Here is a 68,436-nt window from a genome sequence, read left to right as displayed (position 1 = left end):
CCCGGCTGGTATATTACGACAGTGACACATATTATTATATTTTATGGTAAATATAATATTTGTGTCAGGGAATATTATTTAAATAATTTTGGACATTTTCAAATCCAGTGCACCCTACAATCGGTCAATTGGGCTTTTGTATAGTATATGGTGCATATATAGCATATCGTTGCTTATTTTTAATATTTAAAATTTATTGGATTTAAATACATTTTATTGTGCATATAGTTGCATATTATTTATTTGTTTGATTTTTATTATTTCTTGTGATTTTTAAAAGTGCCCTACAATCGGTCGTTTGTACTTTTATATTGTGTAGGGTGTGCATTTGGCATATAGTTGCCTATTGATTTATTTTTTTTTAATTTTAATAATTTATTCGCATTTTATTGCCATTTTTATTGTAAAAACGCTACAATCGGTAGCTTTGTTTGTTTTATTGTCTGCTACAATTGGTAGTTTGTTTTCGTTTGCTGAATTTTATTGAAAGTAATATAAATATAATCTGATTCGCAGACTATTCTTAATATATTCAATTTTGTGACAATTTCGTTTCCTTTTGAATAATTTCTAAATTATTATTTGACTACTTCAAGTTTTTTTTCTTTTTCGTGGAAAGTTAATTTTGATTTCAATTTTTTGTGTTCTACTCTTCACTGATTTGTCTTGAACTTATAATTGTTTCATATTTTTGGTTAAATTTATAAAATGGCTTTCACTTCCTTGAATTTATTCATTCGTGCTTCCAACTTTATGGTGAGATTCTCTGCACACTTCGGTGCATTGAAGGAAGACGAATTAGATATTTATGATCTTGAAGTTAGGAGTGAAGAAATCAAAAAATTGTGGAAATCGGTTGAGGAAAATTTTAATTATTGTCTCTCCCACATAGAAGATCCCGAAGATCTTGATATGCTATATAGTAAATATGAGGTTTCGTTTAAAGAATATATGCGTTGTTCTTCGGTTATAAAAAGAATGTTATCTAAGTTAAGGAGTTTGAATAAATTGCCTCTTAACTCTTCTCATAGGAGTTCGGTAGAATCGTTAACGGAAAATCCCGACAAAATTTCTTCGGAAAACCTTTCGGTAGATGCCACCGTTAAAAACGTGAGCTCTTCGTCCCACACTTCTTGTGATGTGGGAACACAGGCATCTAGCTCCACAATATTGAATATTGAGAAAACTAGAATAGGCCAAAGCTTTGTCGTAGATCCTCCAAAAACAGATAACCTTTATAATCTTCCGATTCCTCCCTGCAGTATCGAAATTTTCAGTGGAAATATTTTTGATTGGCCCACTTTCAGAGATTTGTTTAGTGCGGTATATATTAATAACTCCCGATTGACAGACATTGAGCGTCTATGTCATCTGGTGAGTAAAACTAGTGGTGAGGCTCGAGAAATCGTCTCGAAATTTCCTTTGACTCATCGGAGTTTTGAACCTGCGTGGAATGCATTGAATTCCACTTATGATAATCCACGTCTTATTGTTCATAGCCATTTGAAAATGTTGTTTGGCCTTCCTGTGCTGGATCAGGAAAGTAGTTCTGGACTAAAGTCGATTCAACGCGGAATTAATAGTTGTCTTTCCGCAATGGCAATCTATGAAATACCTACGGATAATTGGGATCCGATCGTGGTATTTATTTGTTTGCAAAAATTACCCAAATTGACACACGCTTTATGGGAGCAAAGTGTAAAATCCAAATCGTCTCTTTCATCTTGGAAAGAGTTAGATGCATTCTTGACAGAGAGAATTCGTACTCTTCTGTGTTTGCATGAAATGAGAAATGTTAACACTGTGTCAAAATCGAATAATAAAATCAATTCCGTTTCGTCTAAATATGCATCATCTACACATCGTTCGTCCTCTGGTTCTTGTTGCGTTCTTTGTTCAGAGCAACATACACTACATTATTGCTATCGGTTTTTAAATTGTACACCTGCCGATAGATTTAAATTGGTCAAAAAGCATCGTCTGTGTGTTAATTGTCTTCGTAGGGGACACGAAGTCAAAAATTGTAATAGTCGTTGTTGTCGAAAGTGCAATCAGAGACATCACACTCTATTGCACAGATATAGCTCTATTGTGAGCGCTCCGAGTCAGATGGTGACTCCCACACATTCTAATTTATCGTCTTCGGCACCAGCTTTTCGATCACGCAATTTAAATCTTAATAATAATCGTTCGCCTTGTTCCACTGTGATTAATCCACCCGCATCGGTCGGCACTGCTATCCGACAGACCTTTCACACCACGCAGAACAAAGCAGTTCTATTGGGGACAGCCATGGTCAATATTGTTAAACATGGTGCTTGTTATCCTGCTCGAGCGCTAATAGATCCGGCTTCTGAGTCGTCTTTAATTTCCGAACGACTTCAGAAGAAATTGAACCTACCGGTCAAATCCACAATTTCGACAATTCGCGGAGTAAATTGTACTGTCGCTACTACATGTCGAAAAATGTGCTCGTTGAAACTTGGCAGTCGTTCTAATAGGTCACACAGTTTGGAAACGTCAGCACTGGTTGTAGATTCCATATCGGGAAATCTTCCAACATCTTCGGTTACTTCGGACCTTAAATCGGATTTGTCAAATATAGTTTTGGCAGATCCTGACTTCCTCGAATCTCGTCCAGTAGATATTTTGATAGGAGCAGACTTGTATCCACAAATCGTAAAAAGTCAAAATTTTCGACTTTCATCTGGTTCGCTGCTCGCTCAAAATACAAAATTCGGCTGGATAATTACTGGTCCTATAAAATAATTGTTTCGTAAATCGTACGAAATCGTTGTAAGGCGGCCCTCAACAAACATAACACAATTTGGCTCACATATCGCGGGGTCCCTTATGGCTCTTTCGTTTCGCGGGGTCCTTCATGGCTCTATCGTTTCGCGGGGTCCCTAATGGCCCTTTCGTACCACAGGTCCTTTTTGGCCTCACACAACCGCGGGGTCCCTAATGGCCCTTTCGTACAATAGATCCTTCATGATCTATGTAATCGCGGGGTCCCTAATGGCCCTTTCGTTAGCAAGTAAGATTGTTATTTGAAAAAATTAAAAAAAAGAATGATGAAAAATTTATTGAAAAAATGTAAAAGGTTTTGCTTACCATGCACTGTGCCGTTATTTATAATTTACTGTATTTGTTAAAACATATGGATGTTTCAAGGGAGGCGGCAAATGTTTAAGCAAGAATCGCTGTTTAAAATAGTTAAATAGTTAGCCTTTAATTTAAAAGGCCGTAGCCGTTGAAATCTGTCTACTCCCTTTTATTACACCCTTGTAATAGTATGAGGCTGACAGATTTCAACGGACTTTTGTTTACATTTTGAGTTTGCGCCACCTTTAGGCATCTATATGTCAACAAGCATTGTTATTAGTACTTGTTTAACTCTCGTTGTTAACTGACTGGCTACACATATCGTTGTGAACACCTTGGCTTAAATTGTAAGCTACGCACATATAGTTGTGCTAGTAAGGTAATATCGTTACCAACCAATAAATATCGGCATTGGTCGAACCTTTTACTAATAAAACTATCGTGTTTTATTTATTTTTATTTACATATCTTTATTTTTGCTCACGAGTACGCATTGGGCGTACTGACTCTATTGGGAGACTTTCGATTGCACTATACCTGCCAACCACCCAAGTCCCTATAGTGCGGACTTAACAGACGGCTAAAGGGCTTCTCAAACTTTAAACGCGTTTTTCTCCTTTGCGAATGGCGGGCACGATAACTCAAAAACTAATAATCCAATCGGTTCCAAATTTGGACACGTTTCTCTGGGAGTGTATAGCTCTCGTATGAACTAGGATAAAGCCAATCGGTGAATATCATCCTTATTTTTTAACTTGGTTTTTGATAAAAAATATTTTTTCAAAGTTCCGCCATTTTGTTAATTGTTGTGCGAAGTCAATAATCCTAGTTCATACGAAAGCCAGACATGCACTCTTTATAACACCGTTGGAATTTTCGGATTCCGATGTTCCAGTGTGCCCGCCAGGACTTTTCTTTGATAACAAAAAACAACAACAAAATTTTTTTGTAAATTATTTCTCTTCGTTTTTAAATCTTCAAATATATATGTGCCAAGTTACAAACCTTAACAAGCATTGGTATTCTTTTACCAGCCCATTTAGAATCTTAAAAACAAAAAAATCGAGAATGGGGGGGTTCCCTTAAAAAAGATTTCCAGGCGTGTCGAACTTGTGCGCAGCTTTTCCTATTTGAACCAGTAAGGAAAATATTAAATTTGAACGGGCCGACTATATGATACCCGTATGGGACGTATGGGTCTTTAGTGCATAATTTACGTAATTTATGTATATTTGAACCGAAACTTGATATACGTCATTGCAGACCTAATTCAATACGCTGTGCGAATTTTCGTTCAAATCGAAAGATATATAGGGAAATATGTGTGGGAGCTATAACTAAATCTGAACCGATTTTCACAAAACTTAACACACATCATTCCAGACCTAATTCAATGCGCTGTGTGAAATTTCGTACAAATAGGAAGATATATAAGGACTTTGGTGCACCATTGGACGAAAATATATATGGGAGCTATTTCTTTAATTTCAATAGGGTTCTCTAATTTCAATAGGGTTCTCTAATTTCAATAGGGTTCGTCCTTGGGCCAAATAAATGAGCTGTGCAAAATTTCATTCAAATCGAATGATAAATGCGACCTGTACTTTAACATGAACAGACGTGATTCTATGCACATTCTCAAAAGGAGCCATGTGTCTATCTCGTTTCCTTTCCTGTTACAAACATATGCATAAAGACATAATACCCTGTACCACAGTGTGGTGAAGGGTATAAAAACTATGCTCCGAGATGTTGTCTTCCACTTGATCTTTCCATCGAATTCGTGGCCTTCCCTTCTGCGTGAGCCATCACTGGCTCGCTTTTATATGCCTTTTGAGCTGAGGCATCCTCATCCACACAACATGACCTAGCCAACGTAGTCGCCGCAGTTCGATACGTCTGACTATGTCGATGTCCGAGAATAGATGGTACAACTCAAGGTTCATTCGATCGCAGATCGGCCCATAGATCTTTCGGAGAATTTTTCTCTCAGTACTCATGATTCTGATCCTTATAACAGCACGGGTAGTATCGTCGTCTTGTAGAGTGTGAGTTTGGCCTGGCGAGAGGTGGCCCGGTTTCTGAATTGCTTACTTAGATTATAGTAGCATCTCTAAAATGAATTTAAAAACTGATGTCATTAGTTTTATTTATGGCGGTACCAAGTTCCGCAGTTGATCCGTCTTGCGCGTTGATACCATCAGCTTGGCCTTCCCGGTATTTACTGCCAGACCCACTTTGGCCGACTCCTTCGCAATTTGTTTAAAGGAGTTCGATGTCCTCGGCGTAGGCAAGTAAAATTGATGTTTGGTGTACAGAGTGTCATTTCTGTTCACCTTTACCTCTTGTATGGCCTTTTCCAGCAGGATGTTGCGTAGGTTACACGACAAACTGTCACCTTATCTGAATCCTCGTTCGGTATTCGGCAGAGTGAAAATCTGGTCAATGGTGGATTTGCCAGGTCTGAAGCCGCATTGGTATGGTCCAAAAAATGTTATTGATAGCACTTTATATGCGATGGGAAGGAGACTAATTCCCCTATAATTGGCACATATTGTCTTGTCTAATTTTTTTGTTCACGGGACACAGGATGCTGAGGTTCCAATCGTTGGGCATGCATTCCTCTAGCCAAATTGTACTAATCAGCTGGTTGGTGCATGCTTCTGACCAGCATCTAACCACCGATCTTAAATAGTTCGTCTGGAAATCCATTGGCACCTGCTGCTTTATTGTTCTTCAACCGATTAATTTTAACCACTAACTCGTTCAATATTTGTTTTGTTTAAATATTATTTTTTATTGAAGTCATCTATACAAATGTATTTTTTGTATAATTCAAATATCTTTATGCTACATAATTAATCATTAAGTGTAGAAATATTTGTATTTTTTTATATTATAAAAAATCTATAACTATAAATTCTAAAAAATTTAAAATATGAACTATTTGTTGTGTATATAAAATATATGTAAGAGTTTATCTAAAAATACGCATTCTTCAAATTTGTTCTAAGTCTTGCAAGTTCGTGCTTCTAAATCGGCCAAACGTTGGGCCTCCAAGAATTGTAACTCCTTACGTATGGCTTCCAATTGCTGCGAGATATTATCACTATCACCAACACCGCCGCCACCACCACCCGTTTTATTATCGGATTGTGATGATGCAATACTGCTATTTAAAACTTTCGGTGTCGACAGAACTTGCGGTGTGGAACGTGTTATTTTCGTTTTTATAACAAATGTAGGTGATTTTGAGGTTAATTTCTTCGTTGCAGATGATGGTGGTTTACTGCTTGTATGCGGATAATTACTCTCTGAATCTGTGGAAATTTCAACAACTTGACAATCAGCGATGGCATCATTTTTCGCCGTGGTTTCTGAATTGTTGGCATTCCGGAGATTTGCGGTTTTATCCTTTTCCGGTGTTCGATTTGTTAAACTTAAATTTTTCGTTTTTCTTGGTGTTCGTATTTCTTTGCCACCACCATCATCATCACTATCCGTATCGCATATATCCAATGATTGTATAGATTTTTTCAAATTTCTACCATAATCCAATTTTAAACTTTCCACAATTGTCGGCTGTTTACTTAAATGGGTTCTCTTCTTTTTACGCGGGGTAATATCGATAATATCCGAATCATCAGAATCTGTTTCACGATTTGATTTTGCGGATTTTTTATTATTTAAATTATCTTCTTTTTGCAAGGCATTATTGCTTGATGATTTATTTTCATCGTTATTCTGCTTCTTGTTTGTGTTTGTGTGCCCATCATTTGCTGATTCGTCATCTTCAGATTGTCTGGTTAATTGCAACGATTGTTTGCTTCGTGATGCAGTCTCCATAATCGAAATTTCACTTTCTGTTTCACTGCGTTCACTGTCTTTTGAGTTTTTGTTTTCGTTGAAATTTAAGCAACGAGACGAACGACGTTTGTCTATGGATCGGGAATTTATTTTTGTATTTTCACCACATTGTTCTCTCCTAGGTGTCAATTTTTCTGGTACGTCTGTTGTGCTCTTTCGTCTTCTGAAATAAAAAAATAGTAATAAAAATTTGTTATTTAATTTGGTGAGAAAAAAAATTAGATTAAATTTTGTTTTCCATCATCCAAGAACCCGATTCTAAGCCTTCTTGGGTGAAGGTTGTGGACCTTCTGAAGAGCGGATGCGGTTTACAGATTTGCTCTGTGGGGCGGCATTTGTTCTTCCAGGAGACGGTGGTTCCTTGTCGGACTTTCCCTTCTTCCTATTTCGAACACTGGTTGATCCACCCAAAGCTTTAGCTTCACCTTTGTCGCTTGGCGTAGAATCGGGCTTTGAGACAGAGCCCTCCACACGTTGATAACCCTAATGGGTGATATTTTGTTTCGGGATCTTCTCTGTAGCCTTTTGATTAGGGAAGGAGGAAGTCGGCTTAGCACCTTTGTCCGAGACAGTTGTCTTCGCCGATTCCACCACTTTTATGCGCCACTGTCCGCTGTCCGTTGCTGGGGTCTCGAACATCGCCTCCGTCGCATATTGCCTCTGAAGTTTATTGTCAGCAAGTGCCGACACAGGACCTGTTGTAGTCAGACTTGAAGTCGGTCGGTCAACAGAGTCTGTGTTTCCTTCGTTAATGCTCCAACAATCCCCCTGTGTAGACTTGGCTTGGATCACCGTGGTGTCCAGCTCATCATCAGTTAGGGTGAGATTCAGTAGCAGTTCCTATCAAAGCGTATCCCCACATTGCTCTTCCGGTATCAGTCTGTCTTACTGGTTCAATATTTCCTTACTTTGCTCCTATAGACTATCGCGGATAGCGTTTAGATCGTCCCCTCCTAAAACTACAGTCCTGTCAGCCGGAGACTGATTTTCATCATTCTTGACCTGCTCGTTTGTCAAAAGAATATCCGGTTCGTCAACGTTCGGATTTGAAATTGATGCACTTGTAAAAGGTACAGCTGCAGGTGCCAAGGCATATACACCTAGAACAGCCGGATCACAATCGCTTGATCTGGATGACACGTGGCTTGTGACCTCACCAACGATTGCCGCCGGTACTGTGTTCTTCACTCCCTGCACCGTAACTTTATTCTTTTAGATTTGTCTACCCATCGTAGTTAATTAATTTAAGGGCACCACCCCGATCCATTTTGGCTCACGGGGGATCCGAAGATCGTACGAAGTGCAGAGAAAAGTTGACTCTGCACATCATGGAGACCCGCTTCCCATCTGGATAACGACTTATGGCGTAGGCAGTGACACCAAACAAGAGATCCATAGCAAATGATGGACCTAACCACGGTGTTATACATCCAGTGTATAGTCGATGGTTTTAGACACCAAATTTTCTCAATGGAATTCTTGCATGCATAGAGTGCCATCTGTCCTCTCTTCGCCTGTTCCTCAGCATTCATGTTCCATCGTAATTGAAAGTCCAGGAATGTGCCAAGGTTTATCTAAAATAATTTAATTATATCTTGTTATTTTTTTATTTTTACCTTTTTCTGGGACTCTCAGTATCTTTCTCCTGCAGCTTCTTTTCAGAATGTCGTGTTGAAATTTTCTCGTCATTTTCACGAGCTCTTATTGTTGGGCTATTAACGGGATTTTCGGCAATCACCAAGTCAGTTACAAGATTTTTCAGTTCTCTACGTTATTTAGAAATAGGAAAAGCATATAAATAAAAAAATATATATACAGAAAGATATAGAATAGCAAATACCTTGAAACTCTGGTCTTTACCTCCACCACATCTGAATTTTTGGTCGCTGTGGTTTTCAATTCTTTACTGCTAAAAAAACAGATACAAGTGATTATTTATATTTTTGTGATATTAAAAAAATATATGTATATTACTTTTGATCTTGACTGACAGCTGAAGATTTGTCAGATGTTTTAGTTTTATGATGACCATGGGTGTCTGATCTGGATGCTGAAGATTTGTCAGATGCTTTATTTTTATCATGTCCATCAGCTCTTTTTACTGGGGTAATAGCGGGATTTTCGGCATTAACTAAATCTGATACAAGATTTTTAAGTTCTCTATAAAAGTAGAAAAGGTATATAAGCAAAAAAAAAATAAGATACAAAAACAAATTTCAATTACCTTGAAACTTTGGTCTTTACTTCCACCACCGATGGACTTTTTAATTCTTTACTTCTAAAAAAAACAGATACAAATGATTATTTCTTCTTTATGTAATAATATGAAAAAAAAAAAAATAAATTACTTTTGATCTTGACTGATTGCTGCAGATTTGTCAGATGCTTTAATTTTATCACGACTATCATTGTCTGATCTGGATGTTAAAGGTATGTCTAGGTTTTCAGCTATTACTAAATCGCTTACAAGATTTTTTAATTCTCTAGGTCTAAAATAAATAAAACAGAATAATTTAAAGTGATATACTTTTAAAGTTCGCATATATATTTACATGTGAATTGGACTGGCTGTTGATGTTGTTCGATTATCAGAAATAGTGGTTGTCGATTTTTTATCTTCCTTTTGACGGTCATCACTTTTTCGCTCATTTTCTTGCACATCATCCTCAGTCGTTTGACTTTCACTTTGACTATTTTCATATTCGAAAACTGGTCTGCGTGGCTTCATCAACTTTTCCATCATTTGTTTTTTTAACATGGTTTTCCTGCAAAAAAATTATTTAAATATAAAACTACTTTTATATGTAAGTTTGAAAACAATTTACCTCTGTCCTGGACTGGTAGGTGGAATTTTATTAACCGTGGTTGTTTCAGTTTTCTCTTGCTTTTTCACCTCACCGATCTTGGGGGAAGTTTTTTCTGTGTTATGCTTTGACAACAACTGTCCCAATACACTAAAGTCATTTAAAAGTTGATTGGAACTTTCATATTTCCGATGAAATTCTTCGAAGGCGAAAAGTTTTGTTTCCAAGGTTTCTGTAATGAAAAAAAATATGTTGTCATTAAAAAAAAGTAAATAAGTAATCATTTCTGATTAAGAATATATTTAATGGGGTCTCCAGCGAATATTTCAAGGTATTACAGAATATAATAATTAAATAACTTGTTCTGAAAATAGATTTTGCTTCAAGAAATTTTATCTAAATATAACATAATAACAGTTTCTGTTTATGTTGATAACATTAATGTTATGTTTATGTGTGTGTGAGCCTTCGTTTTGATATGCACACAAAATAAACAATCTGTGTGTATGCCAGTGTGTGGTAAAAAATACGTTACAGCTTAGATATCTAGTATCTACACATTACAACTGATCTCCAATATGTTTTGTACAGTAGTATCAAACTATAGAATAGATAATGATACTGAATTTTTATTCAGAATCAATCATATAAAGAAGATATACATTTTGTTCACCTACTTCGTCCTAATATTGCACCATTTTTACGATATTGTGAAATTTCAGCATCTTTTTTCTTAATAGTATCAGTCAACGTATCCATTTGTTCCTTGCAGGCAATCAATGTTTTCAACATGGGCATAACAAATAAATCTTGAAACTGAAAAAGGAGAAAAAGAAGAAAAAAGAGATTAAAATCCATTTTCACCATTCATCAATGACGACTACCTCTTGCCATGTGTGTCTCACTAAATTCCATTCACACCGAAAAGGACAGTTCATAACGCGATATTTTACTTTTAATGTTAGCTTGTGTTCCCCTTGTTTCACCACTGGGCCTTCCAATGAGGCATCATCTAAATCTCCATCTCCACCCCACAATGTTTTGCGTATATTTTCTTCGTTAAAATCATAGCGACGATTTAATAGCTAAAGAAAATTTCGGAAAACAAGACAATAATAAAATTTACCCATATCCTTCTCTTTTTCTTTTACTGATATAAACAACAACAAATTGTTTACCTTTACTCGGCGCTTCAATTCCTCCAATGCAACGTTCTCACTCCATGTTCTGTTCTGATCGTATAAAATGAGAGTTACTTCATTTGTTTCACTGATATCACATTTCATAAAATATAATGTGTCTTGTATTTTGATTTCTTTCCACATTATTTAATTAAAATTATTAAAAAATATATAGCTTGAAATTATTTTCTACTGCCGTTTCGCTGTGGCTGTAGTACAACGAACAGCTGATTGGAAAAAGTGTTGCCAATTGGCATCACTCTGTGTGTGAAAACAACGCTTGCCTGGAATTATATACCGAAGCTGGTGTATGTGAAAATCAGCATTACAGAATGTTTACACAAAACATGACAAATAAAACCCCATTTGAAATAAAAAAATGAATGTTATAAAAAATAAAAGAACTTACGCTATCGGCTTTGTTGGGCACCAGGACACCGTTACATCATGGGCAATGAACGAGCGGACCAATTAGCTAGACGAGGATCACAATCTACAGATCTAGCAATTGATGGCTCAATCAAACCATCCATATGCAAACTTTATCAGAACTTTGAACTTTGCTGCGGAATGACGGTATAGAGTGTATACCACCTAGCCATGATGTGTTCAGAATAACAATTAATCGGCTGAAGAACAATAAAACAGCAGGAGCCGAACTCAGCCTCATGTGTGCCGTGCACAAAAAGGAGACAATACGATATGTGCCAACTATAGAGGAATCAGTCTTCTTCACATCGCATATAAAGTGCTATCCAGTGTACTGTGTGAACGACTGAAACCAATGGTCAATGACATTATTGAGCTACACCAGTGCGGCCTAGACCTAGCAAGTCCACCATTAACCAGATTTTCACTCTCGGATGAACACAATGGACCATTTGTCTCCGGGTGGAGTGACAGTTAAAGTCGGAAACGATTTCTCGGAGCCCTTCAATACCGAACGAGGATTAAGATAAGTGTGATCTTTTTAAGATCCTGCTAGAAAAGGTCATACAAGACGCAAAGTTGAACAGAAATGGCACTCTGTACAACCAGCAACACGTGCTACTCGCCTATTTCGATGACATCGATATAATGGTTCGGACATTGCGAGCGATAACAGCCACCTTTGAACAAATTGATAAAGAGTCTGCCAATGTGGGTCTGGCAGTAAATGGCAAGAAGACCAAGCTGATGTTATCAATGCCCAAGACGTCCAGTAGACTCGGACCAACTGTGGAACTTGAGAATTACAGCTTCGAGGTAGTTAAATATTGTGTATACCTTGGTACCGCCAAAAACAACACTAATGACATCAGTTTTGAAATTCGGAGAAGGATACTGATGGTCAACAGATGCTACTATGGCCGTTTAGAAACAAGGCCACCTCCTGCCACACCAAACTCACACTTTACAAGACGCTGATACTACCCGTGCTGTAATATGGATCTGAAGCATGGATACTTACGCAAGCAGATGAGACAGGTCTTGGGGAGTTTGAAAGAAAAATTCTCCGAAATGAACCACGAGCTTTACAATCTACACGCAAACATCGACATAGTCAGGGAAATTCGTATATTTTTGGTGATTAATAAACTCAGGCACTCTTAAAATGGTCCTAAGGCCCCAGTGGAAAATAACAGAAAATGTCTGTATAGCTCACACTGCCGGTTTTTCGATCTTCAAGTATAATAATCATGGAACAATAATAATTTGAGTTGAATAAATGAAGCAACTCTGTAGGTATTGACTTTTACTATCAAATATAAAATAAATATACGCAACAGATTGTTGTGTTTATTTAGGTTTAAAAGTAGGTAATACCATAAAATATCTGTTACATCCTTACGAATGCTGTAGAAATGGGCTTCTTTTCAAATAAATTTTAATTTATTGGACATAGTGTTCATTGTGTACACACACATGACCACTTTAAGAAAAATTGTAATCAATTGGTAGATACACCTTTGTTATAATTACACCTTAGATATGTACACACATTTTTGCGGACATGTCCGTTTTTATCTCTGCATTTGGTCCAATACGAATTTCCTTTCATTTATTCACATTCTGAGGTATCTACAACTGTTACAATTTAATGAAATACTTGGTATTCATTCTAATCACTAATAACACAACACTATAGTTGGCAACGCCATTCAATGTTTTATAAATAGTTGACAGTTGTGGCAATACCATCAATCGTTGTCAGGTTCTTTGAATCGTAGCCAGCCAGCGAGAACCATCGTTTCGAACCGCGTGCGTATTTATTCTAATATATTTATTTAATAATTATATGTATAAAACTGATAAATTATATGAAAGAATAAATTGCAATTCAACTTTTGACATTCTCTTGCAGGGCATTTATTTTGTACTTCACTCCTGTTTCCCCCATAAACCGCAAAAATTAACAAAAAACGCAAAATGTCGAAGCCAGCCTATAAAGTTGGTAAGTAAACGTGTTTGTGTGTGTAATTTGAAATTGTAATTATTTTTTTGTGAAATAAATCTTATCTTTTACATATAGTATATTAAGTTTATGTGTGATGCTGTCTGTCTGCGAACACGTTTTTTTGCCATTACCAGTACTAATCATTGTTTTGTTTTCTTTTTTTCTTCCTCCCGATTACCGTCATTTTGTTGCTGACCAACCTCATTCATTTTTGCCGTCTCTCTGCCGCCGCCGTTGTTGCTATTGCTGCACACATTCCTTTTTTTGGTGGATAATCAACAGCTGATATAAAGTTAGCCGAATGGGGCCGCAAGGCTATCATTATTGCTGAAAATGAAATGCCCGGTTTGATGGCTTGCCGCAAGAAGTACGGTCCTTCGAAAATTTTGAAAGGTGCCCGTATTGCCGGCTGTTTGCATATGACGGTTCAGACTGCTGTACTTATTGAAACTTTGGTTGAATTGGGCGCTGAGGTAAGTTAATGTTCGAATGAAAAAAAAAACAATTTTTAATGTAACTGTTAGTGAAAGAAATAGTATTATGTCAGGTTAGAGAATAATTGTGAAATTAAACAATGAGATAGATCGAATCTACGATTGCTGTAATTAGAGATTTAAATGCATTCAATTTAATGTCGAAACGATTATTTAAAAACTTATTTTTAATGACAGGATTTATCTTTCAACGCCATGGAAATGGAATTTCTAGACTTATTCCAAATTGGATTTTTATGGATAAAAGTAAATAGGGGCTTAAGTCTAGTTTAGGGCCCCCTCACGGATCGTTTTGAAATTTTTACCACATGTAGTCCTTGGAGCCCTGATTACAGCAGTATACTTTTTTTCTTGCGGAAATCGGTATTTCCGGAGATATGGGCCTCAAAAGTTCCGTTGGGACCCTTGTATTTTCTCATACATATTTAAAATTCACTAAGGCAATATGGGTATCATTTCGAAGCATTTGATTTGATTACAACAATTTTATATTCATATCAAATATGTCCATACTTTCTGTGATCTGGGTCTCAAAAATTCCGCGCGATCCTTCTGAATCCATCGTCAGAGTCCTTTAGGACTCCATCGTTTTGAAACTTTTACCACATGTGGTCCTTGGGGCCCTGATTATAGTGGTATCCCTTTTTACTTGCGGAAATCGATATTTTCAGATATATCCTCCAAAGCCTCCAAAGTTCCGTTGGGACCCTTGTATTTTCTCACGGCTTTTAAAATTTGCTAAGGCAATATGGGTATCAATTTAAATTAAAAAACACAATTCAAATTTACATGTAAAAACGCGACCATTCGCATTGCCCCATAAAATGTTTAATGGTGTCAAATCGCAAGATCTTGGACGAGAAATTATGCGGTCAGGAACTCCCTTGCAATAAAGCCATGTCATGTGGCATCGTCTTGTTGAAACCACACATTCTCCAATTCGTATTCCTCAATAGCAGGCCACAAAAATGGCGGTTGTCATATGACCATTCCATTCCATCGTTCCATTGTCTGAGGTCCAATCACACCTTCGGACCAAAGATCGCTCATACACATTGCCTTTTTCAGTCACTCGGTAAATAGAAATTTTTTTAGAGGTCCCCTGCATACATAAGATTTTCATGAGACTGCTCGCATTTATAGATACACCGATTCTAGTCTAAGAAACTGATTTATGTTTTTAATTCTAATTTGGAAAACAATATTTTCAAAACACATGATTTCGAAATCTCTATGATAATCCTATCATTTTTGTTTTGTATTTTTTTTTTTTTTTGTCAAATCAGAGTTTCCAAATCCGATTTAATCTTTTGTTAACCATTTTACAACCATCTATGTTTATACAAAAATTTTTCTGCGTTATATTTTTGACAAGGAAATGCTATTGTTTTTATTGCTCTGGCCAAATTGTTACATATTTAAATTTACTTTCTAAGCATCAGGCAGGGGTCATCTCCAAACGACCTCAAATTTGGTTATCACAAATCTTTATTTTTTTATTTTTAAATTAAAATGAATTTCACCATATGAAAAGAAAACAAAAAAGAGATAAAGCTTAGATGTATTACGCACATGAAAGCCAGTATTTTAGGCCCCTCCTCTTTTTTTCCAACAAATTGAAATCTGAAAACTATTATCACAAATAACTGTGATTAGTAATGAGTGAATGCTGTTTGCTGGTGACAACAATCGGGGTCATCAGGCGCTTGATCTTTTATTGGATTATCTCTAAGAAACATGTGTGTTTCTCTTTATGTTTTTTTATTCAATTATCGCCTTATATTTTTGTACAATCAAGGTCGCCATTAAAAACTATAATAATATTAATCAATTTCTTTAAATTATTTCCTCCTCGTTTTTTATCAATAGGTTCAATGGTCCAGCTGTAACATTTTCAGTACACAAGATCATGCTGCTGCTGCTATTGCCGCCACCGGTGTACCCGTCTATGCCTGGAAGGGTGAAACCGAAGAAGAATACCAATGGTGCATTGAACAAACTTTGGTCTTCCCCGATGGTCAACCCTTGAACATGATCTTGGATGATGGTGGTGATTTGACCAATTTGGTCCATGAAAAATACCCTCAATACTTGAAGGGCATCAAGGGTTTGTCCGAGGAGACCACCACCGGTGTTCACAATTTGTACAAAATGTTCAAGGAGGGACGTTTGGGTGTACCAGCCATCAATGTCAATGACTCGGTTACCAAGAGCAAATTCGATAACTTGTATGGCTGCCGTGAATCTCTTATCGATGGTATCAAGCGTGCCACAGATGTCATGATCGCTGGCAAGGTTTGTGTTGTTGCCGGTTACGGTGATGTAGGCAAGGGTTGTGCCCAAGCCTTGAAGGGTTTCGGTGGCCGTGTTCTCATCACCGAAATTGATCCCATCAATGCCTTGCAAGCTGCCATGGAAGGCTATGAAGTCACCACCATGGAGGAGGCCAGCAAAGAAGCTACCATCTTCGTCACCACCACTGGCTGCATCGACATCATCACCGGTGAACACTTTTTGAACATGAACGATGATGCCATTGTCTGCAACATTGGCCATTTCGATTGTGAAATCGATGTCGCCTGGTTGAATACCAATGCCGTCGAAAAGGTGAATGTTAAACCTCAAGTTGATCGTTACACCCTGCCCAATGGCCGTCACATTATTGTCTTGGCTGAAGGTCGTTTGGTCAATCTGGGTTGTGCCCATGGTCATCCCAGTTTCGTCATGTCCAACTCCTTCACAAATCAAGTTTTGGCTCAAATCGAATTGTGGACCAAATCGGAACAGTACGCTGTCGGTGTTCATGTCTTGCCCAAGCATTTGGATGAAGAAGTTGCCAGTTTGCACTTGGAGAAATTGGGTGTTAAATTGACCAAATTGTCAGAGAAACAAGCTAAATATTTGGGTATTCCCATCAATGGTCCCTTCAAGCCTGATCATTATAGATATTAGAATTATCGGATTTTGTTTCATTTTATTTTCTAATTTTACGTTATGATTTTTACAATAATTTGAAATATAATGTCATCTCCTTCTCCCTCCCTCTTCAAAAAAGAGAAATTATGTTTTGAAATGAAATATTTCGCAACTTTTTCTATTCGATTTTAAGTAATAAAACAAATAAAATTATGATGCTGTTGACAAAGAATTTGTAAACTAATGATAATGGAAATGTATTTTTTTTATTAAGCCTCTGTGCACCACAGGGCATGTGTGAACATTTCATGCAGTATGAAAATCAGAACAGTTCTGATTTTGAAAATGTACCCCTTTCAATCCGATGAATTACGTTATGTTTTTTTCAACGACTATCAGAAGGCGTAGATTTTCGAAGAATATTTTTTCAACGACTATCAGAAGGCGTGGATTTTCGAAGAATATTTTTTCAACGACTATCAGAAGGCGTGCATTTCGAAGAATTTTTGTTCAAGGACTATTAGAAGGCTTGGATTTTTGAAGAATTTTTTTCAACGGTGCTTTTTTGTTTTACTCTGTCATAACTTGTGTGTGCAAATAGAAATTTGCATGCACATGCCAAATATTTTCAATCAGTTTTTGTTCTAATTTTATTAAAAAAATCTATTTGCACAGATGGATGCATTTATAAATGCTATAATTTTTGTTCAAATATAAATCGTCATTGATAGAATAAGTTTTAGATAATATATATAGTAAATATTAAGTAGAAAAAAGCTTTGGGACTTCTGCGGATGAAATATTTTTCTGTAGGTAGTGATGATGTCAAATCGTATGATCCTGATATCGCGATAACGAGAAACAACACGGCCAGTAGCCATGGGCAATGGCAATAAAGCCATTTTGGCTCGAGGTGTATGTGGCACATGACACGTCTTGTTGAAACCACATATTCTCCAAATCATATTCTTCAATAACAGCAAGGAACATCGATTATCTCATAACCAAAACACTTCGAATTGTTTCATCGTCATTTTTGAAAACAAATCGTCGGACAAAACACTGTTTTTTCCTAATGTAACGATCTCTCTTTAATTGTGGAGGATTCTCAGGCTATTTATATGCCCTCAGCCTTATGAATAATGAGGGTATAGACACTGTGCCCATCGATATATTGGTCCACCCCTTCTGGTACCTCCATACAATGGGCCAAAATTAATTCAATAACAATGATGTGGAATGTCAGATATTATGCCAAATAGTAAATTTAAGAACTAAATTCAAAACGGCTGAAGCTAGAAGCTTGGAATTTTTTGTTGTTGTTCTTGTAGCAGCCCTAATGGATTTACACAATGGGCTGAGGTGACAGACGTTGGCCGAGTAAGACTCGGGTCGTTTTGGATCGTAGACCCCTCTGTGTGGAATTTTTAGTGTGGATTGTTGTTGATGTTTAGGCGAGTGATAAGGCTGTGGTTTTTAGAAATTCGAACTAGAAGGGTACGAAAAGTACTAAATGTGGTACCAATTGTATTAAGCAAACGTGAAGAGCTAGACCTCTGAAATTGGGAATGCAGGTCACTGATGAAAAGTTTTTAAGATGTACAAAAGGATTTTTGGAACTTCGACCTGTAAGTGTACGAAACGTACTAAACTTTACTAAATTTGGTTCTAATTGTGTATATATTTAACATGTATAGCTAAAATCTTGAAATTTTATATGTAATACACGTTGGGAATGGAACTTAATTTGGTACTAATTGCATTTAGGTGAGAGTATAGAGATGGAATCCTGAAAATAGGAATTAAGATTATTATTAGAGTACAGGATTGTGGTAGCTTAAAAAATCGTACCTATGTGTACGAAAAATACTAAATGGTACTAAATTTCGTACTAGTTACATGTAGGTGAACAGGCGTCTTAAAATTGGAAATTAAAATGACTGTTGGAGTGTGGGATTGAGGTAGTTTAGGAAATTCGTACTTATGGTTGTGAAAAGTACTAAATTTAGTACGATTTGAATTTTGGGCGAACGGATAGACCTGAAAACCTGATATTTGGAATTAAGATCACTGTTGAGGATTGAGCTATAATGACAGCTTTTAAAATTAGTATTTATGTGTACGATGAGTACTAAACGGCACAAGATTTGGTACAATTTGAAATTAGGTGAACGCAGAGATCTGGAATCCTAAAATTTGGAATAAAGGTTGCTGTTGGAGAGTCGAATTGGTATATGTAAGTATAATAGTTACTAAAAGGTACAATATTTGGTACAACTTGATTATATGTGTGCCAAGTTTGAAGACGCATTGGTCCAATAATGTCATTGACCATTGGCTTCAGTCGTTCACACAGTGCGCTGGATAGAACTTTATATGTAATTGGAAGGAGCAAGTGGATAAGTTGAGCGGAGTAGGCCTGTTGTGTGTGCAACTTTCCGACATCGAATTTCCGTGTTACATTAAATCGCACCTTTGCTGCTACATTAAGACGGGTTGGAACCTTGACTGCTACAATGTCCGAATCGATATTCGCTCCTCGTATCGATGCAACGTCTAAAACACTGGATGAATGCCTTCCGTCTGTTAAAACTTAATCAATTTGATTTGTTTGATCTGGAGAAATCCAAGTGGCCTTGTCTATATCGAGATGCTTGAATCTGGTGCTGCTAACTACCATGTTTTTTGCTGCCGCGAAGTCAATCAACCTCATGGCGTTGACTGATGTTTCTTCATGGCGGCTGAATTTTCCGACGGTGGGGCCAATGATATTTTCCCTTCCGATTTTTGCATTAAAATCTCCCAGCAGAATTTTAATGTCAAGGTAGTGGTCATATGCTGTTTCTAGGCGCTCGTAAAATATGTCTTTGGTCTGTAGATACCAAGCCGTTGCTTGGTATCTATCATCCCTTACGCCACCCAATCCGGAATTATGGTATAACAAATATGCAACAATTTCCATATAAAATATTATTAATTTTGTATTCCCTTCCGCATACGAAGTAGCGAGTCGACTTTGAATCATGGATTTGTTTGGCAGATATTCATGAATTTTTTTTAAATAATATTATCTAGGATCTGTACGTACAAATAATGGTGGATTCTTTAAAAATCGTGTAATGTACATTTGAATTGAATGGGATTCTACGCCTATCCGAACTAGACAACGAATCCGTTACGACTTTACTAACTACCTTTAAATATTTCTCATTTCAAAAGCAACAACCATTCTCTTCGTGCTCAGCGAAATTTACTTCGATCTAGTTTGTTTTGGTTTTCAATGTAAATAAGCTGCGATCGGCGGAAGTACGGCTACAGAAAACACTTCTAAAAGTGGGATATTTATTTACACCTATTTTCAACAAGTGAATTTTATTGTTTTACAATTTATTTTAAAAAATTAAATCCAAATAATTGTTTGCTAACAAAAATGACAATGTTTTACTTTCCCAAAATAATGGTGGCTATGTGTCTCTTTACAAGTTTAATCTCTTGGTCATGTCCAATTGAAGCTACAAAAACAACAACAACAAGACGAAAACATCGAACACTTAGAGAACTTCAAAGAGAAGAGACGTTGCCACAATGGCATGTTGTGTTTAAGCCAGCTAACATAACAGCCCACATGAATAGTGTTATTAACATTGAAGCGGAACTGAGGGGTATGTTCGGATATGAAATTTAAAAAAAATGAATAAATGTAATGTTCTTTCTTATTTTATTGCAGTAGATGTTGATTTTCAAAATTTAAATGACATAACATTTGAATTTTATGCGGAAGACGAACACTTGGCCAAGGTCAAAAACGAAGTTGTGGGCTCTCAAATTGATGAAACAATTCGGAAATGGAGTGGTTTCATAACAGTTGATGTTAAATTATTAGGTTTTACAAAAATCTATGTTCGAATGATAGATGACAAAAATAATCATGTGGAAATTAGCAAAGAATTTTTGCCATTGATAATCATAAGGAAACCACGATTGATTGATCACATTTTTACTGGGTCAGTGGCATTATTGGTCTCATTACTCTATGTGAATTTTGGAGCTGCAATGGATTTGAAGGTCCTTAGGAAATTAATTATAAAACCTGTGGTGTGTATAAAATCTAAAATAATATTGGATTTATAAATAATTTATCTAAAATTTGTTACTTTTCAGGGTCCCCTTATTGGGTTTATAACCCAATTCATCTTAATGCCTGTGTTAAGTTATGTTCTTGCTGTTGTTGTATTTCCCCATAGCATAGAAATGCAATTGGGTTTATTTTTTACGGGAATTTCACCCAGTGGTGGGGCCTCCAATATGTGGACTGTTATTTTGGGCGGAAATATGAATTTGTCCCTGCTAATGACAAGTCTAAGCAATGTGGCGGCGTTCGGTATGATACCATTATGGATATTTACATTGGGTCAAGTAATATTCAGACGTGGTAATATGATAATACCATACTCAAAAATTGCCACATTTGCTGTGGCCCTGGTAATACCCCTAGCCATTGGTGTTGGTATACAAAAATATTCTCCTAAATATAGCAAAATATTGGTGCGTTTTTTGGAACCTATTTCAAAGTGTTTAATACTATTCATCATTATATTTGCAACAGTGACAAATCTATATTTATTTGAATTATTTTCATGGAGGGTAAGTATCCTAATCCTGTAAAAATTTTAATAAAAAATAATTTGATTTTATTTTTAGATCATTTTGGCTGGCTCCTTACTTCCATGGCTGGGTTACGGTTTGGCGTGGTATTTAGCTCGTAATCTAAATCAAAGTGCCGCTGATGCCCTTACCATTGCCATTGAGACGGGTATACAAAATACTGGCATTGCAATATTTCTTCTTCGTAGTCTACCACAACCTCAGGCCGATTTAACAACAGTTATACCAGTTTCTGTGGCAATAATGACACCTTTCCCATTATTGGCTATATATCTTTATAGGAAATACTGGGGTCAAAAAAACAATATCAAATATTGTAGTTTGAATGAAAATGATGATCATCGACACATACGAAGTTTATAAATAAATAAGGAAAAGAATACATCAGTAGGTTCGCCTTTATATGCCTTTTGTGGTGGGGCATCCTCATCCATTCTCATAACATGACCTAGACAGTAGCTCGATACGTCTTACAATGCTGATGCCCGAGAATAGCTGGTACAACTCATGGTTCATTCGACGGCGATATTCACCGTCGACGTAGATCGATCCATAGATCTTTCGGAGAATTATTCTCTCAAACACTTCATCTGCTTGCGCAAGTACCCATGCTTTTCTAAACTGCTTACTTAGACCATAGTAGCATCTGTTGGCCAACACTATCCTTCTCCGAATTTCAAAACCTATGCGACATTAACTGCTGACCTTGTGCCAGTTAAAGTCGTATTAGTTTTGCAGGAATGCCGAACGCAGACATAGCTTTCATCACTTCTCAACGAGTAAGGGCTGTCGAATGCGGCAGAGTGAAAATCTGGTCAATGGTGGATTTACCAGGTCTTCAGCCGTTTACACTGCACGCTGGATAGTACTTTATATGTGATGGGAAGGAGACTTGGGACGCAGGATGCTGAGGTTCCAATCATTGGGCATGCATTCCTGTAGCCAAATTGTACTGATCATCTTATCTCCTTTCTCCCACAATAATTCTCCCACGCATTAATTTTTGCTACTGTCTGTAGGGTTGCCCTATACGCTGCGTTTTTCACATCAGTAGCAATAGGACACTCTTGATCGTACCATGTTGCTTTTGCTGCAGTTTGTAGGGAGTGAGCAATTCTTTGCCATTGTGCTACTATACTATTATCGGGACAAGAAGTCCTTTCGTCAAGCAGGTGGATAAGTTGAGCGGAGTATGCTTCTGCTATCTGTTGTGTTTGCAGCTTTTCGACTTCGAGTTTCCGTGTTACATTAAACCGCACCTTCGCTGCTACATTAAGTAGGGTGCGAACCTTGGATACCACCAGGTAATGGTCCGAATCAATATTCGCTCCTCGTATCGATCGAACGTCTAAAACACTGGACGAATGCCGTCCGTCTATAACAATATGGTCAATTTGATTTCTCGTTGCTTGATCAGGAGAAATCTCTATGCTGCTAACTATCAAAATTTCTTTCAATAGGATTCTTATTGAGTATAAAATCTCTCTAATAAAAATTATTACTATTGGCCGGGGTAGCCCCCATATAATGATTACATCTATTATTAGATACATATTTTGGGGGGTTGGAAATTTTATTCAAACAAATTTAATTTTTCAAATTCTTCTTATTCTTAATTTTCAGCAATTTTTTTAACAAAAACGATATTGTTGTAGATGTACCAGAACTAGGATGCCAGGTTTTGTGATCACTATACCGGCTGATATCTCTTCCCAGTGTATGCTAATGGATAGGATGCCCTATAGGTGTCACTGCTTCTCCAGTGGAAGTGGTGTGCATTGTCATCACATCCAATTATTATGTCACCAGTGCTGCCACTGCCTCCAGTAGATAGCGTACATCAGATCCGGTTGGGGCAGGAGCATCATAGGGGAGATAGACGCAGAGACTATATGGGTTTCGAGTTACCCCTATCTAGTCCTAATGTCGTCACAACACCATTGCTGAAATTTAACAGAAGCATTAAATTTGGCGCTTTTAGCGCTTGCTGCTATCTGTTTCATGTTTTATTGGCGGGAGACGGAATTGAAGTTTCCCCATCCCATAAAGCAATTCACCCTTGTTCCTCCTTAAGTAATGTTCTCCAGCAGAATCGGTAGCGAACTTTGCCACAAAACCGCAGTTTCTTTCAAATGAAGTGAGGATTATCCACTTCCTCATCTGAAGTCCGTCGTTGTGCTTTTCCACTAACCGCCGTGTATTCTCCAGTCACCTAAATAATGGTGGGATCCACACTGAGGTAACAATCCCGCTCGGTATTTCATGGACCGCTGCCAGTTTACTATCTTCCCAAAAAGGGTCGTAGATGTTGTCTTCTTACAAATTTACAACCTTGACCCCTTTGTACAAGTTGATCTGGCCAAACCGTAGGTTCCGTCGATCAACTTCGTCCGTCTTAGAAAGAGGTCTTTCAGATAACTGACGACAAGCAACAATTTATCGTCAGCGATAATCCCATCGGGGTCAGCTCGATCCATGATTGGCGCCGATGTTTTGGCTTTATTTTGTTTTATAAAAATTCTTAAAAAGAATTGTTTTTTTTAAGCATTGCAAAAATGTCTTGTATGTTTTGCAGTTAAGCTATTTTGTCAATCAACCATTTGAATTCTTAAAATTGTGAATGTCTTGTCGAGAGTCTAATGTGAGTGTAAAGAGTAATAAGTTTATTTTCTCAAATTCGTTGTGTTTTGTTAACTTTCTCCGTTGGCTGGCATCAACGCACGTTACTCAGCTCCCCCAAAACAAATGGAATCAACTAACGACAGTCTAATCTCGATTGTAAAAATGTTCGGTTGTGTTTTTGTATATATTTTATTTAATTAAAGTTAATTTTTTTTAATTGTACATCCACATTTAATATTCTGTAAATTTACAAAAAAAAAAAAAAAACTGTAGATAATAAATTATGAATGATGAAAATTGTGAAATTATCACGCAAATAAATAAAAAATAACGATTCCAAAAAGTACATAACCCCATTTGATTGCGAATGCACCAAGAAAAACTATTTTTTTGAGAGCAAAAAAAAAAATCAATTAAAAAACTAAACACAATGCACTGCCGCACTGATGCATTTTACATAGTGTTGTTGGTTAGCTTAATAGCCCACTTGCCGGTCAATGGGGCAACGGGAAAAGTGAGAGACGTAGAAGTAGGTGAAACGAATCTAAATGCAGTAACTTGGCAAAGCGCCGCTGCAGATCCACAATGGCATGTTCATTTCAAACCAAGCAATATGACGGCACATATGGATACCAATGTTGAAATTCAGGTTGAAATAACAAGTAAGCTTAGAATTCAATACTCGCGTAAAGCTAAATAATAAAAAAACAACAACAAATGTACATACGCGATTGTGTACGTCAATATGATGTTGCATGATTAAAACTTTATCTGTCGGAACTTAGGAAGTTTTAAAAAATAAATAGTATGTCTATTTTAAATAATATAAACCATGTTCTTTTATTACATTTGAGAGATAATATTTTGAGCTATATACAGATATGAATACATATATGTAAACAAACTAAGTTTCAAGAGGCCTTCGCATATGATCAGCGACGGGAGGTTTTTACCGACGAAAAAATTGGAAAAACATATACTTACGGATTGATTATCAAGGTCCAGAACCGCCTTGTAGTGACCCATGAAAAATATTCTTTAAAAAATCCACGCCTTATAGTGGCTCTTGAAAAAATCCACGCCTTATAGTGGCTCTTGAAAAAATATTCGTTAAAAAATCTACGCCTTGTAGTGATCCATGAAAAAATATTCGTTAAAAAATCTACGCCTTGTAGTGATCCATGAAAAAATATTCTTTAAAAAAATCCACGCCTTATAGTGGCTCTTGAAAAAATATTCTTTAAAAAATCTACGCCTTGTAGTGACCCTTAAACAAATATTCTTTAAAAATCCACGACTCTTGAAAATTTTTTTTTTAAACCAGTAAGGAAAGTAGTAAAGTCGGACTGGGCCGACTATATGATACCCTTCACCACTTTGGGTATATTGTACATATGTATCCTTACAATTGCATGTCAGTGTTCACTCGAAGGAACATACTCATGCCTTGATACACGCTATTCGATACGTCGCACTTTTAAAAATATAATCACAATCAGACACCCGTTCGAAATACATATGAAAGCTAGCTACATATGCACCAGTTTCAACAAAACGCAATAATGCCATTCAAGTCTCAATCGAAATCTGAACCGATTTTCCCGAAACGTACCACACTGCATTCTAGACTCAATTCAGTACACTATGCCAAATTTCATGCAAATCACAGGATATATAGGGACTTTGCCGCATCATATACATAAAATTAAAGGAAAGTATATATGGGACCGGTCCTGACTCTACTCAGAACGCTAAGCGAAATTTCGTACAAATCGAAAGTTATATAGGGGCTTTGGTGCACAATTTAAATAAAATAGGACGAAAATATATATGCGAGCTATATATAAATCTGAACCGATTTTCACGAAACATAGCACACATCATTCTAGGCTTAATTCAGTACGTTTTGCCAAATTTCGTGCAAATCGAAAGATATTAAGGGACTTTGGTGCACCATTTACCTTAAATCGGACGAATAAATATATGGGAGCTATATCTAAATCTTAACCGATTTTTCCTAATTTCAATAGGGCTCGTCCTTCGGCCAAATAAATGAGCTGTGCCAAGTTTCATCCAATTCGAATCATAAATGCGACCTGTACTTTGTTTGCAATATAACATGGACAGACCGACAGACGGACGGTTGGACGGACGGACATGCATAAATCGACTTAAAAAGTCATTCTATGCGCATTCTTAAAAGGAACCATGTGTCTATCTCGTTTCCTTTTGCCTGTTACAAACATATGCACAAAAACATAATACCCTGTACCACAGTGTGGTGAAGGGTATAAAAATCCACGCCTTGTAGTGACCCTTGAAAAAATATTCTTTAAAAAATCCACGCCTTTTAGTGGTGACCCTTGAAAAAATATTCTTTAAAAAATCCACGTGGATGTATTATGAAACATTTTTATTACTTTTTGAAATTGAAATTTAACTTGAAATTATTTTTTTATTTTCAGATATAAATGCGGCAAATTTAAATGACATTATGTTTCGATTTCACAGCGAAAACAGTGATTTGGCACAAGTTAATGACATTGTACGGGGATTACAATTTGATCCTATCACCCAGAAATGGCAAGGAAATATAACAATACAGGTTATATTTTTGGGATTTACACGAATACATGTACACATGATCAATGAACGGGAGAATATTACCGAAATTAGTAAGGAATCATTTCCATTGATAATAATACGTAAACAACGTGTCATAGATCACGTATTTACGGGATCAGTTGCATTGTTGGTATCACTTTTGTACATTAATTTTGGTGCTGCCCTGGATGTGACGGTCTTAAAGGGATTAATTGTAAAACCTGTGGTAAGTGCAAACAAATCGATATTATTAATTTTTATTAAATTACCATTGTATTCATTTTCAGGGTCCCTCAATTGGTTTTTTCTCCCAGTTTGTGCTAATGCCGCTGATTAGTTATGCTGTTGGCTATTTCGTTTTTTCGGAAAGTGTTGAAATGCAGCTGGGCCTATTCTTCACCGGTGTTTCACCCAGTGGTGGTGCTTCGAACATTTGGTCTGTAATCTTAGGTGGCAATATTAATTTATCCGTTCTAATGACGACCGTTAGTAATATTGCCGCCTTTGGTATGATGCCTTTGTGGATTTTTACACTGGGCCATTTGATATTTGAACGTGGCAATATGGCTATACCATATAAAAATATAGCAACATTTGCTATAGCCTTAATTGTACCACTGGCCATTGGTTTGGCCATACAAAAATGTTCACAGCGTTTGACACGGATTTTAGTGCGCTTTCTTAAACCGATATCAACGTGCCTGATATTGTTTATAATCATATTTGCAATTGTAACGAATTTATATATGTTTAAATTGTTTTCATGGAAGGTGAGTTTGTGTTGCATACAATGTTTTCAAAGTCTTTTAGAATTATCTGTGTCAGAAGCCAAAGTGCTGCGGGTCATTTATACCCTTCCCCATACTGTGGTACAGGGTATTATGTCTTTGTGCATATGTTTGTAACAGGCAAAAGGAAACGAGATAGACACATGGTTCCTTTTGAGAATATGCATAGAATCACTTTCTAAGTCGATTTATGCATGTCCGTCCGTTAAACATGTTAAATTGTCAACAAACTACAGGTCGCAGTTATTATTCGAATTGGATGAAATTTAGCACAGCTCATTCAAGGAAATTGGGAAAAATCGGTTCAGATTTAAATATAGCTCCCATATATATTTTCTTCGAATTTGGGGTAAATAGTACACCAAAGTCGCTATATATCATTCGATTTGCATGAAATTTCGCACAGCGTACTGAATTGAGTCTAGAATGATGTGTGCTAAGTTTCGTGAAAATCGGTTTAGATTTAGATATAGCTCCGCAGGGACGTACGCAGGTGGGCGGCCCGGCCCCCCCCCCCCTTACGGGAGCTACGTTGCTGTAGCTCCCGTATATATTTTCGTCCGATTTAATGTTCCTAAATATCATTCGATTTGCACGAAATTTGGCACAGCGCAATGAATTAGGTCTAGAATGATGTGTGTTAAGTTTCCTGAAAATCCGATTAGATTTAGATATAGCTCCCATATATATTTTCGTCCGATTTAATGTAAATGGTGCATCAAAGTCCTTAAATATTTTTTGATTTTCACGAAAGTTGGCACAACGTTCTGAATTGAGTCTAAAATGATGTGTGCTAAGTTTCGTGAAAATCGGTTCAGATTTAGATGTAGCTCCCGTATATATTTTCGTCCGATTTAATGTAAATGGTACACCGAAGTCCCTATATATGTTTCGATTTGCACGAAATTTGGCACAGCATACTGAATTGAGTCTAGAATGATGTGTGCTAAGTTTCATAAAAATCGGTTCAGATTTAGATATAGCTCCCGTATATATTTTCGTCCGATTTAATGTAAATTGTGCACCAAAGACCCTATATATCTGTCCATTTGCACGAAATTTGTCATAGCGTACTGAATTAACTGTAGAATGATGTATGCTAAGTTTCGTGATAATCGGTTCAGATTTAAATATAGGTCCCATAGTACGCAGATGACTCTAAATCTAAATATGGGTATGTTCCTTCGAGGGAACATTGACTTACAATTGTAAGGATACATATGTAGAATATACCCATAGTGGTGAAGGGTATCGTATAGTCGACCCAGTCCGACTTAACTATTTTCCTTACTGGTTTATTATGGATTTTTGAAAAATATTCGTTCGACGCGAGGTTTTATTGAAGTATTTCTTTCAGAGTATATTTTATTAAACATATACTTAAAGGTCTCTTAAGAAACCGAAAATATTGATTTTATCAAAATTAATGAAGTGGTTTGTAACGTTCATAAATAAAAAATACTATAATTTCACTTTATTATTTACAGATAATTTTAGCCGGTTTATTATTGCCCTGGTTGGGTTACATGTTTGCCTGGATCTTGGCCAAGATATTGAGACAAAATCCGGCTGATGCTCTAACCATTGCCATTGAAACTGGTATACAAAATACGGGCATTTCTATATTTCTGTTACGAAGTCTGCCACAACCACAAGCCGATCTAACAACAGTTATACCCGTGGCAGTGGCAATAATGACACCATTTCCCTTGATGGCATTATATTTGTATAACAAATGTACGGGCAACAATATCAAGGATGGTAACTATTTAACATCGGAAAACATTTCAGAATATAGGCATCAACAACAGCATGAACAACTACAACAACCGCATCAACAATGATGGTATTAGTTAAAAAATGTGAAAAAAAATCTTCCATTGGCTTGTCAAAAAAAAATTTAATTTAAAAAAAAATTGTATATAATACCAAAAAATTATATTTAAATCCATACATCATACCTTCATTAGGTTCCTTTTTTAATGGATTTTAATTTGAAATGTTTTCTCTTAAATATTTAGAATCGTATATAATACCAAAAAATTATATTTAAATCCATACATCATACCTTCATTAGGTTCCTTTTTTAATGGATTTTAATTTAATTTTAATGTTTTCTCTTAAATATTTAGAATCTCTTAAAATATTTGAGTGTTCCATTAGGTCTTCCAAAAACAAAATTTTATATAATACCAAAAAAACCAAATTGTATATCTAAATTCATACATACCTTTATTTTGTTATACATGTATTTCTTGTTTTTAAATAAATAATATATTTTAATTGAATTTCTTGGGGTGATTTTTTTCTTCTTAAATTATAGATTCAATTGTTGGCCCTCAATCCTTAGGCACTTGTTGCTTGTAAAATTTTCAACAAACATTGTATGGTGTTGCCTTCTAAATTAAGTTTTCTCAATTCCTTGATATAACCAACATAATTTGAGGGTCTTTGTACTAGACTATTTAATAGATTTGGTGTCAGTTGATAGTAGATGACAACTGATACCAATTTTGCCAAATCCTGTTGCGATAGATTGGCCACAATGTGAGATTCAAAATCTCTGGCTGTAATGAATTGCCTTAAAGGCGCTGCCAATTTATGACGACACGTTTCAATGAATGTTTGAAATTGTTCAATAAACGATGATATCAATTCCTTGGGGAACAGTATGTGCGGATGTGAATACTGTTCCAAATAAGAATTTAATAATTTCAACTGCCAAATGTTATAGAAAGTCGGATCCCTGGTGTTGAGTTTTAAAACATGCTAAAAGAATAAAAAATCCGACTTTAATATTTTTGCATATCTTAAATTTCACTTCTACTTACATTATAAATTGCCAAATAAATGGGTAAAACATGCATTTTATCTTTTACCACGGCATTATAGAATAGCATGGTCAGATGTTGTTTCAGTGCCAATTCATCGTTTGTCGAGTCGGGTTCATCTAAATGCAAAAAACGATCTGTAAATCCAATGACATACGGCTCATTGGAGAAACGTTCCAATGTTTTTGGATCAATTTCCCAGCAAATGTATTGTTCCGTGGTCAATGTCTGAGAGAATAAACTTTTCAAACGATCTGGATCTTCCAAGTGTGACAAACACCCGGAACGTTTTTTAATTTCAATACAGGCAGAATTTTCCAAAGCTTTTCTGAAAGAAGACACAAAAGAACACAACATGGAGATAAAATGCATAATTGTACAAGTTTATTTATGCATCTGCCTCCTCTGTTTCCAAATTCAGAAAGGTCGGAACCTAAAAGTCCATAAGAATTGAAAGACAAATAGTTTAATAATAGTTTAAAGTATCGTGTGTTTCTAGTCAACATACACGATTCGTATTAGTTATCCTGCCATCAATTCGTGTCCAGTAGACATTTTTGATCCATCCTGATCCCACACATGATTTAATTTTTAATTTAATGGCCAATTTATATCCTCTGTTACTATGAGTGAAAATCTCTCGATATGTGTTGAGAGGCCAAAAGAAAACGAGTGGTTGGTTTGACGGTTGCTTAAGAACTATGCTCAATTTTATCCGCATCATAAAGGCCAACTAAGTCACCACCTGACTTAGTGTAGACTAGACATTTTTTAGCGTGCCCTTTAAAAAACGCATTCAATAACAACAAACTCGATCAGAGCCATCTTCATATCCTTCGGGTTGAAACATGTAAATTTCCTCCTTAAGCTCGCCATGGAGATATGCAGTCACTGCATCTAGTTGGTGAATATGTATGTCGTGTTTTACAAGTCTTCCAGATCGACGTATTTCGGCATATTTATTTATTTATTTATTCATTCAGTAATAAGGAAGCCTTCACGGCCAATATTATATTACATATTCATACTTAGCTGGTAGTTCTTGCTCAGCATCTTGAAATTGCATGTTGCCATCAGAAAATCGTCGAACTCAACCTTTAGACTATTGATGGAAACATCGGCAATCTCGACTACTTCTTCTACTTGGTTGTGTTGAACATCTTCGACAAAGATCTTACCCTCGTTGCCATTGATGACTTCTACCACAGAATTTACCAACACATTCGTGGCATCTGTATCAGAGTTGCATATCTGTTCTTCTGAATACGACATCACGGGTGGTTATATTTTTTTCGTCATCGAGTTGAACAAACGATATGCTTTACTTTCTTGGCTATACCCCTCGAATATGCATTCTGTTGACTTGGCCTGAAGTTTTGATCTCTGCGACTTTGGAATATGCTCGTATGCCTTATAGCCAAATATTCTTAGGTGTTCCAATTCCTGTTTTCTGCCTGTCCACATCTCTTCAGGACATCGTACCACTTTTGGGCATGGAATGCTGTTTAAAATGTATGCTGCAGTAACCGCAGCTTCAGGCCAAATTTTGGAATCAAGTCCCAAATCTAACAGCATACAGCGTACTCGATCCATAATCGTGCGGTTAAGTCTTTCCGCCACCCCATTCTGCCCCATTTGGTCTGGAGGGATACAGGAATAAATCTGCTCCAATCCAAAACCCCGTCTTGTCTCGTCCAATGCCATTAGAAATGTTAAAACCAAACAGAAGGAGTCCTAGGTTATTAGTGGACTTAATAAGGAAGTCGACAGACTCCTTATTCCCTCTTTCCTTGATCCCGTTATAGAGGATGATGGTCTTGAGGTCTTTGGCTTGGAAGAAACTTAAGGCGATGCGTATGAGTAATAAGTAACTATATACAAAGTTTTTTCTGACAGGTCTGAATACTTCTCCATTGCGTAGCACTATTATTCGCAGGCCACACCGGCACCTCATAGCTGGTCACACTCCAACCTATCGCTTTGTAAGATGATTTAGGTTAGGGATGACAAATGTAACATCCATCCATTGTAAACTGTGATAGTACCTCCTCTGCGAGAGATTTTTACGACATAGTACTCTTCGCTTCGCCATGTCGCTCTCGAGGATTGTTCGAAAAACTGTCAGTTAAAATAACTTACCATTTCTTCGGATCAGCCACCGTTTCGCCGTTAAATGTGACTGAGGTCCTATCATCATTCTTACCAGGATTCGACTAGCAGGTATAATTCTAGAGGCTGCTGATGCAATGCTGTTCCGGAATTTCCTTTCTGCTACACTACATCAGAAAGAAAGGAATGTTCTCTGAAGTCTGGTTGGTAAACTCTTTGAATACTTGTCAGTTTAGCGGCTGCCAGTTGACTTAATTTATCAGACCCGGTGTCATAATGCTTATGTCTGTCGAACTGTGACACTATCCCCTTATTCCCATTTACCTCATCCTCATTTGCCGTACAGAACGTGAAGCTATCAATTTGCTCTGCCAGTAACGTTCCTTTTGGTCATTAAATGGGACGGAATGCCACAACTCATGGTGAGCATTGAAATCCCCCTTAGTACGCGACGTTTATTGTCTCAGCTAGACTTTAGCTAAAGCGAAATAGGTCTATATTGAACAGAGTGGTGCGAAAGGAATGGAAATTGTGTTGTATGTGTGATCACGAGGAAACCTACTTCCTTTTGCTGTAGTCTATCTACATTTTAATAAATAATTTTTACTTACACCAACTGATCCCAATTTCGATTCTTTTCAAAAGATACAGGCCAATAATTGGGATCATCCACAACAACTTTCTGCAATGAATTCAATTCGGGAAGCATACAGGGAGCCATAGGTAAACGGCGCATCTCCTTAGCACCCACTTCTAATACCGATATATTACATAAACACAATTTTTGAGTATCAATATCTCGAGGCAAAAATAGACGTGGTTCCACGGCCAAAACATACAAATGTCGGAAGGCTTGTAAATGGTATCTGGAAAAAGAAAAGAGAAAAACAAAAAATGTAATCAAAACAAAATTATAAAAAATTACAAAATCCCCTCACCTATTATCATTACTGTGCGTGGGAAATTTCGGAAACAATGCACAGACCAATGCAGCCACCGCCTCCGGTGTTTTCGATATGGTAAAACGTCCAGCACCCAAAAACAAAAAACCCAATGACATGTGAATGGCCATATGAGAGCCATATGTGACATGTGGATGTGCCGAACCAATACGAGATCTTAAATACCGTATAATACGCAGAATTTCCAAATCACCTGAGCCGGCAAAAACCAATGATATAGCCAATAGTATAACCATTAGACTATTTTCAATTGTTGTGCGACCAGCAAATTCACCGACATATTTTCCCGGAAAACCCAAAAATAATTTTATAGCACGTCTCAGAGTTTTAAAGGCCACGGGATTTTCAGTGCCAGCATATTTTAGACCAATGCAAAAGGCAGCACCGGCAATTATGTTGCAGTAGGCTTGACTGAAATGAAACAATAATACATTTTTATTCTGAGTATCAATTGAACCATTATTTAATAAACTTACGTTATAGCTTCATGATCGATATCCTCATTATCATTAACCTGAGAACCCTTCTCAACATCAAAACGTAAATTGACGGGGAATTGATTGTGTAACCACTCCTCATCGGGTTGAATTTCTGACCACATTATCAAACCATGAGCAATTGTACGTAGCAGCAATAAATCTGGCCTAACCAAATCCAACAAATATCGTGTATTTGGTGGATTCATCCATTCTGCCACAGCTTTATTATCCGTATTATAGAACATTAAACCCAATGCCAGTGTAGCTCCCGGAGCTGTTACATCAATATTTACTTGATCACCTTCACGCACTTGAAATGAGGGCAGTTTATATTTTTCCTTTTGCGAACCGGTTAGATTTCTTTTATTACCACCCACCATATAATAATGTAACGTATCGGGTAATTGAAGATCTCGTAGGCCAGCTGGAGATTCTCCTTGTCCGAGGGTGACTAAACCTAAAGCCAGACCAGCTGTTAAGGCATAAGATTCTCGTTCGACGCTATTTTCCATTTCAGGGCCGGGTGGACGGCCGACTTCTTGTAGAAGAACTTCGGCAATGTGGCGTTTTGCGGTACCTTGATAAAGCAGGCCAATACCCATCAGGGAAGCCACTTGTATATTTTGTGGTATATCCAATTCCAAAGCTGTGGCGGGCAATAAGGCTTCTATGTGAACACTTAATAGTTTTGTTGTTGTATTATTCATTGTACCACGATGTGTGGCCGATATACCCAACAGCAAGCCGACACTGGTCATTTCATCACATTTCACCAAATATTCATAGATACTCATAAACGATAGGGTTTTGAGGTGGCCATTTAAACCCAAAGCCATAAGGAATCCAGCATGTTCTGTGGATATATCCGCCTGACCTTTGGGCTTGTTATAAACAATCCATGTTGAGTCCACATCTCGGGCATTGGGTGATATTTTTAATCCCGCTGCCACACCATTATGAAATGTGGGCCACAGACTCATATTGGCTGGGAATTCAATTTGTTGCATTTCGACAGTGGCTCCCTTGATCGGTTCCTTACCCGTCAAGCACAACTTGGGTATGGGCATTGATTCGGTGGGTGTGGGTATAGAAGTTCTTAGTGTGAACATACCACGACCCATGGGCAGCGTCATTGTTCTTGTACACAAGGTAAATAATTGCTTTTCCTGTTCTTCGATAAATTCATGATCTGATGTACCCGGTGATTGTGTTATATCAATTATTACCGGTTCAGAAGACGACAAAAGGCGTCGTACCTCCGCAACCCGCATATCATCAGGAAAACGTAAACTAAGCAATTTTGTATCAATATTATCCATACCATCATCTAGGGCGGCATCCATTTGTGATATACCATTTTTAGATGGTGGACATCGTGCTGACAGGGAATCTTCTGTATCGATATTGACTTTTTGCAAATAACCCGAATTGGGTGTTTGAAAATTTTGATTTTGTAATTTAGCATGTGCAACTAAATCGGAACGTAAAATCAACTCATATGTTGTGGGAGAACAACCAATTGGTGGTTCGAGACGTGAATATTCTAAGCATTCTGCAATACAGAGGTGTATGGCTACCGGCAAACGTTCGATATCTTTTCGGGTTATTTCTGAAATTTAAAAATGAAATATAAAAGTATTTTTATTTGCTAATGCTATTTTTATTTGCTAATGCTGTTCTTCAAAAACGAAGTATGTTTCAGTGAAATTCAGTTAGAATGGAGTTGGAGTGAGTTTTATAATCATTCCAAAACGGTTTCGAATTGTAGAAAAATAGACTTGTGATACTTACCCATATTGATCAACATCTGTATAACCTGTTCGGATCGCGAAACATTAACAGATATAAAACGTTTTGGCCTCTTCGCAAAATATGATTGTACGGATTCAGCAAAGTCCAATGGTTTTATCCATTTCTTGATTTTTCCATGACCATGCATAATTAATGAGATGACCTAAAATAAATTAAATAACAATTACAACATGAAGGCGGGATCAAAAATATTTTGCCAAAAATAAATCAAAGCGTGGACCCGTAATATTGAAGCCATGAACCGATACAAACAACAATTTCATCAAAGATTGTTATCAACCACATCGATTGCCGGGAGATAATAAAAAAAATTGTTCGCTTTCAACGCTCATTATGAGAAATGTTTTTCTTAACTATTCCAAACGATTCACACGGTATTCTTATTGCGAACGAAAAATGTTTGGAGAAATCTCACCTGTCTCCGATCAAAATATTACTTACCTGTAAAACATTACGACTCAAATCATTAATACCATCCACATAATTAAATGGTATATTCTCCTTATCCTTCAAAATATATTCAATTTGTTGGAAAACATTTGGAGCTGGTACTGTCAACAGTTCTTTGTGTAACATTTGTGAACCATGTTGTTCGGTTAATATACAAGCCTTCGAAGCACTGCGGACAAGGCATGGGAAATCCAATGAATAATGAAATGTATACGACTGCAATTGCATATCAAAGGCCAACTGGTGGAGAAACTATAATGAAAAAATAGAAACCTTAGATGGCTGCTTTAAAAATTTTAGGAAATCCTACCTTGGCCAATGGCCTCAAATGCTGATGCATAGAATCATCCAATTTAAAATCTTCGTAGAGTAAATGAAAACTATAGAATATAGCTGGTATTGTATTAAATAAAATAGCAGTGGTATCTATGCTATTGCATGTTTGTTGTCTTTCCCCACCACCACCATTGCCATTTGCACTGGTATCAATGCCATCCAATATATTCAACATAAATTGCCAATCTTCATCGGTACCCGAGTGGATTTCATCATTTTTCTTACGTTTCTTGGGTTCCTCGGCATTGAAGGAAGTCGCCGTACCACTACTAACATCATGCATTGTTTCCGAATAACCCATTAAATCCAATAGAACATTACGAAATATATCCCATTCTTGTTCGATACAATAATCTCGAGATCCGGGTGGATTACGTGAACCATACCATTTTGTAATCATTTGTATAAATTGTTCACGTTTTAAAACTTGACGCAGTGCTGCAATACAACGGCTAACAAGTTTTGTTTCATTTATCAGGGGTAAGGTAATGCGTAACATTTTCCCTGAACTGTAGGTGAGCGTCAGGCGATTACCAGCTGGATCACGAAGACTCAAACATATATTATTGGATCTGAAAGAAAATTATTTTTTATTTTTTAAATGTATTTAAATTTGAGTACCAACCTGCTCAAAAACTGTGGCTGCAAAGGATGCACAGGCGACAGCAAATGTAGCTCTTCTTCAAATGTCGAATCACTTGGTTTTTGGGCAGATGGTAATAAACTGCTGCGCCTTGGGAATGAGGTATTTGGTGATTTATTTTGCATACATGGTGTTATATTATGTACACTTGTGGGCATTTTAGAAGCCGGTGTATTACCCGATATTGTATTTGGTATATGAACTTTGGATACCAATACAGTGCCGGTATAAAGTATTAGCGTACCCGAAGGATCCAAAACAGCTATCATATTCATGCGCTAAATAAAAAAATGGGTAACAATAAATTACGTAATACTATTTTAAGAAAAATTACCTCCAGAGAAACAGCATCCTTGGCCACAATAGAAGTACACATTGTGGCAATGTTTAAATTTTCGCTATCATAATTATTCAGTCTGACCATTTGTAATTTACACGAACGTGGTAGCAGATAACAGAGATAAGTTTGTCCCACCAAATCTGTGTGTATAAAAGCCTTTGATGATATTTCACAGAAGTCTCGAGAGCTATGGAAAATGCAAAATTTGTTTAATTTTAACTTATTTATGTCGAATATTAATCCGTAAAAAATTAAGTAGGGATGTTAATTTGAATTCGGAAGGATTTTTGAGATTTGATGACAAACAATTTTCATAACAAGGATGTGGATATTTGACAAATGTTACTTGCAATTTTGTAATAAAAATAGACTTACTTTCCATAGGTATTTTCAGTCCAAATATGTTCCAAACATAATTCCGGTACTATGGGTTTGGATGGTTGACTTTGACCACATTTGCGTATATCCTGTACGGATATAGAATGTTGGCCAATGGTGGATTGTAAATTACTTAAGGGTGAGGCTGGACTGGAACGGCTAGAAAAAAAATTGAATTATTAAATAAATTAATAATCAATAAATGAATTATGAAATAAATTAAATTAAAACTCAATCAGTAATGCTGAAGAACAACTTACTTCAAATTACCAAAAGCTCCACTAATTGAATGGGCACTATTCAAAAATTTACTAATATGTGTTGTATAATTCGAGGTACCCAAACTAGTGCGACCCAAATGGGCTGTGCTGTTTTTAGGAGTAACTAAAATAAAAAAAAATACAAAAAATGATTTACAAATTTTTCAATTCCAATACCACTTACCTCCACTAAATTTCATACTACTCTGGGAGAAACTGCACTGATTAACAGTTCCACCCAAATTGGGCTTGTGCACACTGAACTGATTAACACTGCTACTTAAAACTGTTTCATTTTGTGCTCCAATATATTGTACCTCCTCGGCACTGGCTTTACGCAGGCGTGATATAAAATGCTTACCAATTTTAGTATCACACAATAGCAACAAATCGGATTTTTCATCGGAGAATATGATCTTATAATCTGATTCGATAAGATATGAAATAACATTTGTCGAAGATTTATTGAGTACTGGACATATTTCATCCAATGGATGACTTAAAGAAAATAGTCGCGGCATTGAAATCGAATGATTTTGTATTATCGTATTCGAAGCGACCTTTTCCAACAGGATACCAAAACGTGTTGGCCACACGTGTGAGACGGGAAATTCCAGATTTGAGAGGAAATCTTCACCATTGCTACAATAGACACGCAAAGAATTTTGATCTAATTGAAAAGAGAAAAATTATTTAAAATTATATAATTTAAAAAAAACATATATTAAATATTTACCTATCAAACAAATTGAGGTGATTTTTTGTCCAGATTCCTCTTCGGCCAATTGTTCCTTGGGTGAACTGATGAAGGACTTGTGACAAAAGAAGGCAAATTTAATGGGTGTTTCACAAGTGAAACAGAGTCTTGGTAAATTACAGCGTTCATCGGATATGCCTGAAAAAATAGAAATAAATGAAAGGGAATGTCGAAACATGGCCCTATAGTGACAGTTATCAGCGAATATGCTCTTAACAGCACCAGGGTATAGTAGGAATGCATGCGCAGAATTTCAAAGCTCCAACTTAAATACTATGAGCTCTATTCCGACGTACTCTATACTTTCATGAGGTTGAAAAAATAATTTAGGATATATGGATACAGCTCGTAAATTCAATGTTCAGATTTTTTTTAAATCCTTTATCACCTTAAAATTTAAATTTAATTTTTTCACTTACCCCTTGTCCACACAGCAGTATGTTTCCGAACATACAATTCCTCTTCAGAGTTAACCAAATAATCGCACATATATTCCGGTGGGCCAGTGGGTGGCGGTTTTGTTTCACTGCTCTTATTCAAATTGGCGTCCAAACTATGTCCTTTATTATTCTGTTGTTGTTTCTTATTAGCATTTTTATTGTTGTTGCTTTGATTAAAATCTTCATAAATTTCACGGACACACCAAAATTCGTTGTGTTCCTCCTTGGCCGATATATTGACATTTTGTAAACGCAATAATAACAAATTCTCTGAGGGCAAATGTGGATGTTGTTTTATTTCTGTTGGTCCAGGATGTTCATCGACCGCCTGCCGACCTCGTGGAATATATTCCAGAGATTCTGATACGGCGATCATCACTTCACCAGTTTCATCCAGATTTGCAGAAATTTTTCAATAGATTGGTAATTGAACATTCAATTCGGAATGAGAGAGGAAAATGTGCCAGTTATCCAGTGGTAGGAGGATATTTCAGGAAGAGAATGCTGTTTTCTGTAAGGATCCTTCTGCAATAACAAAATTTACCGGCATTAAGGATTTTTTTGCAATTTCTTCTTCTTCTTTTACTTAAATGTTAGGTACTGTGAAATGATAGCTTTGTTGCAAACAAAGTAGTGTTGCCAACTAAAATATTTAATAGATTTGTTTTGTCTGTTCGAAGAAGTTCTACAAGAAAATAGTGAAGAATTTATCTGAATTTGTTTTCGTTTCGATTTTTTATCAGAATTTTTTTTAAAGGCAATATAAAAGGCTACGCAATCCATTTTTTTACAAGTAGAATGTAAAAATAATATTAAGGTGTGTTTAAGTAGCTGGCCTTGGGACGGGGCTTAAGACGTTCTCCTCGATTTTTTATCAGAAATTTTGTAATATAAAAGGCTACGCAATCCAATTTTTTAAGTACCTGGGCTAGGGATGGGGCTTAAGACGTTCCCCTATGGATAGGCGGATACACGGCTGCGCAATTCAAATTCTTTTTTTAACTACAATTTTGGAATAATATTACGCAGTTTTTAGGTTGCCGATCGTTGGCCGGGGCTTTAAACTGTTTTCTATGAAAGGCAATAAACCGATGCATTTTTTCCAATGCACTCCACTTTCAATAATACCTGTCATAAATGAAGAATTGCACTTCTAGCTTCAAAGTATTGTCTAAAATGAGCTCACACGCTATACTGCCGTACTGCTACTGCCGATGAACCTCTGTGTACGTGTGTGCTTGAAGAGTGTGTAGACAACTCTTCAATCATTCATTTCATTTTCAAACTCTCACACATACATTCTCAAACTGTCATAAAATCACTAATACTACTGCAAATGTTGTCATGCATGCCCAATGGTGTGTGGGGACCTTAAGCATTAAAACTATACCCATATTGCCTTGGATTTGAAAATTAAAACGGATGGCTTAGGTTTCCATTTATTTATTTAATAAAATTCTTATAAACATTTGATGTAAATAACACTGTTCACCAATCATGCCATTTGATCATCCCTCCTAAACCGCGATGCCAACTACTTACCCAGTTTGCATTGAAATACTAACGATGGCAACTCTTGACAATCAAAATTTATAAATTTTGCAGAAGTTGGTGGAACATTCAACCGGTGTTTTAGCAGCTGTTCGGAAGTTTAGCAAGTGCGGAATTTTTTGCAATCTCTTTTTTTTTCGGGAAACTATAATAATAAAATAACCATAAACATGATTAAGGTAGGTTCCCTTGCAATTGTTTGATAACATTATTGGTAGAGAATTGTAAAACGGTCACCACAAATCAAAACGATGCATGCTTGCTTGCAATGCAATGAAAGTGAATAGTACAAAGTCCAAGTTTGACCGGTGAACAAAAAGAAAACATTGGAGACAATCATAAAAGGATAACACAAATCAAAACTATGCATGCATGCAAGTCAATGAAAGTGAAAAGTACAAAGTTCAAATTTGGCCGGTGAACAAAAAAAATCGGACTTTTGAACATCTTTATTATGATAACGTCACTGTCTGTCTCATGATAAGCGTTATACAATCGCTCCAAAAAATATGTGTTTAACAACAACAGCAACAATTTCATTTATTATTTCTTTGTTCTTGTTGTTTTTTTTCTTTGCATGTTCTAGAACTGTGTTGCTCTCGTTACTGGTGGTGCCTCCGGCTTGGGCCGTGCCACCGTTGAACGTTTCGCCAAACAAGGTGCCCGTGTTGTTATGGCCGATTTGGGTTCCTCCAAGGGTAATGAAGTTGCCAAGGAATTGGGTGACAATGTTGTCTTCGTTCCCGTCGATGTTACCTCCGAAAAGGATGTAACCACCGCTCTTGAAACTGCCAAGGAAAAATTCGGCCGTTTGGATTTGGCTGTTAACTGTGCCGGTACTGCCACCGCCATCCGTACCTATAACTTCAACAAGAACACTGCCCACCGTTTGGAAGACTTCACCCGTGTCTTGATGGTCAACACCGTTGGTACATTCAATGTTATCCGTTTGTCTGCTGGCGTTATGGGCGCCAACGAACCCAATCAAGATGGCCAACGTGGTGTTATTGTCAACACTGCCTCTGTGGCTGCCTTCGATGGTCAAATTGGCCAAGCCGCTTACTCTGCCTCCAAGGCTGCCGTTGCCGGTATGACCTTGCCAATTGCCCGTGATTTGAGCACCCAAGGTATTCGCATTTGCACCATTGCTCCTGGTCTCTTCAACACACCCATGTTGGCTGCTTTGCCCGAAAAGGTGCGCACCTTCTTGGCCAAGTCCATTCCATTCCCCCAACGTTTGGGCGAACCCTCGGAATATGCTCATTTGGTGCAGGCCATCTATGAGAATCCCTTGATGAACGGTGAAACTATTCGTATTGATGGTGCCCTCCGTATGCAACCTTAAATGTTGACATAACAAAGAAGAGATTACCGAACGTGATGAGTTTACAAGATTTGCATTTACATTTTTTATGTGTTTTTATTAGAATTAAGTGAAAGAAAAAAAACGTTAAGTCAAGTTAAAAAGTAGTCTACTGAAATATTTGCCAAGCAAGTCATCATTGATAATAACTCAATAAAATTGAAAAACGAAAAATATTCCTATACAACACACAAAAATTCATGCCTACAAGACATCAATCAACTTCATCTTTTTAACACATTATCACTTATCACCAAACTAATTTTTCATTATCTAATCTGGGAAGAGAGGTGGGTTGGATTTATAAATTTTGTTTCCTTAATTTATTGCTATCTTTTTTCTTTTTCTCTTCTATTTTTTATTTTTATTAATATTATAGCTATGAAAAACTTAAGATAAGAAAAACATAAGCAAAAGCAAGATTCAAGAATATTTATCAAATGCAAGATTTTCAAGTTATTATAGAATTAAAAAATCAAGATTCCAAAATTTACCGTGAAAATAAGGTAAGTTGGTTTAAATATTTTTTATATCTTTAATATGTTTTATTTGTTTTATCTCCTCCAGCATAGTATGGAGGCTATATTAATTTCGTTTTTCCGTTCGTTATTAATCGAAATATTAATTTCGATTAATTAATAAAATTCGATGACGATCTAACGTGGCCGTCTTTTGTAATCGTTTTTGCCTCTAAATGAATTAAGATAGATTTGCAAAAATTTACAAAGAGTTTTTTGTCTACAGACAGGTCAAGTTCGAAGATGGGCTATATCGGTCCACGTTTAAGCATAGCTCCCATATAAGGGTATTTTCGGAATTTTGGGGGGTTCCTGAGGGAGTTTTTCAACTGAATTCGCTGAAATATTATAAATATTATAAATATAGGTCCATTTTTTCTGGTAACCCCAATATAACGTACCCCCAATTTTCATTTTTGTGGGTGATTTAAGCGCATTTTTTTGCCCAAATTGGTTGTAATTTATTACTTTGAGTTCTTAGTAGCTTCGGACGGACAATTGAATAGACACCTTTTAAGGGCTCCGTGGACGAGTTGAGAACATTGCTGTATCCGGACCTTATTTGTGCCAGAATTGAACGGGTTTGCCTAGGAAGAAGCCTCTCACTATCCGAAATTGCAGGAGGATCTTGTTGTAGGACTATTGCATCTGTAGCCATTTTTGGTTTCGGAGACCGCCAGTTAATGCACGGATTTTATCGCGTTCGCTATCGACAATCTACCGGTTGCAATTCGGAGTGCATTATTTTTGGTTGTTTGCAAGGATCACCATTGTGTGTCACTAAGGAAAGAAGTCCATAATTCAGGATGGAACGACCTATGGCCTTATATGTCATTTCCAACGTTTCTTTATTCTTGCCACCAGGAGTTGCCAAAGCTTTCAGAACTTTATTCCTAGCTTTCACCTTCTGGAGAGTGGGGATGTGCCTACCTTCAACGGAAATGTTGTTTGTTTGTTGTTTTTAGGGAAAATCTCCATTTTTCCCATTGGTGAACTTTATGGTTTACATAAATCTGTTTGTAGAAATGTCTGTATAGGTTCACTTTATATTTTCATTTCAAGTACCTGTCAGTATACCTATGGTGGAGGGTATCCAAAGTTCGCCCGGCCGATATTTACTTGCTATTATTAAATTGATGCATATCTATACGTTTTCATACCACTTAACCTCATTATTAAGCTCAAGTTTATCGGTAGGTCTTAGAAAAGTTTTAAATTGTTACAACTTGTGTCCAATCTGCAGGATATACATGGCAATGAATTAGGTCTGGAATGATACGTGTTAAGTTTCGTGAAAATCGGTCCAGATTTAGATATAGCTCCTATATATATTCGTCCGATTTTATGTAAATTGTGAACCAAATTCAATAAATATATTTTAATTTGCACGAAATTGGCATAGCGTACTGAATTAAGTCTAGCATGATGTGTGTTAAGTTTCGTGAAAATCGGTTCCGATTTAAATACAGCTTTTATATATAATTTCGTCTGATTTAATGCAAATGTTGCCCCACACTCCTCATGTTCATCAGATATTTATCCAAATAATACACGGGCGTCCGATTGATATTTGCTTTAAATTGATTTACATAATTTTGTCCCATTGTAAGAAGCAATTATATATCTGATCAAATGAACAATTTAGTATAGGTTGCAGAATGACATGTTTATGGATCCAATTTCATTTTACTTCAAAATGCGACATCGGTTAGGATTCATATGTTGAATATACCGAAAGTGCTGAAGGAAATCATATAGACGGCCACGTCCGACTTTACTACTTTCCTTACTGGTTTAATTTAATAAGCAATTTACGCGATTAGATGGTCCAGAAAAAAAATTTTAAGGGTAGAGCTTGATAATTTTTTTGTTTATTATTGTATAAGGCAACAAATCTACAATGACATCGGCATATAAATTCTATCCTAAAAATCTACTAAAAATCTACGACTGTTCGCTTATTTATCTCTATTTCCTTAGATATTTAAAACATTTCTTTAACATTAAATAATAAATGGATGGCATAGGGACATACATTCTTGAATTTTTTCTCTCTCGCCCTTTCGTAACCATTGACTTGACATATGGCAAAAAAGGCATTTTCTTTGTCCTTTCGAAAAAGACCAAGCAAACGATACTCGAAATAGAAAAGTTAATGCTCTGCTGCAACATAAATAACTTGTGTCGCAAAAAACAACAACATTACAAACTAAAATCCTTTAAATGCTTACCAAGCATTCGTATTGCTGTGGTGCCTGCCTATTTACAATGAAACAAAACGACCCAATGGAATTTGAAAACAAAATATTTGTATATTCAAGCAGAAGAGCAATAGGTCAAGGTTTTCCTTTTTAGAAGAGGTCAATATTTATTGGCTTAAAATGGGTCATTAATATATATATATATATATATATATATATCATTAAAATAGAATATATATATACAATTTTTGGAGAAGTACTATCAAAGGCGTAGGAGCAGAATCACAGCCCTAGGCGTGGATTTTTTTTCCAAGAGGACTATCACTGACATAGGCGTGGATTTTTTACATATTTTTTTGGAGGTGGACTATCACTGCCATAGGCGTGGATTTTTTAAATATTTTTCGAATAGGACTATCACAACCACAGGCGTGGATTTTTTAAATAATATTTTTCGAAGAGGACTATCACAGCCCCAGGCGTGGATTTTTTTAAATAATATTTTTTGAGGAGGACTATCACAGCCCTAGGCGTGGATTTTTTAATAATATTTTTCGAGGAGGACTATCACAGCCCTAGGCGTGGATTTTTTAAATAATATTTTTCGAGGAGGACTATCACAGCCCTAGGCGTGGATTTTTTAAATAATATTTTTCGAGGAGGACTATCACAGCCCTAGGCGTGGATTTTTTAAATAATATTTTTCGAGGGGACTATCACAGCCCTAGGCCTGGATTTTTTAAATAATATTTTTCGAGGAGGACTTTCACAGCCCTAGGCCTGGATTTTTTAAATAATATTTTTCGAGAAGGACTATCACTGCCATAGGCGTGGATTTTTTAAATAATATTTTTCGAGAAGGACTATCACAGCCATAGGCGTGGATTTTTTAAATAATATTTTTCGAGAAGGACTATCACTGCCATAGGCGTGGATTTTTTAAATAATATTTTTCGAGAAGGACTATCACTGCCATAGGCGTGGATTTTTTAAATAATATTTTTCGAGAAGGACTATCACTGCCATAGGCGCTGATTTTTTAAATAATATTTTTCGAGAAGGACTATCACTGCCATAGGCGCTGATTTTTTAAATAATATTTTTCGAGAAGGACTATCACTGCCATAGGCGTGGATTTTTTAAATAATATTTTTCGAGAAGGACTATCACTGCCATAGGCGTGGATTTTTTAAATAATATTTTTCGAGAAGGACTATCACTGCCATAGGCGTGGATTTTTATAAATAATATTTTTCGAGAAGGACTATCACTGCCATAGGCGTGGATTTTTTAAATAATATTTTTCGAGAAGGACTATCACTGCCATAGGCGTGGATTTTTATAAACAATATTTTTCGAGAAGGACTATCACTGCCATAGGCGTGGATTTTTTAAATAATATTTTTCGAGAAAGACTATCACTGCCATAGTCGTGGATTTTTTAAATAATATTTTTCGAGAAGGACTATCACTGCCATAGGCGCTGATTTTTTAAATAATATTTTTCGAGAAGGACTATCACTGCCATAGGCGCTGATTTTTTAAATAACATTTTTCGAGAAGGACTATCACTGCCATAGGCGTGGATTTTTTAAATAATATTTTTCGAGAAGGACTATCACTGCCATAGGCGTGGATTTTTTAAATAATATTTTTCGAGAAGGACTATCACTGCCATAGGCGTGGATTTTTATAAATAATATTTTTCGAGAAGGACTATCACTGCCATAGGCGTGGATTTTTTAAATAATATTTTTCGAGAAGGACTATCACTGCCATAGGCGTGGATTTTTATAAATAATATTTTTCGAGAAGGACTATCACTGCCATAGGCGTGGATTTTTTAAATAATATTTTTCGAGAAGGACTATCACTGCCATAGGCGTGGATTTTTTAAATAATATTTTTCGAGAAGGACTATCACTGCCATAGGCGTGGATTTTTATAAATAATATTTTTCGAGAAGGACTATCACTGCCATAGGCGTGGATTTTTTAAATAATATTTTTCGAGAAGGACTATCACTGACATAGGCGTGGATTTTTTAAATAATATTTTTCGAGAAGGACTATCACTGCCATAGGCGTGGATTTTTTACATAATATTTTTCGAGAAGGACTATCACTGCCATAGGCGTGGATTTTTTACATAATATTTTTCGAGAAGGACTATCACTGCCATAGGCGTGGATTTTTTTAAATAATATTTTTCGAGAAGGACTATCACTGCCATAGGCGTGGATTTTTTAAATAATATTTTTCGAGAAGGACTATCACTGCCATAGGCGTGGATTTTTTAAATAATATTTTTCGAGAAGGACTATCACTGCCATAGGCGTGGATTTTTTAAATAATATTTTTCGAGAAGGACTATCACTGCCATAGGCGTGGATTTTTTAAATAATATTTTTCGAGAAGGACTATCACTGCCATAGGCGTGGATTTTTTAAATAATATTTTTCGAGAAGGACTATCACTGCCATAGGCGTGGATTTTTTAAATAATATTTTTCGAGAAGGACTATCACTGCCATAGGCGTGGATTTTTTAAATAATATTTTTCGAGAAGGACTATCACTGCCATAGGCGTGGATTTTTTAAATAATATTTTTCGAGAAGGACTATCACTGCCATAGGCGTGGATTTTTTAAATAATATTTTTCGAGAAGGACTATCACTGCCATAGGCGTGGATTTTTTAAATAATATTTTTCGAGAAGGACTATCACTGCCATAGGCGTGGATTTTTTAAATAATATTTTTCGAGAAGGACTATCACTGCCATAGGCGTGGATTTTTTAAATAATATTTTTCGAGAAGGACTATCACTGCCATAGGCGTGGATTTTTTAAATAATATTTTTCGAGAAGGACTATCACTGCCATAGGCGTGGATTTTTTAAATAATATTTTTCGAGAAGGACTATCACTGCCATAGGCGTGGATTTTTTAAATAATATTTTTCGAGAAGGACTATCACTGCCATAGGCGTGGATTTTTTAAATAATATTTTTCGAGAAGGACTATCACTGCCATAGGCGTGGATTTTTTAAATAATATTTTTCGAGAAGGACTATCACTGCCATAGGCGTGGATTTTTTAAATAATATTTTTCGAGAAGGACTATCACTGCCATAGGCGTGGATTTTTTAAATAATATTTTTCGAGAAGGACTATCACTGCCATAGGCGTGGATTTTTTAAATAATATTTTTCGAGAAGGACTATCACTGCCATAGGCGTGGATTTTTTAAATAATATTTTTCGAGAAGGACTATCACTGCCATAGGCGTGGATTTTTTAAATAATATTTTTCGAGAAGGACTATCACTGCCATAGGCGTGGATTTTTTAAATAATATTTTTCGAGAAGGACTATCACTGCCATAGGCGTGGATTTTTTAAATAATATTTTTCGAGAAGGACTATCACTGCCATAGGCGTGGATTTTTTAAATAATATTTTTCGAGAAGGACTATCACTGCCATAGGCGTGGATTTTTTAAATAATATTTTTCGAGAAGGACTATCACTGCCATAGGCGTGGATTTTTTAAATAATATTTTTCGAGAAGGACTATCACTGCCATAGGCGTGGATTTTTTAAATAATATTTTTCGAGAAGGACTATCACTGCCATAGGCGTGGATTTTTTAAATAATATTTTTCGAGAAGGACTATCACTGCCATAGGCGTGGATTTTTTAAATAATATTTTTCGAGAAGGACTATCACTGCCATAGGCGTGGATTTTTTAAATAATATTTTTCGAGAAGGACTATCACTGCCATAGGCGTGGATTTTTTAAATAATATTTTTCGAGAAGGACTATCACTGCCATAGGCGTGGATTTTTTAAATAATATTTTTCGAGAAGGACTATCACTGCCATAGGCGTGGATTTTTTAAATAATATTTTTCGAGAAGGACTATCACTGCCATAGGCGTGGATTTTTTAAATAATATTTTTCGAGAAGGACTATCACTGCCATAGGCGTGGATTTTTTAAATAATATTTTTCGAGAAGGACTATCACTGCCATAGGCGTGGATTTTTTAAATAATATTTTTCGAGAAGGACTATCACTGCCATAGGCGTGGATTTTTTAAATAATATTTTTCGAGAAGGACTATCACTGCCATAGGCGTGGATTTTTTAAATAATATTTTTCGAGAAGGACTATCACTGCCATAGGCGTGGATTTTTTAAATAATATTTTTCGAGAAGGACTATCACTGCCATAGGCGTGGATTTTTTAAATAATATTTTTCGAGAAGGACTATCACTGCCATAGGCGTGGATTTTTTAAATAATATTTTTCGAGAAGGACTATCACTGCCATAGCCGTGGATTTTTTAAATAATATTTTTCGAGAAGGACTATCACTGCCATAGCCGTGGATTTTTTAAATAATATTTTTCGAGAAGGACTATCACTGGCATAGGCGTGGAGTTTTTAAATAATATTTTTCGAGAAGGACTATCACAGCCATAGGCGTGGATTTTGTAAATAATATTTTTCGAGAAGGACTATCACTGCCATAGGCGTGGATTTTGTAAATAATATTTTTCGAGAAGGACTATCACTGCCATAGCCGTGGATTTTTTAAATAATATTTTTCGAGAAGGACTATCACTGCCATAGCCGTGGATTTTTTAAATAATATTTTTCGACAAGGACTATCACTGCCATATCCGTGGATTTTTTAAATAATATTTTTCGAGAAGGACTATCACTGCCATAGCCGTGGATTTTTTAAATAATATTTTTCGAGAAGGACTATCACTGGCATAGGCGTGGAGTTTTTAAATAATATTTTTCGAGAAGGACTATCACAGCCATAGGCGTGGATTTTGTAAATAATATTTTTCGAGAAGGACTATCACTGCCATAGGCGTGGATTTTTTAAATAATATTTTTCGAGAAGGACTATCACTGCCATAGGCGTGGATTTTTTAAATAATATTTTTCGAGAAGGACTATCACTGCCATAGGCGTGGATTTTTTAAATAATATTTTTCGAGAAGGACTATCACTGCCATAGGCATAATATTTTTCACTGCCATTTTTGAACAATTCCGTTCATTTTGTTTCTCTGTTCAATACTTTCCCTTTCATCGAAATTGGTTCCACTTCATATCCCATATCCATTGATGATATATTTAAATGACACTTTTCGAAAAAAATGTATCTTGAATAAATTGCAACAATTTATCTTCTAAAAAAATATTGTTATCATTGCAAAATGAGTCATTTTAAATTTTGTCCCCATCCAAACCATCTAAACAACGAATATTGTTGAAGATGGTCTGAAGTCCATGCTTGTCATATTTCGTTAACAAAATTTGCATTTTCAATGATAAAATAAATTTACATAGTTTTTGGCAGCGATGACATTCTCCCCCACCAACAGCACTACCACCAACAAAATGTATTTTATATGGGCATGGATGGTGGAAGAGTCCAGCTGCAGCAGAGGCAGAAATATCAACACAAAAATAGAAAAAAAATCGAAAACATCATTGCTGCTGATGCTAATGTTTATGAGATGCTGCATGCTGCCTCTACTTGCTGCAGTTGCACTTCTCCCAACAACATTGTTTGTGTGGGCGCCATTTGGCCACCGTTCAATGTGTAAGAAAAGAGAAACATTAACTGAGATGAGGGGTAATAGATAGACAAAGGGAGAAGAGCACGAAAGCGAAACGACAGACGTAATATATTGGACATGGATGTTGGTGGTTGTCTCATAAAATGGGTTGCGGTATATTTTTTATTTGGGTGCATTTGTGCTTGATGGTATTTTTATATTCACAGATCGTCAATATCATTGGAGCATCACAATTTACCATAGACATCAGCGACACCATCACCGTGCTGAGTAAGTGGTCATCGACTTGATTAACTGCAAATTATTCAATATAACAAAAGCAACAACAACAAATACTTAAGGAAATCTAAAAATAATGTTTATTTTGATTTTATTATTTTCTTCTTCGTATTTTTGTTTTTGTCACTTTGTCCCGCGTTGTTGGTGTTGTTGGATCAGTCTAAAGTTGCATTTTATTTTCAGATCAATTTTGTTGTTGTTTTCATTCAAACTGATTTTCTTCTAGCATTGAATTGATTGCCATTGGTCGCTCGGTGGCTATGGTGTTTTGATCACCAAAAGCTATTCGATTTTTTATTGATTTTTCGCTGCGTTGATTTTTTCGTCTGTTTTTATTGATTGACACCCTCACTCTGAGTGCCTATCATCTAGGCTAGGCAGTCAGCATTAATTTTGTGTCACGATATTTTGTGTTCGCAACACATGTTTTATTTTGACTTTGTGCTTCTGCTGCATCCCTCCCCACTATAAATAACATCAATCTAATTGACAAAATAAAAAAAATTACCAACGAATTTATTTGATTTTCATTCTCAATTTCTAATCGGGGTGGGAGCTATAAATTTTTATTCGCTGGCTTTGGAAGGTCAAATAAACAAAAATAAAAAAATTGATCTCCAAAGAACTTTTTTAGATAAACGTGATGAAATGTAAAATTTATAATATTTGTTTATAATCTTTCAGAGAAAAATAATTTTATAAAGTGCTATAAAAAGATTTTTTTAAATATTTTTTCGAGGACTATCAAACTATAAACGTGAATTTTTTTAAGAACTAGACGAGCCTGTACAACCATAGGCGTGGATTTCTTAAATAATTTGTTATTCGATGCCATATGCCTGATTTAAAAATATATTTTTTCCAGGAGGACTAAAAATTAAATTACAGCAAATGTGACATTTATGTGGGTGATATGTCCAAACATAGACCTATATAGACAATTTTCTGCTTAAATATGTTTTAACTTACAAGAACCCAGAGAATGCGACCAAAACTTAAAAAATGGGGACTCTATGAAAACCTTCAAAAATCCGCAATAAGAAGAAAATCTGGTTGTAATCTTCAAAAATAGGTTTCTACCGTTATATGGAGGCAATACCAAAACATGGATCGGTACTTTTTTGTGGGAAGATTTGACACCCAGTTAGAATCAAAAATATAAAATTAGATAATTTTTAGTAGGAAAATTTTCTACATATGTAGAATTGAAAATATCAAATTACAACTAAATCTAACATAGACTTTTATTCTGATTAAGAATTCTGGCCTTTGAGGTGTTGCAAAACAAATTTAATATACACTCCTCCTTCTGTTCGAGGATATAATGCATTTTTTAGCACTTTTTCTTGGCACCTTTTAAAAAGTGTAATCCTTTCTAGTACTATTTCAAAAAATCTAGCATTTTAACTCAACAAAGTTTTGGCAATGCTGATCACAACCAATGGTGTGGTTTTTTAAATATTTTTTCTTGGAAGAGGCCTGGTTTTTAACCCTTTCATTGCCAAAAAAAATTTTGTCGGAATAAAAATATAAAATTTTGCATTCAAAAACATATTAAAACATAAAAACATTTTCATTTTAACTCTCGGACATTTTCGTCTGTCTTTCAGAAAAAACAAAAACATCAATAGTAACGGTAAAATCGCAAAAAAGAGAGTACTTTTAAATGTCGAATATATTCGACAAAAACACGGAAAGGGTTAAAATACTTTTCTATTGCACTCCTCCGAGGATTAAAAAAAATCGGGGAGAAATATCAAAGACCTTGTCGTTGATTTTTTAAATATTTATTTGAGAAGGATTATCACAGGCTTAGGACTGTATTTTTAACATAATATATTTTAATATATATCACTGTCTTAGGCAGGGATTTTTTAGGAGAACTGTCATTGACTTAGGCCTGAATTTATTAAATATTTATACCCTTCATCACACTGTGGTACAGGTTATTATGTCTTTGTGCATTTGTTTGTAACAGGCAAAAGGTAATGAGATAGACACGTAGTTCCTTTTGTTAATATGCATTGAAATTGGGAAAAATCGATTCAGATTTAGATATAGCTCCCATATATATTTTCGTCTGATTTAATGTAAATGATGCACCAAAGACCCTATATATCTTTTAATTTGCACGAAATTTGGCATAGCGTACTGAATTAAGTATAGAATGAGGTGTGCTAAGTTTCGTGAATATCAACTCACATTTAGATATATAAACTCTCTCTGTGCAAAATTACAATAAATTTGATGGTAAAATGTGTCTAATAGACAAAAAATACCTTAAATCGGGAGCTATATCAAAACTTGGACACAGGTGCCCCCTTTCCCATACCAGTAGTTGTATTGATATAAAAATCATCTGGGTAAAATTTTACGATACTGGGTAAAATTTTACCCAGTATCGTGAGCTAAATTTTTAAAATATCGTAAAATTATCCATTCTAAATTGATTTGATAACAGAAACCCGGAAATAGGGTATAATATGTTGTAATACCGTTTCAATATAGTAAATACCCAAATAAATACAAATAAATGTGTATTTACCCACTCCTTGGATATTTTTTACTCGATAAATAAGTAAGTGTCGTTGAAATCGTTTCAGATTTAGATATAGCTTTAGATATTTTCGTCCGATCTTTGGTAAATGATGCACCAAAGTCCTAATATTTGTCCGATTCACACGAAATTTTTCCAGGGACTGTAACGCGGCTATCAGAGATGATCCGTCAGAAGCAGTGACGTAAATGACATACATTTCCGACGTATTATACGTCAGAAACGTCGGAAACCCACGCAAAACCATTAGGTTTTTGACAAAATAACTATTTCCATTAATCAATTTGGAAATTCCGTATGCTTTACTGAAATCCATATCAAATTTCAAATTTTATTCTCCAAAAAGTTTAAAATTTTTTAATAAGTTCTAGTAAGGAATACTCATATATATGTAAAAATAATGTATATTCCTGAAAATAACTCTATATGGTAATAATATTCAAATAAATGACGTTTACTACATTTATTACATTTTATACAGGTATATGACGTTTTCGACGTTTACACCTTTTTGACAGTCGAAAACCTTTAAATTCGTCATACGGACCATCCCTGGCGGTTATAAGTAATATCTAATCAGTTATAAAATTACAGTTATTTTGTGGGCTAAAAAAATCAAATATAATTATTTATTTTTTAACGGAAAAATAAATGTTGATTTAAAAAAAAAAATAAAAATCTTTGTTGTATTAGTTTGGCTGTAGGCTTTTTAGAAATAAAAAATCGTTTTTGATTTTGTAATATAACGTAAAAGACGCAAAAGATTTTAAAGCAAGAATTGAGCACATACAGATCAACCCCGACGAAACCTTAATTTCATTTGACGTTGTATCACTTTTCCCTAGCATACCATTAAACTTTGCTCTCAATACCATTGAAGATAAGTGGGATACAATTAAAACATATACATCCATGACAAAAGAATTGTTCATGGAAATTCTGACGCTATGTATAAAGGACACAAGATATTTCATATATGACGACAAAATATATAAACAAAATAAAGGTATGCCTATGGGCTCTCCAGCCTCCCCTGTCATAGCTGACATAGTTATGGAGAAATTACTGGACTCATCAATACAGCGAATGTACACAAAACCAAAGATTTTGACCAAATATGTGGACGACATTTTTGCAGTCATGAAAAAAGACGAAATAAAGGACAATTTGGACATCTTGAACTCATTCAACTCTCAAGTACAATTTACTATGGAACTTGAAAACAATAACCAATTGCCATACCTGGATTCACTAGTGATACGAAAAGGACCTCATCTTAAACTTGACTGGTACCAGAAACCTACAGCGTCGGGACGATTGATTAACTTTACATCTAAACATCCGAGAAGAACAATAATCAACACTGCATCCAATTTCATAAATAGAGTTTTAGACATAAGCCACCCAGACTATCACAACAAAAACATTAAGATAATTAAGAATATCCTGAGGAAAAATGATTTTCCGGACAAAACCATTGACAATCTCATGATACGAGCAAGAAAAGAAGAGACCAAGAAAACAAGCGACAACAGCGAGAAAATTTACAAAACTATGACATATACACGTGGGTTTTCAGAAAGATTAAAACATTCTAACATTTACGACAACACAACATTTGAGCTGGCATTTAAAACTAAAAACACGCTGAATAATCTTTTCAGCAAATTAAAAAGTAAAATACAGGACGAGGAGAAATCCAACGTAGTATACCGCATTAAATGTAAGGGAGACAAGTCCAACGTATGCCAAAAGGTATATGTTGGCACTACTAAGACTAAATTAAAGACAAGAATATCCGCACATAAATCGGATCAAAAAGCTCTTTACAAACCCATAGAGCAAAAAACAGCCCTTGCAGCACACTGCACAAAAACAGGACATACCCCAGATTTTAATGACATAAAAATTCTAACTCAAGAAAGTAACTATCAAAAAAGGTTTACTCTTGAGATGTTGCACATAATCAACACTCCACTTGACACTCGACTCAATTACAAAACCGACACAGATAATTGCGCTCAAATCTACAGACACACAGTAAACAAATACAAATCTGTTAGACTTTAGTTGAAGTAAGAACGTTGACTTAAAGACAACATAACTTTCTTTAAGTAAGTTTATTTGCATATTGTTATTATTTACATCTGTTATAATATATGTAATTGTAGTTCCCTGAGGATGATTGGAGAATCCAATCGAAATATTGGAAATAATAAATATTAAAAATCAAAATCAAAAACGATTTTTTATTTCTAAAAAGCCTACAGCCAAACTAATACAACAAAGATAAACAAAACTAGGCAAACGATACCAATTAAAACAAAAAATAAAAATCATTTTGAACATTTAAAAATCAACGTTTATTTTTCCCGTTGTATAATAAGTCTTCACATGGGAATTAAGAGAGTTTTCTCCAGATCATCCAGTAACCTTAATGACCTCGTCACTACGAATCTATTGGTATATGACACAATAGGTGTCCTATGTCTCTAACATGAAGAGTTTTTTGTTCACATTTTCCCTGTCCCTGAATTTTTCACCGCGTATCAATTTTAGACTAGAATGACGTTATTGCGTTTTGTTGAAAGTGGTGGAGATGTAGACATAACTTCACTTATAGATAACGATCAAATATTTAAGTTCTTTCAATTTCATGTCAATGTTCCTTCGAGGGAACACTGACATGAAATTGTTAGCCTATATATGTAGAATATACCCAAGGTGGTGAAATGTATCACAGTCGGCCCAGTCCGACATTTCTACTTCCCTTACTGTTCTTTTTTCGAGGAGGAATATCACAGCCATTGCCGTTGATTTTTAAATAATGCTTTCCAACTCCTATTTCATTATTATTATTAAATAGTCCAAATATGTATAAATCCCTTAATTTATTTTTAGTTTTTATAATTTCCAACGTTTTTACTTAAAATATTTAAATCACAACTGCAACATTAAAAACAATACATTTTTATTCGAAAAATATATTAAACTTTAAGTAATTTACACACATACATGCAATCTTAACTAGCAAATCTCTGAATGTCCTATATATATATATATATATATATACAACAAATCTCTTCTTAATAAACTGAAGTAATAAACATATAAATTTATTGTCAAAATACAGATACTGACACTCGCACACATATATGTATGTAAACACTTTTCTTGTCTATACACACAAAACTTAATGCCCATGAAGTGCCACAAAAGCTGAATATATAAATAATGTGTTGAATAATAACCAATAGATGCTGACTTACCTAACTGAATCTCTGATGGTAGAATATCTTGATAGGAAGGGATGACGATATTGAAATATCAGGGATAGTACATGAAAAATATCATTTTAAAAATGAATCAAATCAGGGTCATGATAGTTCTCCCTGAAAAATCCTTTTGGAAAAAAAAATTATTTAAAAAATCCACGCCTATGGCAGTGACAGTCCTTCTCGAAAAATATTATTTAAAAAATCCTCGCCTATGGCTGTGATAGTCCTCCCTGAAAATTTTTATTAAAAAAAAACTCGGATGATATCTGGAAAAAAAAATAATATTTATCAAAAATCCCATACTGTTAGAAATTGAATCTCCATTTGACATCCCATGCCTGACTATCCACATCTCAAATATATGTGTGAATCTGCAAAGGATGTTTCTTGTTGTTGCTCCTTTGAATAGAATAAAAATGGAAGCGAGCAAAAATGCCAATTCAAATACCATTCAGACCAATGATAATCTATTGAGTATTTTTCACACGTATTCAAACTGAATGACTTTGTCAGTCGTAATAAGTTTTTTTGTGTTTGTGTGTATTACACACACACACATACATGAGATGCTTTTGGTTGTGTGTGCACTTTGAATAAAGGAAGAAAAAAAGACCGAACGAAAGACTGTTGCTAATAAAACGTAATTTATTGTCATTTCTTAATGCCATACATTTGTCAAGTTGACATAATAAATGTAACAATTAAACTTTTTGGCCACAAGACATAGAGAGAGAGGGAGAGAGAGCGTAAGAAAAGGGGACGATAGAGATGAAAAGGTACTGCAAATGAATGTCCATACAAAAAGTTAGCATTTAATAGATTTGTTAATATATCCCAATGCAGTATTGTAGACGTCGGTGGGAATATTTTTATTGTTCTCCAAGATGTATTCATTCCCCTATCCGCCTTCGGTTCTTCGTTGCCATAGTTCCATGTTCGCCATAATGTCATTAACTAACTGCATCTAATTGTATGACAATGACTATTAAGTGTTTCTTTTTATTGCTTGCTATTTTTATTTCTTTAATGTCTCTGAAGGATGCCAATATTGGTCACTTTGTGTAAATCACTGACCGAAGGAGGTTAACAGATTTATATAGAAAAATTATGACTCTTCTTTGATTTTTATTACTTTGAAGACTATTTTATAGTTTTCTACGATATGATTTTGTTTTAATTATTTTTATTTTTAGTACTTTTTTGTTATATTGTTTGGGGGATTTATGGAGTATAACAATGGACAGTAGAAGTATGGTATGTGGAAGAATATTCCTATCGGTGTTGTAATTTTTGAGGGTGATATTGTTACGTTCTAAGGTTTTGCTTAATACCGTGTAGACGTTGTTTTATTTCCCAATACAGTTCGTACTAAATAAAACGCGGGTTCTTTCTGATTACGAATATTACAATGATTTTATTGACTCAACTTTACTTTGCACTTTACTTTACTTGACGGTTTCAATTCGCGATCTGATTCACAACTGACTAACTGCCTTGCCATTTCCCCTATTTATATGAGCCTTGCCTGTCGCTACAGAAGTATCTAGACGATCTGGTAACACATAGATTACGAACAATCTACCAATGCAACAAACACATACAAACTTACATTGAGTGAACAATAACAACAACATATATACAGGCGAGGGAGTAACAAAGAAAGAGGTATTAAGCGATCATCAATGATGACGTTTAACAAGAATTGTACGTCAATAACAAAATAGACAATGAAAGAGGAAATGGAAGGATGTAGAAAAATCTATACAGTAGTTGTTGTTGTGAAGTTATTCGAATAAACTGCGTAGTAGAAATTTACGTTACAATTCAAATTCTTAAATTAACGGAATTCATCTAACTTAACTTAAATCTAAAGTTATATTCGTAACAATATTTATTTAGACATTTCAATCTATTGGTTTTATGAGATTGCTTCATGGGATGTTTAGCATTTTCATGGAGGTAACATACAATTTTGTCAGATTTTATATGGAATAATTGTGAATTTCAAACCAATATTTCCGTTATATTTTAATGTATTCACCCGATATGACATATTTTTCTTTAAATGAGCTTATGACTTTAAATTATCCTCGGGTATGGAGGTTTTATGGGGACAATGCAAATGCAATCCTAGATCAAGTAGGAAGATGTGCCAAAAGGTCAAAATTTTCAATATTTATAAATCCAAGTTCAGGAGAATTGAATGCACAACTTATTATCTTTACCAAGCCTAGATCAAGTCCGAAGATGGGACCCATTGGTCAACATTTATTAATCCAACATTAGGAAGTCTATTATCTTTACAAAGCCTAGTTCTCCGCCAGAAAGGGTCAATATTTTATAAACTTGTAAAATGTTATCGTAATCGAATTAATTTGTCTAGTGCGATTGGGAGGCCTACCAAACATGGGCTTTGAACGTTTTACGAGTATCTTTTGGCGATTGACTTCTTTGACAACACATATTTTCTTGATGTGCGGAAAAAAAAATAAGTCATTGGATTCTAAATAATTTTTGTACGGCCGATGGCCCAAACAACAAAAATATACTTGTTTGTGTTGATGTGTGAGCAATCGCATTGTCATGATATACAGTAATTCATCGAATGCATATTGTTTTTCGAATTAGTCCGAAAACGGCAGGTAAACAACATGTGATCAGCTACATAGACAAATTTTGCCAAACAACCGGGCGACCATTTACTTAGAAGTGCTATCCTTCGAAGAGCTACCCTATATATTTCTGTCATTAAATTTGTTATTTCGAAATATTCAAAAAGATTCCCTTATGGTACCCCAAGTATTCGGTGTTTTGCGAAATAATGGAATTGGCTATAAATTTGAATTTGGAGTAGCAATGATCAATATTAGTCTACATTTTAAGTCCAAATCGGTATAATTTATTACACTGTGCAACACAAATTTACCGGGAAATTTCAAAAGATTAAAGAGGGGTTAAAAAAAGAAGACACGTGTATCGGCATTTTGAAAGTTTACGTTGGGAGGTAACCTAAAAAGGTAGGCCAACCTAAACACTAACCTAAAAGGGAGGCCCCTTTTCAAGAATTTTGATCTCTTGAAATTTGAATTATGATTTCTTGAAATCCTTCCGTTTTAGGTATATAGTGTATATAGTGTAGGTATATAGTGTCTGATAAAATATCGAGGAATATTTTGGTATACAACTTTAACCCTAAAGGGGTCTTTTCGGTCCCCTGTTCCAGAAGTCATTGTAAACTCATTCAAAATAGGGTTAAAACTGCTCAGAATATTCTACAGAAATGTTCGCCATAAAGTTTTACTATAAGTCTCAGAATAGACTAAAACTCAAAAAATCAGCCTAAACGTCCAAAATCTTAAAAAAAACTCATTTCAGGGTTAATATCGTATTTATTACTAGCTTTTACCCGGCATATCTCAATCCTGCTCTCCAACTGTAATTTAAATTCAAAATTTCAGGATCTCAGCCTTATCCGCTCACCCAAAAAATAATTTCTAAACTAATTTGGTACCATTTAGTACTTTTTGTTTCTATAATTAAGAATTTTCGAAACTATCTCAATCCTACACTCCAACAGTAATTTTAATTTCAAAAATCTGCAGTCCAGTTCTATCCGTTCACATATAATCAAGTTGTGCCAAATATAGTACCATTTAGTACGCATAAGTACTATGCTTCCATATCTCAGTTCTATATTCCAACAGCAACCATTATTTCAAATTTTAGGTTTCCAGCTCAGCTCAAATTTGTACCAAATCTAGTGCCGCTTCGTACTTTTCGTACACATAAATTCTAATTGCCAAAGATGTATAATCTGAGGTATAATCTTCAGCAGCAATCTTAATTCCAAATTTCAGATTTTCACCTCTATCCCTTCTCTCAAAATCCAAATTGTACTAAATTTAGTACCATTTAGTACTTTTCGTATAAATAAGTATGAATTTCCTAAACTACCTCAATCCTACACTCCAACAATTTCAAGGCTCTTGTTCTATTTGTTCACCTAAATCCAACTTGCATCAAATTTAGTAAAATTTAGTACTTTTCATACACATAAGTTCGATTTTTTAAAGCTACCACAATCCTGTACTCTAAAATTCCTATTTTCTGGATTCCATCTCTAAACGCTCAACTAAATGCTAATAGTACCAAATTTAGTAACATTTTGTGCATTTTATGTAAATATGTACTAATTTCATAAACCATTTCCATACATCAACACCACTTCCCAACCTTTATTCCGTATAAAATTTCAAGATTCGACCTATATATGTTCAATATATACAAAAATTAGAACTAAATTTAGTAAATTTAGTATTCGCACACTTTTAGGTCGAGTTTTCAGAAACCCCTTTTTTGTACATCTTTCTAACTTTCCATCAGTGACCCACATTCCAAATTTCAGAATTATAGCTCTTCTCGTTCGCCTAATTCAAAGGGTACCATATTTTGTACATTTTAGTACTTTTCGTACCCTTCTAGTTCGAAAACCCAGCCTTATCTCACACCTACACACCAACAGCAACCCAAACTCAAAATTTCAAGCTTCTAGCGTTAGCCGTTTCGTCTGGGCGATGATCTGTCAGTCACTCACTCATTTAACACTAAGCTCTTTTATATATTAATATTGAATCCTCCACCCTTAACCACTTTAAAATTTTTCCTTTGAACGAAAATTATATTCATAAATTTCGCACTGTTTAAAAATATTATCGACTTCATAAAGCGTGTCTCATAGCGTGACAATGGTCTATTCAAGAAAAGTTTGTACTTTTAAATTGCAATGCTTAAGAAAATTAAATGCAAAAAAAAAAAACTTGCAGACAATTTCAGTACTTTGGGTAATTTTTATGATAATTTGATGCAATAATAATAGACTAGTGGCGTACATAAAGACGAACATTAAATACAATATGTTCTACAAAGTGAAAAACCAAAATTGTGCATACACGACAAAAACGATTAAAAAAACAACGTGACAACAAGGTGGAACAAATTTTAAGGGGTATAATTAAATACATTCTATGGCCAGGAGAGAAAGGGGGTAAATTTGTGAAAATAGATATAAACTGAAAATTAACTTAAGGAAAATTATGAGGAAATAATGGAAGCTTGATAAAATATTACAAAAAGTTGAGGTCCATTTTTTATATTGAAGAATTGAAGACCTTGACCATCTCAGTACTATATATACCTTGACTATTTCAATACAATATCTTGTCCCTCTCCATTAAAATATCCAGCACACATATTTGCTTTAAGGTCATACCACCCACTCTACTTACATTCGCATCCAATTACACGAATATCTTTCACACTCTACGTCTTCCTCCTCCTGTGTTCGTTACTTCTTCTTTACTTTTCTCAACTATTAAATAACAAAATATATCGACCGGAAGACTTATATTTTTAACAGGAAGTTTCGAGCAGAGTTTATGTTTTTGTTGTGTCTATAAAACCTCCAAACAACCACAACTTTTTTCCTATAAAAATAACAACAAGTTTCTTAGAATAAACAAGGAAACTGAAACGGAGTACTTCGTTAGCCTTAAATTGACTCTCCCATACATTCGTGCTATGAATTATTTACCAAAAGTTGTTAATTGAATTTTATTGTGCATTCAATATTGCAAAATGACATTTACACACTGACATGTAGGGTCAGACAAAGGGAAATTAATAATATTTTTTCAGGAGGACTATCTCAACAAAAGGCTTGGATTTTTTAAATAATATTTTTCCAAAAGGATCATCACAACCATAGGCGTGGATTTTTTTAATAATATTTTTCCAAAAGGACTATCACAGCCATAGGCGTGGATTTTTTAAATACTATTTTTCGAAAAGGACTATCACAGCCATAGGCGTGGATTTTTTAAATAATATTTTTCCAAAACGACTATCACAGCCATAGGCGTGGATTTTTTAAATAATATTTTTCCAAAACGACTATCACAGCCATAGGCGTGGATTTTTTAAATAATATTTTTCCAAAACGACTATCACAGCCATAGGCGTGGATTTTTTAAATAATATTTTTCCAAAACGACTATCACAGCCATAGGCGTGGATTTTTTAAATAATATTTTTCCAAAACGACTATCACAGCCATAGGCGTGGATTTTTTAAATAATATTTTTCCAAAACGACTATCACAGCCATAGGCGTGGATTTTTTAAATAATATTTTTCCAAAAGGACTATCACAGCCATATGCGTGGATTTTTATACCCCACACAACTATGTTGTCAGGGTATTATAGCTTTGTGCAGCCCCAAAAGTTTGTAACGCCGCGAAATATTAGTCCTAGACCCACCTTTAAGTATACCGTGAGTCGATCTAGACATGTGTGTCCGTCCGTCCGACCGCCTGTCCATTATAATTTGTAAACACGATACAGGCCACAGTTATGGACCAATCTTCACGAAATTTTGCATGTAGGATGGGTTCTGGCCAATGAAGACCCCTATTGTTTTTGGGAAAGATCGGTTAATATTTAGGGGATGAAATGGACCAAAATACTAAATTTTTGTCGGTTTTTCTGGTCGCTCCAGAGGCCGCAACAATGGTCCGAACATCGTGAAATTTTGCATGGAGTAGCGGATCGGGCCAAAGAATAAGCATGCCTGTTTGGAGAAAGATTGGTCAATACTTAGCGGGTCAAATGGACCCTGACTTTTGTGAATACTGACTTTTGTGAATACTTTACTGAATACTCGTAATATTCGGAAAATATGTCACTGTGAGGAAGAGGTGCTGTTTACCTCTAATCGGGTAAGAGGATGCAAATATCACGAAATATTGCCCAGTCTCGAAATAAACATCCGCAGAAAATTTGAGTTCCGTGGTAGTTGTGTAGGGTATCGTATGGTCGGCCCCGTCCGACTATACTGCTCCGCTCACTGGTTTAAATAATATTTTTCCAAAAGGACTATCACAGCCATAGGCGTTAAATTTTTAAATAATATTTTTCGAGGAGGACTATCACAGCCATAGGCGTGGGCTGTACCACACATCATCTCAGCCACATATCAACACTACTGTGGCCACATATTTTTTCAACGTGGCCCAAGAGGCCACCACCCCAATAAACCCCACATCCTCTAGTTAAGATAATTGTGTATGTGTTCTATTTGAGCGTGTGTGTGTTATTGTTATTTCTATATAAAACCACTTAAATCGATTGTTGCAACTAAAGTTTACAACAAAATCAAAAAGTTTGTTTTTTCTTGTTTTTTTTTCTGAAAGGAAATACTATAACAACACTCATAGGGCACACACACAAACACACATTCAGCCTCACTCACACACACTCAATAAATTGTATAGCTTAAGCTAAAACATAAATTTTATGGCATCAGTGAAACCATTTAAACTACTGCAACGAAGAGGGGAAAAGAAAACATGTTATGTTTAAGCAAAAGTTGTATTAGTGTGTGTGTGTGTGTGTGTGTGTGGAGAGTGAGTAAAAGTGAAGGAAGACGGTCTGTAACGGATGCGGATAGTAGCTGTAGAGTACGAATTAAGGGGTTTGGCATTTGAAATGAAATGCATGTGCTGCTTACTATTTTCAAGATTGTTTAAGGAAGTCGATTCTTAAGTGTAATTTTCTCTAAGCATTATTTTTTTGTTTTGATTTTGAAAAGGGGAATGTCTGAACGTGAAAATAGGCATTTTAGAATTCATCTAGTAAAATAATGGAATATTAAATTGGAAACCTAAAAACGTCATTTTTATTATAATAGAAATTTAATAATAAATTATCCCACCCTAATATATGTTGATCTTAATATCCAAGCAATTTAAAAAGTTTTGAAAAATTAATTGAAGAGCGTTTTAAAGAACAATACCACTTGGAAACCTAAAAACGTCATTTTTATTATAATAGAAATATTATAATAAATTATCCCACCCTAATGTATGCTTATCTTAATATCCAAGCAATTTCAAAAGTTTTGAAAAATTAATTGAAGAGCGTTTTAAAGAACAATACCACTAATTAAATCCCTCTTCATTATACGCTGGGGAAAAACAATGAGAAACTTAAAATTGAAGGAATAACATTAAAAATCATTATGTTTTTGTACTTAAACCAAAAACACAATGTTTTGATAATATTCGATATAAAATAGAATCGAATGAAGTGAGAATTTAGTTAGTTTTGGGCAAACGGGAATATGAAGTCTTCAAACAAACTTGAAGATGTCTCCTAGCTGATAGATATATACTCTGGGTGGATTTGGAACACATACATATATCCTTCATGTGCACGATAGTTTGGACAGTTTTTTTAAGTCTTGATTCCGCAAGATCCATATGTCGGACACTCCTTTCGCATGATATTATAAAATTGATTATCAGCCAAATTTTTACCATTTTCTCGTGGAAATGACAGAAGGAGAGGGCCTATAGTAATCATGCACACCAGCCAGTCATCCAGTCTAACAGACATACATTTGTAAATATACCCCAATTTGTTTGAAACCGCTTTCGTCCAAAGACACTTGGTGTCAAAAAGCTATTTTTCAAAAATGTTATACTTCCTGTAGTATAAAATGGGTCAAACATCCATACTAAAAATATTTCCTTTAGCAATAAATCGTCTGAAGAATAATAAATCAGCAGGTGCCGATGCATTACCAGTCAAACTAAACTAGACCAGTGACCAGATGCTCCTCAGGAGCATGCACCTGCTCATTTGTACAATTTGGCCAGAGGAATGCATGCCCGATGATTGAATTCTCAGCATCCTGTGTCTCGTGCACCAAAATGGAGACTAGACGATATGTGCCAACTATAGAGGAACTAGTCTCCTTCCCATCGCATATAAAGTGCTATCCAGCGTACTGTGTGAACGACTGAAGCCAATGGTCAATAACATTATTGGAACATACCAATGTGGCTTTAGACCTGACAAATCCACCATTTACCAGATTTCCACTCTGCGCCAAATCCTGGAAAACCCCTCGAAAAACACATCGACAAATTACACATATTCGTATAAAGCCGCTTTCGACAGACCTATTCGTTCAGAGGTGTTTAAAACCTTGTGTGCGTTCGAGATTCCTGCAAAATTAATACGACTATGAAGGATAATATTAAATGGCACAAGGTCAGCAGTTAAAGTCAGAAAGGACATCATGAAGCCCTTTAATACCGAACGAGGATTCTGGCTAGGTGGCTCTCGTGTAACCTTTTTAAAATCCTGCTGGAGAAGGTCATACGAGATGCAAATATGAACAGAAGTGGCACTCTGTACACCAAACTGCACATGTTACTCGCCTACGCCAATGACATCGACATAATGGGTCGAACATTGCGAGCGGTAACAGCCAGTCTGAACAAATTGAGAAGGAGTCTGCCAAAGTGGGTCGGGCAGTAAATGGCGACAAGACCAAGCTGATGGTATCAGCGCGCAAAACGTCCAGTAGACTCGAACCAACTGTGGAACTTGAGAACTACAGCTTCGAGATAGTCAAATATTTTATATACCTTGGTACCGCCATAAATGGAAATAATTACATCAGTTTTGGAATTCGGAGAAGAATAGTGTTGGCCAACAGATGCTACTATGATCTAAGTAAGCAATTTACAAATAAGGCCACCTCTCGCCAGCTCAAGCTGACACTCTACAAGATCCTTAGAGTGTTTAAGGGGACCCCCCATTCTCGGGGTCAAAATTTTTGTTGATATAATTCGAATCTACACTGATTAAAGAATGTCTCTACAAAATTTCAAGTGAAAATCTCAAGAACTCTTGAAGATATAGCCGATTTATTGTGTCAGCATCAAGTGACGGCTGAAGGGCTTCTCAAACTTTAAATGCGTTTTTCTCTAAACATTTTTTTTGCGAATGGCGGGCACAATAACTCAAAAAATAATAATCCAATCGGTTCCAAATTTTGCAACGTTTCTCTGGGAGTGTATAGCTTTCGTATGATCTAGGATAAAGCCAATCGGTGAAGATCTTCCTTATTTTTTAAATTGGTCTTTGGTAAAAAATTTTGTTAATTTTAGAGCGAAGTCAATAATCCTAGTTCATACGAGAGCCAGACATGTACTCTAACACCGTTGGAATTTTCGGATTCCGATGTTCCAGTGAGGAGTTATGATGCCCGCCATCAAAAATAAGGACTTTTTTAATTACAAAAAACAACAACAAAACAACAACAAAACAATAACAAAATTTTTTTGTAAATTATTTTTCTTCTCTTTTAAATCTTCAATTATATATGTGCAAAGTTATTAAAAATCTTGAAAAATTAAAATCGAGAATGGGTGGGGTTCCCTTAAGAGAACAATTCTCCGGAAGATCTATGGACCGATTCTGCGTCGTCGACGGTGAATATCGCCGTCGAATGAACTATTCTCGGACATAGTCAGACATATCGAGCTGCAGCGACTACGTTGGCTAGGTCATGTTGTGAGTATGGATGAGGATGTTCTAGCTCAAAAGGTATATAAAAGCGAGCCAAGATCAGTGGAAGACAACATCTTAGAACATGGCCTTTCCAATTGATGAGCTGCTCACAAGACCGACGCACCAGGACATATTTTTTAAACTCGGCTTATGGAACGAAAGTTCTGACACAAGCCAGCTAAGTGAAGTGCAATGTTTGGATCAATACGGATTTTCAAGTTCGGATTTCAAAAATGAAAATGTTGTTAAGTTTGACGGGGCCTTACTTTTTATAACATCACATATGATGTGCATTCAAAATATCGGTATGAGAAATATGTAATTGTAAATTGTAGTTACTCAGATTGGAAATCTATGGAAGTTTTGCTGGGTATCCGGAATACAGAAAACTAAGTTAGAGCGACCAAAAACCTTTAAATTAATTTGTTAGTTGATTAATTTCTGCGAATATGTTTATCAGCCCTCACGATCCTAGCATGCACCATACAGGTTTGTAGGCAGTTTAACGCAATGCGGGGGCTATTCTAAAACGTGAACCGGTATTATCCATTTTTAACAACATCCTACGAGTAGTAACATTTCAAAGCTCTGTCTTAAATACGTGGAAATGTATAGTGATTTTAACAGACAGACTTATTCTCAATCCGAAGTCAATGGCCTTTTAGCTAGAGTAAATGACATTTAATATGGGTTAATTATTAGTCCGGAACCATATAGACTTAATTCCGGGTCTAACCCCTTTTAACTTGGACTAATCCTTAATTCGAGGTCAATGACTTTTTACTTGAATTAATCCTTAGTGGTGGTTAAAAAAATCTCGAATCTGGAAAACTTTATAGTATATGATGTCAGTGTTGAAGTGAGGACTTTAAGACATTCCCAAAGTTTGTCGTACGTCAAAAAGCGGGACGTTAACGTACGTCGAACAGTTTATGTGTGATAGTTAGTAAAAATTTCCGGGTCAATGGCTCTAAATACGCGGTCCATTACAATGGGGTAAGGTTTAATCCGGTTAATTATCTTTCATTTCGCTTCCGGATTAAGGCGACGTCAATGGATCTTTATCCGGCGCCAATGACCATTAATCCGGATTATTCATTAATTTGAGGTCAATGCTCTAAATTCGAATGAGCCACCTGTAATCTCGATTAAGCCCTAAAACGGCATACATTTTTCAAAAATCCATGCTGGTGTAATATTACATGTGCAACATGGAATACTAACAACCTATCAGAGTTGTCAGGCCAACGTCACATTTTTCTCATAGAACTATCGGTAACCCTTGTCCGATATTTTTTTTGTTATAGTTTTATCATAATCTCCCTTAACTGTTTCTGAGTGATATATTATTTTACTGGTAACAAATACATATGCACATACATATACACA

At 35.6% G+C, this 68,436-nt stretch overlaps 5 protein-coding genes across 5 annotated transcripts; 4 read left to right on the top strand and 1 right to left on the bottom strand.

Moving 5' to 3' along the window:
- Nucleotides 1–13,290: 13,290 nt before the first annotated feature.
- LOC133334432 (adenosylhomocysteinase) lies at nucleotides 13,291–16,848 on the top strand. The gene is made up of 3 exons (XM_061542728.1): nucleotides 13,291–13,391; nucleotides 13,677–13,867; nucleotides 15,758–16,848. The coding sequence occupies exons 1-3, from the start codon at nucleotides 13,367–13,369 to the stop codon at nucleotides 16,838–16,840; spliced, it is 1,299 nt and encodes a 432-aa protein (XP_061398712.1). The 5' UTR covers nucleotides 13,291–13,366; the 3' UTR covers nucleotides 16,841–16,848.
- A 3,413-nt stretch (nucleotides 16,849–20,261) lies between these two features.
- Nucleotides 20,262–21,832, top strand: LOC133334431 (P3 protein-like). Its single transcript, XM_061542727.1, has 4 exons — nucleotides 20,262–20,466; nucleotides 20,532–20,899; nucleotides 20,966–21,448; nucleotides 21,506–21,832. The coding sequence occupies exons 1-4, from the start codon at nucleotides 20,262–20,264 to the stop codon at nucleotides 21,830–21,832; spliced, it is 1,383 nt and encodes a 460-aa protein (XP_061398711.1).
- Nucleotides 21,833–24,521: 2,689 nt separating this feature from the next.
- LOC133334430 (ileal sodium/bile acid cotransporter-like) lies at nucleotides 24,522–29,327 on the top strand. Its single transcript, XM_061542725.1, has 4 exons — nucleotides 24,522–24,753; nucleotides 26,557–26,921; nucleotides 26,983–27,465; nucleotides 28,971–29,327. Exons 1-4 carry the CDS (start codon nucleotides 24,522–24,524, stop codon nucleotides 29,325–29,327), a joined length of 1,437 nt encoding a protein of 478 aa, XP_061398709.1.
- A 502-nt stretch (nucleotides 29,328–29,829) lies between these two features.
- On the bottom strand, nucleotides 29,830–39,725 carry LOC133334433 (anaphase-promoting complex subunit 1). The gene is made up of 15 exons (XM_061542729.1): nucleotides 39,260–39,725; nucleotides 38,820–38,978; nucleotides 38,268–38,753; nucleotides 38,084–38,207; nucleotides 37,821–37,982; nucleotides 37,440–37,632; nucleotides 37,088–37,383; nucleotides 36,437–37,034; nucleotides 36,118–36,378; nucleotides 35,656–35,818; nucleotides 33,862–35,473; nucleotides 33,362–33,796; nucleotides 33,035–33,289; nucleotides 30,315–30,642; nucleotides 29,830–30,252 (listed from the first exon to the last, which is right to left on the bottom strand). The coding sequence occupies exons 1-15, from the start codon at nucleotides 39,654–39,656 to the stop codon at nucleotides 29,830–29,832; spliced, it is 5,892 nt and encodes a 1,963-aa protein (XP_061398713.1). The 5' UTR covers nucleotides 39,657–39,725.
- A 1,255-nt stretch (nucleotides 39,726–40,980) lies between these two features.
- On the top strand, nucleotides 40,981–42,214 carry LOC133334429 (3-hydroxyacyl-CoA dehydrogenase type-2). The gene is made up of 2 exons (XM_061542724.1): nucleotides 40,981–41,010; nucleotides 41,418–42,214. The coding sequence occupies exons 1-2, from the start codon at nucleotides 41,002–41,004 to the stop codon at nucleotides 42,174–42,176; spliced, it is 768 nt and encodes a 255-aa protein (XP_061398708.1). The 5' UTR covers nucleotides 40,981–41,001; the 3' UTR covers nucleotides 42,177–42,214.
- The last annotated feature ends 26,222 nt before the right edge of the window (nucleotides 42,215–68,436 follow it).

The sequence above is a fragment of the Musca vetustissima genome, unplaced genomic scaffold (genome assembly GCF_032173495.1).
Source record: "Musca vetustissima isolate MV318-11 ecotype Yass unplaced genomic scaffold, APGP_CSIRO_Mvet_v1 utg108036, whole genome shotgun sequence".
NCBI classification, from domain to species: domain Eukaryota; kingdom Metazoa; phylum Arthropoda; class Insecta; order Diptera; family Muscidae; genus Musca; species Musca vetustissima.
This window is presented reverse-complemented; position numbering and strand designations above follow the sequence as displayed.

What these genes read in the sequence shown, in the direction of transcription:
- LOC133334432 (XM_061542728.1), top strand. Translation starts at nt 13,367, where the DNA reads ATGTCGAAGCCAGCCTATAAAGTTG. An exon ending in GAAGCCAGCCTATAAAGTTG is followed by an intron (nt 13,392 to 13,676) that starts GTAAGTAAACGT and finishes GATAATCAACAG; the next exon opens with CTGATATAAAGTTAGCCGAA. An exon ending in TGGTTGAATTGGGCGCTGAG is followed by an intron (nt 13,868 to 15,757) that starts GTAAGTTAATGT and finishes TTTTATCAATAG; the next exon opens with GTTCAATGGTCCAGCTGTAA.
- LOC133334430 (XM_061542725.1), top strand. Translation starts at nt 24,522, where the DNA reads ATGCACTGCCGCACTGATGCATTTTACATAGTGTTGTTGGTTAGCTTA. An exon ending in AATTCAGGTTGAAATAACAA is followed by an intron (nt 24,754 to 26,556) that starts GTAAGCTTAGAA and finishes TTTTATTTTCAG; the next exon opens with ATATAAATGCGGCAAATTTA. An exon ending in GATTAATTGTAAAACCTGTG is followed by an intron (nt 26,922 to 26,982) that starts GTAAGTGCAAAC and finishes ATTCATTTTCAG; the next exon opens with GGTCCCTCAATTGGTTTTTT.
- LOC133334431 (XM_061542727.1), top strand. Translation starts at nt 20,262, where the DNA reads ATGGTGGCTATGTGTCTCTTTACAAGTTTAATCTCTTGGTCATGTCCA. An exon ending in CATTGAAGCGGAACTGAGGG is followed by an intron (nt 20,467 to 20,531) that starts GTATGTTCGGAT and finishes ATTTTATTGCAG; the next exon opens with TAGATGTTGATTTTCAAAAT. An exon ending in TTGAATTATTTTCATGGAGG is followed by an intron (nt 21,449 to 21,505) that starts GTAAGTATCCTA and finishes TTTTATTTTTAG; the next exon opens with ATCATTTTGGCTGGCTCCTT.
- LOC133334433 (XM_061542729.1), bottom strand. Translation starts at nt 39,656, where the DNA reads ATGATCGCCGTATCAGAATCTCTGGAATATATTCCACGAGGTCGGCAG. An exon ending in CAGCCACAGTTTTTGAGCAG is followed by an intron (nt 37,035 to 37,087) that starts GTTGGTACTCAA and finishes ATTTTCTTTCAG; the next exon opens with ATCCAATAATATATGTTTGA. An exon ending in ATCGATCATGAAGCTATAAC is followed by an intron (nt 33,797 to 33,861) that starts GTAAGTTTATTA and finishes GTTTCATTTCAG; the next exon opens with TCAAGCCTACTGCAACATAA.